Source organism: Castor canadensis, chromosome X (assembly GCF_047511655.1).
Source record: "Castor canadensis chromosome X, mCasCan1.hap1v2, whole genome shotgun sequence".
NCBI classification, from domain to species: Eukaryota; Metazoa; Chordata; class Mammalia; order Rodentia; family Castoridae; genus Castor; species Castor canadensis.
The window spans coordinates 62,868,834-62,940,922 of NC_133405.1; positions in this window are offsets into that span (position 1 = coordinate 62,868,834).

Consider the following 72,089-nt stretch of genomic DNA (forward strand, 5'->3'; position numbering starts at 1 on the left):
ATGCCTGTTTTTATGCCAGTACCATGCTGTTTCTATTGCTATTGCTTTGTAGTATAGTCTGAAGATGGGTATTGTGATACCTCCAGCATTGCATTTTTTGCTGAGCATTACTTTGGCTATTCGCAGTCTCTTGTATTTCCAAATGAACTTTAGAGTAGATTTTTCTATCTCTGTTGTGAAAGTCATTGGGATTTTGATAGGAATTGCATTAAACATGTAGATTGGTTTCCATAGTATAGCCATTTTTACTATGTTGATTCTGCTGATCCATGAGCATGGGAGATCTTCCTATCTTCTGTAGTCTTCCTCAAGCTCTTTCTTCAGGAGTTTGTAATTCTCTTTGTTGAGGTCATTCACATCGTTTGTTAAATTTACTCCTAGGTATTTGATTTTTTTTAAGCTATTGTGAATGGAATTGTTTGTATATATTTCTTCTCAGTTTGTTTGTTGTTGGTGTATAGAAAAGCTAATGATTTTTGTAGGTTGAATTTGTATCCTGCCATCTTACTGTAACTGACTATGGTGTCTAAGAGCTTTTGGGTGCAGTTTTTTGGATCTTTAAAGTATAGGATCATATCATCAGCAAATAAGGATATTTTGACAGTTTCTTTACCTATTTATATTCCTTTTATTTCTTCTTCTTGCCTAATTGCTTTGGCTAGGAGTTCCAGTACTATGTTGAATGGGAGTGGGGATAGTGGACACCCTTGTCTTGTTACTGATTTTAGAGGGAATTGTTTCAGTTTTTCACCCTTTAGTATGATGTTGGCTGTAGGTTTGTGATAAATAGCCTTTACACTGTTGAGGTACATTCCTTCTATTCCTAGTTTTCTTAGAGCTTATATCATGAAGTGGTGTTGAATCTTGTTGAAGGCTTTTTCTGCATCTATTGAAATGATCAAGTGGTTTTTATCTTTGCCTCTATTGATGTGCTGTGTTGCATTTATAGATTTGTGTATGTTGAACCATCCCTGCATCCCTGGGATGACACCAACTTGGTCATGGTGTATGATCTTTCTGATATGTTGTTGGATTCGGTTTGCCATTATTTTATTAAGGATTTTTGCATTGATATTCATTGAGGAAATTGGCCTATAGTTCTCTTTTTTGGAGGGGCCTTTGTCTGTTTTTGGGATGAGAGTAATATTGGCTTCATAAGATGAGTCAAGCAGTGTTCCTTCCCTTTCTATTTCCTGGAACAGTTTAAGTAGAGTTGGTTTTAGTTCTTCTTTAAGAAGAACTAAATTCTTTACTGATAGAATTCAGTAGTGAATCCATTGGATCCTGGACTTTTCCTTTTTTGGGAGGCTCTTGTTTTCTGCTTCAATTTCTTTTTTTGTTATAAATCTATTCAGGTGACTAATATCTTCTTGGTTCAGTTTTGGGTGGTTGTAAGTTTCTAGAAATCTGTCCATTGCTTCAAGATTTTAAAATTTATTAGAGTATAGGTTCTCAAAGTAGTCCCTGATGATTTCCTGGATTTCGTGGTGTTTGTTATTATCTCCCCTTTTGCATTTCTGATTTTACTGATTTGGCTTTTTTCTCACCTCATTTTAGTCAGGTTTGCTAGGGGTCTGTCAATCTTATTTATTTTTTCAAAGAACCACCTTTTTGTTTCATTGATTCTTTGTATGGTTTTTTTGGTTTCTAGTTTATTGATTTCAGCCCTTTTTGTAATTATTTCTTTCCTTCTGCTTGTTTTGGGATTTGCTTGTTCTTGTTTTTCTAAGAGTTTGAGCTGTAGCATTAGGTCAATGATTTGAGATCTTTCTGTACTTTTAATATATGCACTCATGGCTATAAAATTTCCTCTTAGGACTGCCTTTGCTGTATCCCATAGGTTGTGGTAAGTCATGTTTTCATTTTCATGAACTTCCCGGAATCTTTTAATTTCCTCTTTTGTTTCATCAATGACCCATTCATCATTGAGAAATGTGTTGTTTAGCTTCCAATTCTTTATATGTTTTTACTGCTGTTTTTATTGTTGATTTCTAGTTTTAATGTGTTGTGGCAAGATAGATTGCATGGGATTATTTCTATTTTCTTATATTTGCTGAGGCTTGCTTTGTGCCCTAAGATATGATCAATTTTTGAGAAGGTTCCACGGGCTGCTAAGAAGAATGTGTATTGTGCAGAAGTTGGATAAAACATTCTGTAGACATCAGCTAGGTAAATTTGATCTATGGTTTGGTTTAGTTCTAGAATTTCTTTATTGATTTTTTGTTTGGATGACCTATCTATTGGTGATAGGGAGTATTAAGGTCTCCCACTATCACTGTGTTGGAGTTTATACATGTTTTTAGGTTCTTCAGAGTATATTTGATGAAATTGGGTGCATTGATGTTTGGTGCATGTAGGTTGATAATTATTATTTTGTTTTGGTGTATTTCTCCTTTTATTAGTATGGAGTGTCCTTCTTTACCTCTTTTAATCAATGTAAGTTTGAAGTCTACTTTGTCCGAGATAAGTATTGTTACTCCTGCCTGTTTTCAGGAATGGTTGGCTTGGTAAATCTTCTTCTAGCCTTTCACTTTCAGCCAGTGCTTATTGCTGTCTATGAGGTGGGTCTCCTTTAGGCAGCAGATTGTTGGATCTTCCTTTTTAATCCAGTGCCATTTGGTGTCTTTAATGGGTAAATTTAGTCCATTAACATTCAGTGTTATTATTAATAAGTACATGGTGATCCCTGTCATGTAGTTGTCTTTGTCAATTAAGAGTTTGATTATGTGTAGCTGAAACAATGTTACTCTTTACTTTCTTGCTTTTTCTTCTCCTGTGGTTTGGTATTGCCTGCCCTTTCATGATTTTGTTGTGGTTTTCATATTTGTATTCATGCTTAAAATGATAATGATCTATAATTATCTACTGATATTTTTATCTAGTTTCAGAATTATTACAATATTGGCTTCAAAAAAGAGTTGAGAATTGCTCTTTTTTCCCGTATTTGCTTAAAGATATTTTCAAAGACTAAATATTTTAATAAAAGATACCACTTAGTGCAGCTATCAGGAACTGTACTTTTTTAGTTGGAAATGTTTTTAGTTAACATTGGGGTTCATTAATTCACATAACACATTCAATTTGAGAGCATTTGGATAATGTTTTTCTTTCTATTGCTTTCTCATTTCATATAGCTTGTTAAATTTATCTACATAAACATTTTTTTGTAACAGCACATTTTCTTTTTAATGTCAGAAAAGTTTGCAGTATTATTTCCTCTTTCATTTTTATGTTTGTTGCTTAGGCTTGCTGTCTGTTTTTCTTGAAGACACTGGGAAGAGATTTTTTGAGTCATCTTCACTGATTTTTAAAATTCTTTGGATTTTATTAATCTTCTAATTTTGTTTTATTTTTTATTGAATTGATTCATGCATTTCCTTACTTTTGCTTGATTTACATTGAATTTATTCTTTTACCCAGTTTCATAAATGTATTTATGTAATTTGTTTAAAGCTACCTTCATTATTAGCATAATCCTTAAGAACTGTAATATTACCTGGCTGCCCTTGGCTCATGCCTGTAATCCTAGCTACTCAGGAGACAGAGAGAAGGAGGATTATGTTTGAAACCAGCCTGGGCAAATAGTTCATGAGACCCTATCAAAAAAACCCATCACAAAAAGGGCTGCTGGAGTTTGTCAAGGTGTAGGCCCTGAGTTCAAGCTCCAGTAATGCAAAAAAAAAATTTAAGCCGTAAATATTACTCTAAACCCTTTTAGTTAAATCATCAAAATGTGACATATTTTCATTTTCATTCAGTCGATATATTTTCTCATTTTTCTTATGATTGTATAATACAATAAGTATTCAGAAATCAGTTAATTAATTTCAACTTTTAACAATCTTGATTTTCTTATGTTTATTTATCTGTATTTATGCTGTGGTTGAGGAAAAATCTTTTGTTTGGTTTCATGCTTATTAAGTTTGTTGAATCTGCTTTACGATCCAGAATGTGGTATGCCTTGATAATGCACTAGAAATAATGTGTAATATGCCATTGTTGGGCATTGAGACCTACAAATATCAGGTAGATCAGAGGATTTGGTAGTGTTAGTTGCTATGGATCTTTTGAATATTTTTAGAACAAAATATTGAAATTTTGTGAACTTATACATTCATGTCTTGTACTGTGTCCTTTATATTATATTTGCAATAGACAGTGAATCCATGTGTAATAAAACCTCACAGAATAAGGTTTTAAATCTTAGGTTTTAAAAACAGCTATGTGGTTTTACAGAAATTAAGTGGATCATGATAAAAAAACTGTTTTCAGTTTTACTCATATATTTTACTAATTATGATGTGCTTGTTCTTTTTCTAGGCACCTACATTTCAACTTACTAGTCTTTACCTTTGATAGAAAGGACTTTATTTGGAAATTTCTTGTAATAAAAGTTAACTGATGATAAATTTGCTTAGTTTTCATTTATTAACTTTTTGTTAAATCTGTTTTTAAAATATACATAAAAGTGTAATAATTGTATCTATGATTATTTGATAAGGATATATATGACATAAACAGGTTAACCTGTCTATCTTTCACACATTACTTTCTTGTGGCAAAAGCATTCAATCATTTATTTTAAAGGTTACTTTTTAAATGTTTTAAAAAATTGATTCATCATGCATTAATAATATCAGGTCATGAATATAAACAGAAACAAGATAACTGCTAAAACTCCTTTTTGATCTGGGGGAGAGGAGAATGGTGGAGGGGTGAATTAAAGTATGATATATTTGATATATTGTAGGAACCTTTGTAAATGCCACAATATACCCCAACCCAGCATAATAATAAAATAAAAAAATACCACAGTATTTCATTGCAATTATTTAATACATGCATACAGTGTTCCTGAACAAGTTTTCTCCCTAAATTTTACACTTACTCTCCCTCTTTTAAACAGTGTTTAGTGGGTTTCATTATGTTGTTTCCTGCACATTACATTCTGAGTTAATAGTTTTATCTTTCCAGCATTTTAAGTATTTCCTTCAAATCTCTTATTGCCTCCAGAGTTTCTGATGAACAATAAATCATTGGTTATATGATTTTTGCTTCACTGTTTGTACTTTTACCCCTGTGTGCTCTTTTTCTTGTTAATTTCAAGACTTGTTCTTTGTTGAATTTCAGTAATTTGACTACAGTGCTACACATCAACTTCTCCTTCTGATTTGGCTTATAATTCATGGTATCTTACATTTGAATACTTCTGGTTTTAGTCAAAATTGAGAATTGTCAGCCTTTCTTTCAATATTTTTCACCAAATTCTCTCTCTTCTCCTTTTAGAAGTCTCATATTCCAATTTTCCATGTATTTGAGCATTTGATATTGTCTTAACTTTTTCCAAACATTTTATTTGGAAATTACATCATTCTTTGTATTCTTCAATTTAGATAATTTTTGTAGCTGTATCTTTAAACCACTTACTCTTCATCTTTCATTTACATTTTCTTTTTTACACTACCGAGATTTTCCTATATTTTTGAGTTTCAGAATTTTCTTTCAGTTATTTTTGATTGTTTCTATTTGTTGAGAATTTCCTTTTCTTAAACATTCATAAGATTTAAAAGTTTTGAGGATAATTATAAGAATCATTTTTAAATCTTCTTTTTCTTGTGATACTGGAGTTTGAACTCAGGGCCTTGCACTTGCTGGGCAAGTGCTATGCTGCTTGATCCCCTCCACCAGCCCTTAAATATTTTTTTCTAGTGAAGAGATAACTCTCCTTTCATGCCCAGAATCAAGACTGAGGAAAGTAATACAGATTTGGAGTACTCAACACAACAATTTCCCTGTACTCTTGGGGTCAGTAAGGTTCAGTCGAATGCTTATTGAGCTGTTCAACATGGTATCAGGAAGATGTAGTAATGCGATAGGAACATCGATACCTCACTTCTCCCTGTGTTTGCGGTATTAATGGGAGTATGGGTACCTGCTCCATCCTGAAGCAACAAAGCACGGTGAGTTAATCCCATGCTTCCAAATTCCCCTTAGAATAACCTGACCAAGCAAATAACTGATCTTATATTCCACACTGAAGCAATGACATGATGTGAATAATTATTTCACTTTTACTTTGAAGGTGTAAGTAGAAAAAAGGAAAGTATTGAGCTTCCAAAACTTCAATTATTTGCAATAATGTAGTAAGATGCACATCAACTGAGAAGTCAAAAAGGCATTGAAATAATATATAATTATGTATTATATATTATAAAAATATAATATAAATATTAAATTTATAAATATAAATTATATATTCATAATATAATATTTATGTATTATAATATGTATTATAACATATTTAATATTTATTTAAATATTTATTATAATAAATATAAATATATAAATATAAATACATATAAATAAAATAAAATAAAATAATAAATAATAAATAGTTAATAATTAATAAATTTCATGTTTATATATAAATATATAAAAAATATAGGAAAATCTCAATAGTGTAAAAAAGAAAATGTAAATGAAAGATGAAGAGTAAGTGGTTTAAAGATACAGCTACAAAAATTATATAAATTGAAGAATACAAAGAATGATGTAATTGCCAAATAAAATTAAGACAGTATCAAATGCTCAAATATATGGAAAATTGGAATCTGAGACTTCTAAAAGGAGAAGAGAGAGAATGTGGTGAAAAATAAAGAAAGGCTGAAAATTCTCAATATTTAAAATATATATAATTTATTTTATAATTATATTATATTGTAATATATTATAAATGTATATTATAATAAATAAATATTTATTTATTTAAATATATATTATATTATATTTATAATATACAATTATTTATAATTACAAATATTATATTTGAGAATTTAATATTCTCAAATAATATTTAAAATATCAGTGGTGCAAGTGGAAAACATTGGTTACACCAACAACAGGCTACCATATAGAGGGTGTCTTAAATAACAGAAACATATTTCCCCATTGTTCTGGAGTCTAGAAATCCATGCAAGTTGTCAGCAAAGACGGTTTCTTCTGAAGCCACTTTCCTTATCTTGTAGATGGCCACCTTCTCCTTCTGTCTTCACATGGTTTTCTCTTTACATCCACCTAAATCCAAGTTTTCTCTTTTCATAAAGACACCATTCATAGGGCTTGGGACTCTAGTGACTGCCTTGAATTCAATTAACTTTTTCAATAATTTGTATCAAAATACAGCAACATTTTGAAGTACTAGGAGTTAGGTATCCAATTTGGGAGGTACAAAAGTCAGCCCATAACATTGTCCAATACCAAGATGATCATATATTCATATTATAAATTCATATTCATATTCATATTATAAAGAAGCTACCATAAAATGCTAAATAAACAATTATAAATTTTTGGAAACAAAAATGTCAAAATTTCAGCAAAGAAGTAGAACTAATTAAAAATCAAATGGAATTTAGAGAACTGAAAAATTCAATAACAAGTAAATTTTTCAAATGATCTTACGAGTAGAGTGGGGATGATGGAGGACAGAATCAGTGAACTGGATGGCAGATAAATAGGATGCAACCAATGTGAGCAAGAGAAAGAAAACAGACTGACAAAAAAATGAAGAGCATCAGGGACCTGTGGGAAAGCAACAAAAGACCCAGCAACTGCGCAGGTATAATACAAGATTAACAGGATAATAACAGTGGAAATTTTAAAAGAATTAGAAAAAATTTGAAAGAAAAAATAGCTCCTCCCCAAAAATCATAAGTACACCTCTGAAAACAAAAGAGCAAATATTGACAGTGAAGTGCACATTTTACAACTGTAAAAAATATGCTTTAGCAATAAAAATGTCAATAAAGTCATTCCTTTAAAGAATGACTGAAAGAATCCCTCTGTAAAGAAAGGAAGTGAAAACAGAAGACTTGGGAATTAAAAAATTTAATTAAAACATAAAATTTATAAAAATTGACAAAGAAAGCTAAACAAAAAAAGAATGAAAGCTCTTTACTGAAATGGAAAAAAAACTAAACATAAATAAAAATTGTTTCACATATACAAAAAAAAATTGACAGAATATTTTACTCTCATGAATATTTTATTTCTCAGTTAGTCATTCGTATTTGATGGTCAAAATATTTCATGATGGCATGAAAGTCAGTGCTCCATGTACATAGACAAAATTTGTAATATAATTATATTTTAAAATTTAAGATGATAAGTGAAACTTAATAGATGTAAAGTTGTAATTCACTTCAAGTGATCAGATGTCAATGCCAGTAGTCTGACAACTTACATGTGCCTTTTGGAATACCAGAATAGTCTTTAAGCAAATACAAAGTGATATATTAAAAACCATAACTAGAATAGCATGCAATCCTAAAATATATGCAAGTATTCTACAGGAAGCCTACAACACAAAAAAAGCAGAGAAGAAAGAAACATTTTGAACAATAAGAAAAAAAAAGATAAAATTGCAGTCTTAACCTTTAACATATCAATAAATTAATTTAAGTATCAGTGTTCTAAGCATTCTAAGTAAGAAAGAGAATGAGAAGATGGATGAAAAATACAACAAACTTGGATCAACAATGTGCTGTCTTAAAAAACTCATTTGAATAAACTTGATGTAATTTCTATACAGGTATGAATATGGAAAATTAAAATGTTGCAATAACTATAAGAAAGATACTAAGGTAGAAAGGAGAATAATAGAGGGGATTAACCAATTTGGGGTACAATACACTTACGTATTGAAATGTCACAAAAAAATCTCTTGTATAACTATCATAAACTAGCAAAAATCTTTTTATTTTAAAAATGAAAGGCATGAGGTAAAACAATTACTTTCTGGGTGTGGGTACAATTTGGAGGGGAAAGGGCATAAGTAAAGGTAATGGAGGGTGAATATAGTGGAAGTATTTTACATTCAGGTATGAAAATAGAACAATGAAACTTGCTGAAATTTTTCTAAATGGGGTTGGGAGTAAAGGAGAAAGATAAAAGGGTAAATCTAATTAAGGTATATTGCAAGCACATATGTAAATCTCACAATGTACTTGCTGTATAACTATTTTATGCTAACAATAAAAAATAAAAAAAAATTCATTTAGAATACAATGACAGATTGCAAATGAAACGATGGAAAAGCTATACTAGGCAAACATTAACTTTAAAAAGTAAAAGTATGTATCCAATGCACTAGAGTTTAGGACAAAGGCAATTATTAGAGACAAAGTGGAACATTACATAATAAAAATGTATCAAGATACAAAGAAATCTGGAGTTCTTATCTGCTAGTTCAAACAACTGTCTTATCTCAGTATTTGATCCATTTCCTCCTTTCTTCACCATTTGGTTAATATTGCATTGTATCTTGAAAATATCAATGTTAAATTGTGATTTGAGTTTGTTACTTTTCCTCCAATACGTATTCTTTCTTTCTATTTTAATGGTTAACTTTTTTAAGCTGGTCTTTAACAACAAACTGTTTTTGTGCAGTTTTTCCAGTAGTATTCAAATCTTTGACTTTTTTTAGTTGGGTTGTGTATAGAGTCTGTTTCCTTTAAGAGTGGTTGTGACAGGTGTCAGAGATGCGTATGGACACATTAGGAATCTGTTCTCTGGGTCTTACCCATGATTTTAAGTGCTCCCTATTTTCAGGAATATGTTTTTACTAGTCCAGCTAAAAATTCTGCAATATTATCTGTATACTCTTGATCCTTTGCAAAGTACAGTGTCCATAATTCTGGAATAAAGCCACTTGTATAGCTATCCATCTCAGCTTCTTAAAAAGGAATATGAGATCTCTAATAGAGTCTGACTGCTTTTATTTCATCTGTAGTATTGTTATGCCATCACTTCTTAATTTTTATGTTGTGTATAGTAGTTTTCTTTGGGAATTGTGGCAAGGAGTGGATGGCAAGGCTTTGTCTATTAGGGTGGTGGTCATACCTAGAAACAGAATTTCAATCTCTTTGGTGTAATTTTATCTATTGGAACTTGTTACTGTTGGCTTGCTTTATTGAATCAGAGTAATTTATCATTAGTACTCAAAATACTAACATGCTAAACTATTTATGAAAATTTGAAGGTAAATGTTAAACCCAAACAAATATACATTTTCAGATTATATCAATAATCTTATTCAAATCATTTATTTGTGGAATGCATTCTTCTGTTAATTTGTAGCACAAGCATGAAGAATCATGAGTCAGGAAGCAAAAGCAGTGAAAGGTTCTGATCTATAGTAACTTTTGCCTGTAATAAAATAGACTCTGAACTGTCTTAAAAATTTATTGTTTAACAAATTTAAAAAGATGCAGAAAAATGTTCTTAAAGTGTTGAAGATAAAATTTTCCCTAAAGCACACCACATTTTAGTGTACAATGATATCTTACTTCTTCCAGTGATTTTTAAAGGAAATTCTTAGTTAAACAACGGCTCCTTCTTTAAGCACAATACCAATCTGAGTATTAAAAAAATTACTTTTTTAAATTGGTGTGTATCTGAACTGCATCTTATCTGACAGTGGAAGTCAAATTATTGCATTGAATATTATGAAAACAATTGGATCTTTCATGTTGTAGTTCATCACACAGAGTTAGAGTTAATTCTTCAGAGAGTGTACTTCCTCAATTCCACAGATTTAAAATAATTTCAGCTGCTTCTAAAGCCAATTATCTTCTGCACTTGTTTGGATTTTGTAATATATTGAACTGATGTTAAAACGTGCATCTGATCCACATAAAACAACACATTGTTCTTTTTCTCACTGAAATGATTTTCAGGTTAAATTTGGAAACAAATGCTAATTCTCCATGTAATTTCAGTTGATATTTCTACAGACTCATTTTAATTTCGACCAGAAAGATTTTCTGTAATTTTAATTGTTTCCTTTTTGAGTAATTATTTCAATTAAGGGTGGTAAGTTTAGATAAAATTTTATATTTTAAATATGCAGTTGAACCTATTTAAAATATGGTTCTTTTATAATCAATGATAATGCAAATTTTTGGATCAGGGGTTTACATAGCTGTGTGTGAATTTCTTTGTTTGATAGCAACCAGTTAAGATTAATTCTACTAATGTTTATAAAAGTGCTGATTACACTTAGATTCTAAATAATGCATATTTCAATTGTATTGCTCTAAAGTTTGTCATGTTACTAAGTATATCACATTACAAAATTGACAAGGTCCATCAAAATTAGGTAATATATGTGTTAGATTGTTGTAGCAATATTTTATCACTTTAATGTTACAGCAAGATGAGGATGAAGTTCACTTTTCTAAATATAGTCATTTCTTTGTTCATTAGCATTACTGGAATTTCTCTTCAGTATTAGAAAGGTTAGGAATAATTCTATATTTATCTAATACTGAAATTTGTGCCATTTTTGGTGCTGAGATCCTTCGGGGAAAAATGTTGTTAATTTGGTTATTGTCTCTACAGGATCCTTGTTCACAGCACATAAAATAAACTGTCACACTTTTTCTTAGAAACCAATAGAAATTAAAAGCAAGAAGCATAATTTAGATTTAAATTTAATAGATATTTATTTTGGAGGGGAAATTTTTGCAAATTAAATTTCGTATATCTTCCTGGGGTATATATGCTCCTGGTTATTGGTGTGTGCATGTGTGTGTGTCAGTCTGTATGTGTTGGAATAGGCATATCTTTTAATTCATCATTTTGCTAATTTGGGTATAAAATTCCATTTCTATGTTTAGTAACCAGTATCCTGAACAGCTTCTACTCACTCTCTAGGTTAATTTACTTAACATAGCATGAGTTTAGTCATGGAGCAGTGAGAGAAAAGGGCTTTTCAGACAGCTGCCATGGCCACTTTATTGCAGAACACCCATTGGAGGGGAACCACACTACTTTTTAAGTTCCAATATTCCATGAAGAAGTGGAATCAACAATAGGAGTGAGAATAATCAGAGCTATAAAAGAAGGAAGATTTTCATTTTTGAGCAAAGTTCACAGAGAGACAGCCTTCCCTGTCATTAATCAGTCTTGCTACTATACACTGACGGCAGTGTAACTTGGCAAAGAAATAAGGAATAAAGCAGAGAATGCTGAAAAAAAGAGGTAGACATAGAATGGATAATGATATGAAAAGTTCCCTTAAAATTTCAATGATAAGAACAGGTTATAGATACAATGAAAATCATTGTATACATAAACATACACAATTTAAATCTCACACAAACTTTTGAGATAAGTCCTGTTATGATTGTCCATGCTTTATAGGCAAAAAAACTGAAAAAACAAACAAGTTATATGAATTTTCAGGTAAACTGAAAAACAAATTAAAAGCAATAGATTGTATGGCTTTTATGTGATGAATTAAGTGTGCTTACTTACATAGCTATGATTTCAAAACTTTATGCCAAACCAATATCTAATTCTTATATATCAATATTAATGTGAGTTTACTGGCTGTACAAATTGCGGAAACTTTTTTCAGTGTAAATCTCTCATCTATTTATTGATCGATATTGAATGCTTACTACATTCCATGCACTTCTGTAGATACTAAACCTACAGAAGTGAACAAAAGTGACAAAGTCCTTGTCCTTGCAGAATTCACTTTATCATTGGGGAAAGATACACTAAAATAAATATAACATGTATGAGAGCCCCATTAGAAGGTAGGGAGGTGTGTCTGGGCTCTCTGATTTTAAATGTGGAAAGCAGGGAAAGCCTTACTGAAAAGATGACACTCAAGTAAACAATATAAAAAGTGACTTTACTACTGGAATCACACATTTAGTTCAATTTTCCCTGTTTTGGACATGTGGTCAGCACACAAGGCAGAAATGGAACTTTGTGACTGCTGTCCCCAGTCCTTAGAAGATGAGAAGTTTGGATGTAGCCTGAGGTAGCTGTAACAAATCTAAGCCTTCCCTTGACAGTTGTGTACTACAGAACTCAAGACACCATTGATGCTCTTGGCTTTCAGTCTTCATGAGCTCCTGGAACCTACAAGGAAGACATCTTTTTTTGTTCCTTTATTGTAGTACCAGGATTTGAACTCAGGGTCTCAGACCTCCTAAGCTGGCACTGTACCATTTGAGCAACTCCAATAGCCTTTTTCAAGATAAGATGTCATGAAGTATTTGTTGAGGATGGCTTTGAACTGCAATCTCCCTGATCTCTGTCACCCCATTACCTAGGATTACAGGTGCGAAACACCAGCACCCAGCTATTATTTTCCTTGTTGACATATATATTCTCTTAACAAGACTTCTATACATGTCCTTCACACTCTTAACAATTTTCTGACAACTTGTATAATAAAAAAATGTCAACTTTTTCCTTTTCTCAGAAGATAAATGTAAAAATCACAACATAATCCCAGATTAGATCTAATTTCCTTTTGCTGTTCTCATTCCAACATTCACTCTGAACGTGTGCATCCAACTAAAGGTGCTCTATCCTTGTTTAAAATTTACTTTTCATGCTTATATTGTCTAACATTTATTGTGATTGTAAGTTGTGCCTTATTTGTGATGCCAGTTAGACATAATGGGGCCTTATTGCCAGAGATCAAGGCTATATCTTTTGTCAAATACACTGTAAAGAATCATGCTCATCATGAAAGAAGAAATAAACAATTTTAACATCAGATAAATAACTTTACATTGGCAACATGATTTATTCAGAAATGAACATGTCATTTACCCAAAAGAAAAAAATAATGGTGAGAGAAGAAGATATGTACATATTAGAGGAAGTTTTCTGGCAGTGGAAAGCACAAGTGCTAAATCCCTTAAGGAATGTGTCACTTTTTATCTAAGAAACTATAAAGAGGCCTGTAGAGTTGGAAAAAGTGTAAACAAGAAAACCCATAGAACATGCTTAAGGTAGGGAGGTAAGGGGTGTAAAGAACAAACTGTGGAGTGCCTTATCCATTTCAAACACTTTTAATTTTACTGCGAGTGAAGCAGAACACAATTAGGATTTTTGGTGAACCATCTTAAAGATTTTAGAAGGACCTCTCTGAGTGCTACATTGATAATATAGCAAGGATAAGTGTGATATAAATACTTGATCACCAAGCACTCTTCTATGCACAGGAGATCCAACAATTAACAAAAACTTCTAAGTCTTTAAATGGACTTTATGTTCTAATAGGAGAGAATAGCAACAAGCATGGATTATTTTCTAATGGTCTCAGTTATGTTGCAATAAGCTCTGTAAATTGGGCAAGAGATACTGAAGAGACTTTATGGAAAAATATTAAGAGGTCAGTACTTAAAAGTAAATTTCATATATACAAATGGCAAAAGAAAAATTAATATTAAAGCTACTTAATTTGTGAGTTGTTACTAAAACATCATATTATATATATATTTTTAAATGTTATAAGTATAATGCAATATATTGAAAATGAGATATGGAAAAATAATATTTTTAAAACTGAATATAACTTATTCGTAAAATTAATTCTTAATTGACATGTAAACACAGAATGTGTTACTTAATTTAAATCTTTGATAATAAGATGTCTCATCTATTTTGGAAAATGTGAAATGGATAAAAATAAATACAAATGTTTAATTATTTTCAATTGTTACCAAAATCCAGTGAACACCATTTAAAAATATGTTTTAAGTGAATATTAAGAGTTTCGTTCTAATTTTCCACTACATTTACACTGATCTCTTATGTTAAAAACTCTGAGTAAGTTTTAATAATGTTTATGTATTCAAAATTTAATTCTGATTTATGGTACACTGAAACATATTGTATGTTTCCTGAGCAGAATTATCCTGATTGCTCTCAAATATAAAAGGTCTTCATGATGCATTATCATCTCTCTATACAAAAACTATATTAAAATATTTAGAAATATTATACAAACTATGTGAGTTATGGGGAGGATTAGAAAGTTTAGGGGACCATTAAGTTTGATAAATACAATGTTCTCTGTTACCATTGTTAAAAAAAACTATCCAAACTAACTTCAAGATCATTCAAATTTTACCAATTCAAAAGTTATAATCAGTTATTTGAAGAATTGAAGTTTTGAAATTATGGGGATGATGAATTCTTGTTTCCTTAAAAGTTCCTTAAAAATTGCACATTGCATTGTATCAAATAACACTTATGCAAAATCAGAAGTAAATTAAATAATGTAAAAATTGGTCTGGGCCAAGTGCCAGTGCCTCACACCTATAGTCTTAGCTACTTGGAAGGCTGATATAGGGAAGATTGTGCAGATCAAGCTCAGCTTGGGTAAATATTTTGCAAGATCCCATTTCCAAAATAACCAGAGCAAAATGGACTGGACATGTGGCTGGTAGTGCCAAGAGTGGTAGAGCACCAGTTTGCAAGTGTGAAGCCCTGAGTTCAAACCTCAGTCCCACCAGAAAATCCCAAAATTGGTCTGGCAATGTACTTAGACTCATTGAAATATGTAACTATAAAATGTCCTATTCTCAAATTCAATAAGTGTATAGGATAAAGCTAATTTGATACTCTGTATATTGTCATCAGTTCTAACTCAAGAATTTTACTTAATATTTTTCCATGTGGTTAAGCAGTTGTATTGCTTGGGTATAAATGAGTTTAAATGGAAAGATTATGTTCAATTTTAACTTGATTATAAACACAAGTGAAAGTATTCATAAACGTTTAAAAAATGAAGTTATAAAGGTATTGGTTTGCATATATCCATAAAACTAATTCTTAATCAGTTCATATAATTTGAAGGTTAGTGTTCTATCTGCATTCCAATGACATTACTAGATGATATCATATTGATCAAGTAAATCCATATTTAAGTAGGTGGGCCTTCTATTGAGATATGATGACCAAACTCATAGAATGCTATCTAATACTCTGAAGAACAGAAAAATGATACGCTATAGGAAACATTGATTCTTCTCTGAATCTGAATATTAGTGCATTTAATTTGTGCCTGCATGTATTGCATAAAAGTGAAATTAACACTGCTAAATTTTAGTCATTTGATTTTAAAATATACCACCCACACTTCCATGAAAAGAAAAGTCCATTGTCATCAGATATTCTTATTACTATATGTGAATAATGTGAGTGTGTGTATGCAGAAGACATGTGAGAGAGCATTATGTCACTCTGTATTTGGTGTTATTAAAGCTCTATAACTTTAGAATGAGTTTACCTCATAGAAGGATTTCTTCATGTGACATATGCTCAGGCACAGCTTCTTCTAACCATAAAGGACTGGAGGAAAGATGAGTGGCTTTTAAAAAGTCTATACTTTTTAATTTATAGAAGATTGACATTCTATACATAAATAACATATAGCAAAATCTGTAAGAACATTTAAGATCATAAAGAAACATAATCCAAGTTAAAAGGAAAAGAGCATTTTAAGTGGTCTTTCTTCCCTCCAACTTCTAATTTGAGATTTCTTCTCAACACTTTATTAATACACATTGATAATGATTACATAATAACTGATAAAGGTTCCAGCTAATAGAAATATTATTTTATTTCATAAATAAAAGTTTTATTCTCTATTTTGGTCATATTCCTCTTGACCTTCTCAGGATTGTTGTGAAGAATATATAAGTTAAGTAAAGTGAAGCAAATAACACAGTTCTTGGAACACAATAAGCTATTAACAAATGGTAAATGTTACTATAACAATCTTCTTTGGACTGGTGGAGTGGCTAAAGTGGTAGAGCACCTGCCTAACAAGTGTGAGTACCTGTGTTCAAACTTCAGCACCACCAACATTTTTTTTAATTTCCCTCACCTATTTTTTTTTCTTCCTTCTTTTGGATATTTTTTAACTACCTATTCTATGGATGTCATTTCATTAGTCTATGAAGTGTGCAAAAATGAATAAGCCATAGCTTCTAATTTTCATAGTATGCATCCCATTAACTCTCATCAGTTTTAAAAGTGTTTCATTGGAATCTTACAGCAAGCACGTGATCAAGGAGATCCAAATATCATCATAGTAATTTAAAAAGTTGTGTTTTTAATTTCTATTGAAATTCTGGCCATTGGAAGAGTAATGGAAATAGATTGGTAAATGCACATAGTGTTGAAAAGTATGAAATAATTTTACCTTCCAAAACAGATGTTAGACTTTGATTTTTCATCAAGAACTCTTTTTCATGAATCATAGAATGAGCTTGCAGCTGTTCTCAGAGCAAATCATCAAATTGTAGCAATTTTTATGTGAAATTAATGTATTATTATTATCTCAATATTATGATTTTTGTAAAACCTTGTAATAGTCTCTATTTTCTGAATCTTTGAGATGTTGTGGATAAAAACATATAGTTATAAATTACTTTCTGTGAAGATTTTACAGCTATTTGATCATGGAGAATCTTTTCTTAAATTCATTTATCAATAAATCTCAAGGTTCTCTTCAAGAATAAGTATAAGTCTGCATTTTTTCCATAAATTTTTCCATGCAATCCTAAAAGGTAAGTTAACACAAAGGAATATCTACTTAAGGCACATACACATATATAAAATTACAATATGGCTATTTTCATGCATTTTTCCAGGTTATTGTTCCATGTTGTTAATACAATTCACTGTTTGGGAAAGCTATAAAGTGGTCTTTTGAATAGAAAGTCAACATTTAATCTGCAAATGAAATATAAATATTTTAATAATTTAATGTTATTCAAAACCAGATTTTTGGAAAATATTTAATTTAATAATGAATTTCTAGAAGATGTCTTTGAGTATATTTCACCACTTGCTGTCTCTATAGGAGTTCTCAGATATTGTGTATTATGTATGTTTATTAGACATGTGTGCTCTTTTTTTTATTTATTGGTTTATTTTTATTTAGTTGGATATTCATATATTTTAGAAACCATTAATTTCAGCCCTTTAACCATATGAGATTCATGTAAGAGAAAAAGAAAGAAGGCAACACAACATCTGTAAAATGGAGCTTGGGTTTAACTGTACTGTATGCACTTTTACTACAGTGAAAACAAAGGTCAATATGATGTACCTGTACAGTATTAATGACTAATATAAGACATAGAAGATTTTATACAAGCAAATATAATCTCTGTAAAGTTAAATTTTTTTAAAAAATCTTAAAAAACACACATAAGGTAATTACTAGGGACTAGGGTTTCAGGGTAGTGGGACAAGAGAAAGAAAAAGATGGATGGAAAGATCAATATATAATATATACATGAATGGAAATATGATAATGAATCCCCTTAATTTGTATAACTGCTATGAGTTAATAAAGGGAGAGATAAACATTTCACAATGAACATGTATTTTATTTTATAATAAAAGCTGTTGCTTAAAAATTTAGATGGAACAAACAATGCTATAGATATGTAAAACCACATTAAAAGGAATCAAGTACATGATGAATATGGCTGCAGTATTTTCATGGTTAGTATGGGGAACCAAGAAGCTAAGACAGAAAAAATACAAAAACAAAGGTAGGTTATTTGTGGTAGCAAGCTCATACTATCACAATAATAAAAACAATAAACTTTGGAAATGTGTATTTTGGAAATATATTTAAAATTCAAATACTTAGATTTCAAAAATTCTACTTAGAGAACATGTTCAGTTGTTTCTACTTGTGGTTCTTTCCTTTGCCATACACTTTTTCACAAAGAAAATTCACTGAGAGATTGATACCTGTCAGCACAATTCCATAGGCACTGATTTGAGCTCACATAAAAACAATACATGAATGATCTAAGATGGTGGATGGGATAGGGAATCATAATTGCTGAGCTCCGTGATTTCAGAAACCACTTCAAGATATGGGAGCTGGACTTGGGTAATGCTGATTTTATTGAGCCAAAATAATAACCACCAACACATTAGATACACATAAAATTAAATGACTAACCATCAAAACAGCTTTTAATTGCACCTAACATCTGAAAAAATCCCAAAGTGGCACAGCCAATATGGCATATTTGCCCTGGAAAAAGCTCCCTGGCCATTTCTCCCTTTCTTTCTTTCTCTCTCTCTTTCTTTCTTTCTTTCTTTCTATTTTCAAAAAACAGAGGACAGTGCATCAAACAGAACTGAACACTGTGACGTCCTGGACCACTAGCCTGTGAAAAGCCTACCTATGCCCCACTGCACTGAACCCAGTCCCAGTAAGTGTCTGACTTGAGAAAAGCAGCATGCCATTTCTCCCTTCCAGCCTATTTCAAAGCTACCTGAATAAATCTGCAGACCTAACAGGTGAGCAACATGAACCATATGCAATTTCCCCACTTACCTCCCAGGAACATAATCCAGCCCAACCCCTGGGCAGATTGAACCACCCTGAGCAAAACTGAGAAGCATAAACAGTGAATTCTAATCTAGCACCAACAGTGGAGGAAAGTTGGAACACTGAAGCAACCTCAGAGAACGGGAGTTGGGCAAGGAGCCGAACTCTTGGCAAAGGAAAGCAGGGAGAGGAACAAACTCTCAGAGTAGGGTTGAGCAAAAAAACCAACCTCCCAAAATGGGGGCATGTAAGGTTGCTGATCTAGTCCCATGGAACTGATGGCAGTACTCAAAACTAAATTGCCCCACCTTGCTGGGGGGAGAAGATAACCAAAAAGAGTTGCAGAGGCAGGTGAACACAGCTGCTGCCTGGCAAAAACAACAGATAGAACTACTTTGCAAAAACTGGTAGTGAGCCAAGACAGGTCCCAATTGCAACCTGCCTTGTGGACAGAAGGAGCCAAATACTGCTCACAAGCTAGCCATCTGGTGAGACTACTTCAGAGCTCCAACCGGTAATGGACAACCCATAAGACCAAAGAAAGTGGAAAAAAGAATCCTCCAGACATCTCCCCCCAAAGCTGTCCAGAAAAGGGGGCAGCAACCTTCACCACAAAGCCCAGAATACCAAGCACTAATACCAGGATTGGGCATCAAAAGAATAAGACCAGAACATCTGCTGAGCAGAATGAATATTATGTTGTTTTTGTACCTGTTTTTTTGTATTATTAATTTTAACATTACTACTTTCTTATCCATATTCTTATTCCCTTCACTTTCTCTCATTTTCTTGTGCTACAATACATTGTTCTCCCCCCACCAACAGTTCTTTCTGCCCCTTCTCATCCACTCTTTACCTTTGTCTTCACCTTCCTCTCCTCACCTTCCCCAACCTGTCACTACATTAACCCTCTCTCTTACATATTCACCACATGCTGACTAGGCTACTATAACAACTGTACACACACCCCAGACCTCAGCAATCCCTGATAGAAGCATCCTCCAGTACAACAGTACAAATACACCCAAACACACACAAGGACCCCCAAACACACACAAGGACCCCCAAACCCAGCAGTTCCCATGCCTCTTCCCCCACCCACCCCATCCCCCTTTCTAGCACCACCTTTACCAATTACTGAAGTTTCTATCTCTAGCCAAACAACCATTATCCCCCCAAATCCCATTGTTTAAAGATATTATCACTAAAGGGTTTTCTGTGTAATAGGTACACAACTGGTCTGGCATTGAACCTGTGAATTTGCTATTGCTAATTACACCTCAAGGCCAGGGACAGAAATAGCACATCAAGCTAGCTAAACACTAAGCCAGTCACAACAAGCAATGAAATTAAGAAGGAAAAAAAAACAGTTAAAATCTGCAACTAGCCCATCAAGAACATAGTTGAACAGCAGTAATTAGTACAATGGGAGAAGAAGGCAAGGAAATGATATGCCTCAACAAAGTAATTCAACAAAGGATATAATGGGAAATGAAGAAAATGAATATCCAGTCCCTGACCCCAACAATACAATGATAAATATCACTAATGAATTCAATGATGACCACAAAAAATCTCTCAAAGAGGAAATCATGGATGAGATCATGGAGAAATTACACAACATGGTAAACCAGAAAGTACAAGATGCACTTAACAAATATCAAGGCAACACAAATAAAAAACTTGAGAAGATACAGAAACAAATAAATGAACTCAGTGAGGACTTCAACAAACAACAAAGTGAAACAAAAGAGACTATAAAAAAGAGATATTTGAAATACAGAAGTTAACACAAGATATGAAAGAGGAATTGAATAAAGTAATGAAAAACCTTAGGAAAAAAAAGAATAAAACAAAAATCCTGGAAATAAAGAATCCATTTAGTTAAAAAAAAACATACAGTGGAAGGCTACTGCAGCAGACTAGAACAAGTGCAATACAGAATATCAGAGCTCACAGATAAAATAGATATTAAAGAAAAAAACAGAAGAACACTTAAAAACCACAGGAGATGTGAAAGGAATATGCAAGAAATTCAGCAATTCCATCAAAAGATAAAAACTGAGACTCATGGAGATTGAAGAAGAAGAGGTGCATATAAAAGGGATATGTAATATATTCAACAAAATAATAACAGAAAATATCCCAAATTTCAAGAAAGTGTTGCTCGTTCATGAAGATGAAGTCTTCCAGGACACCAAAAAGACGTGACCAAAATAGAGCCTCTTCAAGGCATATTATCATTAAAACAAGTAGCACAGCAAACAGAAAAAGAAAATTGAAGGCTGTAAGAGAGAAAAAAACAAATAACTTTTCAAGGTAAATTCATCAAAATAAAAGCAAATATCTCATCAGAAACCTTAAAAGCAAGAAGGATATAGAGTGAGGTATTTCAAATGCTGAAAGAAAACAATTTCAGCCTAGGATACTCTACCCAGCAAAATTACCACTCAAAGAAGATTCTACAAGGAATTCTACACACAGAAGATGAAAACATGCAAATACATGAGCATAGGGGAAGTATTAAACTACATGAGAAGAAAAGACAAGTAATTAGAGAGTAGCATTGATTCTAGTGCACACACACAAATCCTGAAAAAGCAAAAACAACTAAATAGCAGGAGTCACCACATACCATATCAATATTATCACTGAATGTCAATGAACTCAACTATCCCATCAAAAGACACCATTTGGCAAACTAGATTGAAAAGGAAGATCTGATAATCTGTTATTTATAACAGACTCTCCTTATTGACAGAAATAAACACTGGCTTATGGTGAAAGGCTGGAAGAAGATTTACCAAGTTAATGCCCACCCCCCAAACAGGCAGGAATAGCCATACATATATCAGACAGAGTGGAATTCAAAGTTACATTAGCCAAATGAGACAAACAAGATGAATTTATACTAATAAAAGGAGCAATATATCAAGAAGAAATAACAATTACCAACTTATATGTACCCAATGTCAGTGCACCCAAACTCATCAAACATACACTAAAGGACTTAAAACCATATATAGACACCAACAGAGATAGGGGGAGATTTTAATATCCCTCTATCTCCAATAGATATGTCATCTAGACAAAAAAAAAATCAAAAAGGAAATCCTAGAACTAAATAACAACATAGATCAAAGGATATGACAGATGTCTACAGATTATTCCCTCCTGAAATACCACAACAAGTATTCTTAGCAGAGGCTTCAATTTGAGCCACTTAACAAGCCCTTTTTTTTTTCCTTTTATTATTCATATGTGCATACAAGGATTGGGTCATTTCTCCCCCCTGCCCCCACCCCCACGCTTACCACCCACTCCGCCCCCTTCCTCTCTCCCCCCACCCCCTCAATACCCAGCAGAAACTATTTTGCCCTTATTTCTAATTTTGTTGTAGAGAGAGTATAAGCAATAATAGGAAGGAACAAGGGTTTTTGCTGGTTGAGATAAGGATAGCTATACAGGGCATTGACTCACATTGATTTCCTGTGCGTGGGTGTTACCTTCTAGGTTAATTCTTTTTGATCTAACCTTTTCTCTAGTTTCTGGTCCCCTTTTCCTATTGGCCTCAGTTGCTTTAAGGTATCTGCTTTAGTTTCTCTGCGTTAAGGGCAACAAATGCTAGCTAATTTTTTAGGTGTCTTACCTATCCTCACCCCTCCCTTGTGTGCTCTCGCTTTTATCATGTGCTCAAAGTCCAATCCCATTGTTGTGTTTGCCCTTGATCTAATGTCCACATATGAGGGAGAACATACGATTTTTGGTCTTTTGTGCCAGTAGCCATCACTCAGAATGATGTTCTCCAATTCCATCCATTTACCAGGGAATGATAACATTTTGTTCTTCTTCATGACTGCATAAAATTCCATTGTGTATAGATACCACATTTTCTTAATCCATTCATCAATGGTGGGGCATCTTGGAACAAGCCCTTTTTTGTGATGGGTATTTTGGAGATACGGTCTCATGAACTATTTGCCCTTGCTGGCTTTGAACCATGATCTTCTTGATCTCTGCCTCCATAGTAGCTAGGATTACAGGTGTGAGCAACCAGAACCTGACAAGTTAAAGAAAACAAAAACACAACCTAGTAGAACCTGTGGGACACAGCAAAGGCAGTCTTAAGGAGAAAGGTTAGAGCTATGCATGCATATATTAAAAACACAGACAAATCTCAAATTAATGACCTACTGTTGCACTCAAACTCCTAGAAAACAAGAACAAGCTAAACCCAAAACAAGCAAATGGAGGTAAATAATAAAAATAAGGGATGATATTAATGAAACAGAGACCAAAAAAAAAAAAAAACAAAGAAACAACTAAACGACAACCTGATTCTTTGAAAAAAAAAAAAAACAAAATTGGCAAACCCTTGGAAAATCTGATTAAAATGAGGAGGGAAAAGACCCAAATTAGTAAAATCAGAACTGAGAAAGGGGATGTAACAACAAACACCAAAGAAATCCAAAGAATTATCACAGACAATTTTGGGAACGTATATTCAAATAAATTGGAAAATCTAGAAGAAATTTCTAGGAACTTAGGACCATCCAAAACTGAACCCAGAAGATATTGATAACATAAATGCATCAATAACATGTAAGGAAATTGATGCAACAATAAAAAATTTCCCAAAAAAAAAAAAATCCAGGACCTGATGGATTCTACACTGAATTGTACCAAACCTTTAAAGAAGAACTAATACCAGTACTCCTTAAGCTTTTCCACAAAACAGAAAGAGGAGGAATGCTGCCTAACTCATTTTATGAAGCCAGTATTATACTCATCCCAAAACCTAACAAGGACACATCTAAAACAGAATGGCAAGCCAATCTCCTTGAAGAACATTGATGCAGAAATCCTCCATAAAATAATGGCAAACTTAATCTAACAACATAACAGAAAGATCATTTATCATGACAAGTCTGTTTCATCCCAGGGATGCAGGGATGATTCAACATACACAAATCATTAAATGTAATACAGAACATTAAAAGAAGCAAAGACAAAAACCACTTAATCAACTCAATAGATGCAGAAAATGACTTCAAAAAGAGTCAACACAATTACCTGATAAATGCTCTGAGGAAACTAAGAATAGAAGGAATGTACCTCAACATTCTAAAGGCTATATATGAAAAACCCATAGCCAACATTGTACTTAATGGAGAAAAACTTAAACCATTTCCCCTAAAGTCAGGAGGAAGACAAGAGTACTAACTCCCACACTCCTAGTCAACATAGTCTTGGAATTCCTAGAGAGAGTATACGGAAAGAAGACATAAACGGAATACAAATAGGTAAAGAAGTAGTCAAATTATCCCTATTCACAGATGTCATGATTTATACATTAAATACCCCCAAAAAAATCTACCTCAAAACTACCAGACACCAAAAACAGCCTCAGCAAAATAGTAGGATACAAAATCAACTTACAAAACTCAACAGACATTTGACACACCAACAATAAGAAGATTGAGAAAGAATATAGGAAAACAATGGCATTTACAATGGCCTCAAAAAAATTAAATACCTAGGAATAAACTTATTTAAGGATGTAAATGTCCTCTACAAGGAGAACAACAAACCATTGAAAAAAGAGATCAAAGAAGACTACAGAATGTGGAGAGATCTCCCATGCTCATGGATTGGCAGAATTAACATAGCAAAAGTGGCTATAATACCAAAAGCAATCTATATTTTTCAATGCAATTCTGATCAAAATCCCAAAGACATTCATCACAGAGATTGAAAAATGTACATGAAAGTTCATTTGAAAACACAAAGGACCATGAATACCAAAGGCAATATTGAGCAAACACAGCAATGCTGGAGCTATCACAATACTCAACTTCAAACTATACTACATAGCCATAGCTGTAAAGCAACATGGTACTGATGCAATAACAGACATGAAGACCAACAGAATAGAATAAATGACCCAGATATAAATCCACACAACTACAAACATCTAATGTTTGGCAAGGTGCCAAAAACATATGATGGAGAAAAAAACAGCCTCTTCAACAAATATTACTTGGACAAGTGGTTATCTGCCTACAGCACACTGACACTAGATCCATGTCTGTCACTCTGTACTTATATTAACTCAAAGTTCACTAAGGACAGTGACATCAGACTTCAAACCTTGAATCTAGTACAAGAAAGAGCAGTAGGTGTAGGTAAGGACTTCCTCAGTAGAACTCAAGTGACTCAGGAACTCAGAAAGGATTGAAAAATGGGAGTACATAAAATTAAAAATCTGTGAAAAGAAGACATGCTCTGTAAGTTGAAGAGCCTACCCAGAGAATAGGAGAAAATCTTTGGTAGCTATATATCAGATAAGGGACTGTTAACTAGAATACACAGAGAGCTCAAAACAACTAAACTCAAAAATCAATGTCCAATAAAGACATAGTCAACTGAAATAAATACAACGTTTTCAACCTAAGAACTCCAAATAGCTAAAAAAAAAAAAAACATGAAAAAATGCTCACAATCCCTGGCCATAAAAGAAATAAAAATCAGAACCATATTAACATTCCCCCTCACTCCTGTTAGAACAGCTACCATCAAGAAACTATGTATGCACATGTGAATAAATGAATAATAAAAAAAAATTTTAAAAAATAATTCTCATTTTAAAAAGAAAACCAAAAACACCACCAACAACAAATGTTGGTGAGGATTGGGGAAAACGGATCTTGCATACACTGATGATGAGACTATACACTGGTATAACAGTATGCAAGATCCTCAAAAAACGATAAATAGATCTGCCATATGACTCAGCAATAACCCTCATAGGGATGTACCAGAAATAATATGTCAGGTTACAATAAGGACACCTGCACACACATGATTATTGTAGCACTAGTTATAATAACCAAGATGTGGAAAAAGACAAAATGACCCAGTATCTAAAAATGGATTATGAAAATGTCACATTTATACACAATGGAATTTTATTCCACAACTAAGAATAATGAAATTTTGTCATTTGCAGGTAAATGGATGGAACTAGGGCACTTTGTCTGAAGCAGAGTTAGTGAGGCTCAAGGCCAAAAATTGGATGCTCTCCCTCATATGGGGATTATCGACTTAAAACAAATGCAGTAATATTGTTGGGCATCAGTCACACACTAAGGAGAGAATGTACATGGAAGGGATAGGGCAAGCGATGGAAATCAAAAATTTGAATGTGTTTGATGTGCTTACTGTATAGGAATTAATATAGTAGTCTTAAACTGGCTGAGGTGACTATGGGAAGGGTACTAGGAAGTATTGAAGAGGTTTGGTAGAAATGAAGCAATTTGGTTTGTAATACATATATGTATGGAAACAACACAAGGAATCTCCCTACATAGCTATCCTTATCTCAAGCTAGCAAAACACTGGGTTTTTCATATTATCATTTATGTTTTTTCTTCTACAAAATTGGAGAACAGAAGCTCAGAACAGATTCTACCCCAAGGTAGAGCAGGAGAGGGAGTTGGCATAAATAATGTATATACATGTAAGTTTGTACAAAAACAATAAAAAAAAAATAGGTGAGAGAGGGAAGGAAAACAGAACTTTTTGACCCTTGAATAATTTCTACCTCTCCTTAAATCTACATAAATATTTTATTTTAAAGATTTTTATTAAAGAAGACAAATTTCTATTATCTGTAAGTACCTTGAGTAAGTATATTTGTATTGACATTTTAAATCATTGGCGAACATTCAATTACTATAGTACTATCTGTAAAGGGTTCAGCAGCAAATGGCATTTGGCCTATAATACATATAGATTCTGTTCTTAGAAATAAAATCATTTATTTGTCTGCTAATTTCCCTAATATTGAAAAAATAATAAACAGGGAAATATTGACATTTCTAGTCACAAAGGCAAGCCTGAGATTAGACTTTCACTTAATTTAAAAGCTGATAGATATGTTTCTACCACTTTATAACCATTAGCCCTTTTATGTTTTTGGTTTGTTTTATTTTTATTAACTTTTGCATTCAATACACAAAAGTAATATGCTTAGATATATTTAAACTGTTTAATAGAAATGGAGAATTTTACAATTGGATTTCTTCTTATTTTTATTTTTCATTTAATTTTATTTTTACATGATTTTTAAAGTATCACTATCAATATTATCAACATTTTTATCATTATTGTTGTAATGGAGGTATATTGTGACATTTAAAAAAAATTTACAATACGTCATAATGGAATTTTCCCCTGTATCATTCTTCTTTATCCTCCCTACTCCCAATCCTAAAATAGTTTCAACTGACCTCATTTTTCCATTTTCATACATTAGAACATAATATTTTACCATATTCACCCACCTATTCCCTTTCTACATATCCTGTTCTTTCTCACTGGATCCAACCCAAATACAAAACCAGTTTTAACTTCCTGTTCTCCAATTTAAAAAAAAAATTTGTTTCTTTAAGATAGTTATAAAGGGAGTTATATTGTGATATTTGTAAGTATATGTGTATTATAACCTGAATTGGCTCATCCCCTCTATTTTACACCTCTAAAAAATAATGCCAACACTCCTCAAACTTTTTCATGAAATCAAAAGGGAACATTTCCAGAATCATTTTCTGAATCCATTGTTACACCTTCCCCAATACCAGACAAGGAAATAACAAAAAAAAAAAAATGAGAGAAAGAGAAATGCAGGTCATTCTCTTTAAAGAACTTAAACGCAAAACTTCTAGAAAAATCTGTCCTAAAATATTGTATGGAAACATAAAAGACATTGAATAGCCAAAGCAATTTTGAGTAAAAAGTCCAATGTTGTAGGTGTCACAATTCCCAAATTCAAACTATACTACAGAGCAAAAAGCAGCATGGTATTGGTACAAAAACAGACATGAAGACCAATTGATTAGAGTAAACCCACACAGCTACAGCAACTGATCCTCAACAACTGAGACCAAAACACACAATGAAGGTAAGACACCATGTTCCAAAAATATTTCAGGGAAAACTGGATATCCACATCTGTGGAGGGTCCTCAAAAAGCTAAAGATGGAGCCACTTGCTTGTGATAATTAACAGCAGCCAAGCTGTTGACACAACCCAAATGCTCTATAACTGATGAATGGATCAAGAATATATATATATATATATATACAGACAGACACACACACACACACACACATACACATATATATACATACATATATATATATATATATAATAGAGTTTTATTCATCTATAAGGAAGAATGACACCATGTGATTTGAAGGTAAAAGAATTGGAGGGCATCACATTAAGTGAAGTTGGACAGGTTCAAAAAGACAATGGTCCCATTTTCTTGCATATTTGGAAGATAGATTGAAAAGATAAACATATGCACAAAATCAAACCTGATCATGTACAAAATCATATTTAGAACATGTTTGTTTATAATAGTGGAACTACTCTATGGAGCTTGGGGAAGAGGAGAAAGGAAAAGACGATGATAGGGTGTCAACCATATAGTAAAACATAATATCTCTGAAGGTAGAGAACATAACAACATGTATTGAAAGCAGTTGAAAAATGAAAGTAGGAGAGGAGAGGTAAGGGAGAGTATTGAAAGGGCTTGAACAGGCTAAAATAAAGTAAAATTGTAGTGTAGATACATCGAGAAATCTCTTTGAACAGTGACTTAAAACTTAATAACAAAAAATGGGACTATAAAATTGGTACGATGTGTGGGATAGTACTTGTAGGAAAGGAGAAAATCAGTAAAGGAGACTAAGGTGAGGGAATGTGGTTGATGGACTTTATATACCTATATGAAATAGAATAATGAAAAGTCTTGCAATTGCTTGAGTAAGGCAGGAAGGGTTTGAGATGGAGAGATAGTGGGGCCAACCTACCCAACATACAAAACAAGCTTATTTGGAATTGTCAAAATGAATCCCCCCTGCAAAATGAATATATCCTAATAATTCTAATTCCCAACAAAATATTGGCAAATTGAATTCAACAATATATCAAAAAGATCATACACCATGATCAAGTTCATGTCATTCCAAGGATGCATGTACGATTTACCATAGCCAGATCACTAAATGTAATGCATCATATAACAGAAGTAAACCCAAAAACCACATGATCATCTCAACAGATGCAGAAAAATCTTTTGAGAAAATTCATCATCCTTTCATGATAAAAGCTCTGATGATGCTAGGAAAGAAGGACAGTAATTCAACATAATAAAGGCTATATTTGAGGAACCTATAGCCAACATCATACTAATTAGGGCAAAACTGAAACAATTTCCTCTAAAGTCTGGAAGAAAACAAGGGTGTACACTCTCTCTACTCTTACACAATATAGTGTTGTGTTCCTAGCTAGAGAAATAAAACAGAATGAAAAAATAAAATAGATTCAAATAGGGAAGGAAGAAATCAAAATATTCCTATTTCCAAATGACATCATCTTAGAACTAAAAATCTGATAACTCTATTCACAAATCTCTAGACATTATAAACACTTTAAGCAAATTGGCAAGACACAAAATCAATTTACAAAATTCAGTAGTCTTCCTATGTACCAACATGTACTCTTTTATTAGAGATTTGAGGAAGCTGCAGAGTTAGGGCTATAGAATAAATATTTAATCTATGGTTGTTTTCTCTTGGGAGACAAATGTAACCTTAAATCTTCCTGCTTCATAATTAAGTGAGTTTTAGGTACAGATTATTTGCAGGATATACTTGATCACTGAGGAGGGAAGTGTTCAAAGTGCTTAGTCTCTTCCACTGTAGTAAAATTCTTTTATTTCAACTATAATAATATTTTTCATAATTACAAAAATTATACTATAAAATAATTACACAATGTCTTCCCAGGGAGCAAGGGAGACTTGGCAGTGAGACATACAGTAGGCTAACTGTGAACATCATTACAGATAGTGTGCATACTGGAACAACACATGGTTCTAGCTAAACTTACATTATTTAAAGAGCTAATATATTTATAATGATTATAATTTCAAGGTTACTTTGATGGTAGTGAACTATTTTCCCTCTAATAGACTGATGCGTGTGTCTCAATTACAGATACATAAAAAGAGAAAAACATTGCCTAATGAGACAGCTTATTAAAATATATGAATGTGCTATTGCTACAACCAAATACAAGAGCTTGGATGTAATAATTTGTAAATGAATAAATGATTGCAAACAAACAAACTTTGATTCTGGGTATTGCAACCAAATATTGTGTGAATTGCTTATTTTCTATAGCATAGGATCTTATGACATTATACAGCTAGTTTTTTAGATAACCAAGGTATGTGAAACATGTGGTAGGTAACAGCAAAATAAACAGAAAACACAGAAACATCACTAAGATATATTTTGTACTTAATGGGAGCGTACACTAGTAATGAGAAATTTTTATACAACTAAAACTTTAAGAAAAGGTGAAGACATATATAAAAAGTTCATGAAATACTGGGAATGGAGTATAGTAATTTCAATTATGATAATAAAGAGAAGCTAATCAAAGAAATTATTTTGTAAATTAAACACTTCTAAGTATAGGAAAATAGAAGACAGTATAGATGAGGACAATATTTTGGGGCAAAGTATCTTATTAAGAAAAGGGCAGAGGTATAAAAGTATATTCTTGAGGGCCAGTGTAAGGATTCAAGCTTGTAATTCCAGCTATTAGGGAAGAAGGAAATCAAGTGGATCACAGTTTGAACCAGCTTTGGCAAAAAGTTAGTGAGATGCCCCATGTCAACAAATAAGATGATCATGGGGGCACACACCTGTAATCCCATTGATACCAAGGGCATAGGTATAAAGATTGTGGACAGAGGCTGGCATGGGAAAAAAGTGTGACATGCTCTCTGAAAAAATAACTAAAGCAAAAAGGCCTAGTGGTAGGGAACCTATCTAGCAAGCGTGAGGCTCTAAGTTAAAACCCTAGTACTGCCAAAAAGAAAACTGTGTAATTAAAATATTCTGAGAATAAGAATACTTATACTAGGTCAGAAAAGTACTGAGCACTGAGTGGAGATGGCCAGTTAATATATTTCTAAGAACGTATGGTAAAATTTCCTTTGTGTTCATTGAATAAAAAGGAAATGAATGAGATAAAAGTAAAGACAGATTTTCATGCAGTAAGGATACATTGAAGCCATGTGAAGGACTTGTTGAAGTGTAAGAGACTGGAAAGGACATGAATATAGAAGGATCTAAATAATGAGAAATTTAACCAATTGAGATTTGTAATCCATATTTCTTGTCTCAAATCACATGTTCACTACATTCTCAACATTTCAACTGCAAAGGTTGTTGATTTTCTTTTTTTTTTTCATTTTTCTTTTATTATTCATATGTGCATACAAGGATTGGTTCATTTCTCCCCACTGCCCCCACCCCCTCCCTTACCACCCACTCCACCCCTCCCTCTCCCCCCCCAATACCCAGCAGAAACTATTTTGCCCTTATTTCTAATTTTGTTGTAGAGAGAGTATAAGCAATAATAGGAAGGAACAAGGGTTTTTGCTGGTTGAGATAAGGATAGCTATACAGGGCATTGACTCACATTGATTTCCTGTGCATGGGTGTTACCTTCTAGGTTAATTCTTTTTGATCTAACCTTTTCTCTAGTACCTGTTCCCCTTTTCCTATTGGCCTCAGTTGCTTTAAGGTATCTGCTTTAGATTCTCTGCATTAAGGGCAACAAATGCTAGCTAGTTTTTTAGGTGTCTTACCTATCCTCATCCCTCCCTTGTGTGCTCTCGCTTTTATCATGTGCTCATAGTCCAATCCCCTTGTTGTATTTGCCCTTGATCTAATGTCCACATATGAGGGAGAACATACGATTTTTGGTTTTTTGAGCCAGGCTAACCTCACTCAGAATGATGTTCTCCAATTCCATCCATTTACCAGCGAATGATAACATTTCATTCTTCTTCATGGCTGCATAAAATTCCATTGTGTATAGATACCACATTTTCTTAATCCATTCGTCAGTGGTGGGACATCTTGGCTGTTTCAAACAGATTTTCTATTCATAAATCTTTCAAATCTGAACAAAGACTTTTAATTAGATATTTGCATAGAACTCAAATATAAGTTTATAATAAATAATTATCATTATGCAATTGTATAAATAAACATTTGTATCTGCTATTTAATTCTAGTGTGTCTTCTGGAGCCATTAATCTACAGTTCAAGTTCGAATTTTAATGAGAAATATATATCTAGAAAATGAGTATTATTAAATTGGGACCAGTTTATGTTCTGATGTGTTAAGATTATGCTTTCTTTAGTTTAGCTCCTCAGCATTGGAAGCCTCTGGATATGGTTTCCTTTGGCATCTGCTACAAAATACAGACTAAAAATAGCATATAAGTTACAGTGAAAAACATGATAGAGAATGCTGTGACTAAAGGATCAATTTTAACATTTTCTATGTTAGAACATAAAATTTTATGTCCCTTCTGGTATCATTCACTGAAAATAATACGTACTTTATCTATAAATCCTGTTAAAAATGGATCACACAAATCAAATCATAAACATCAAACAAAATCAAATGCAAGAAAATTGTACAAAATAAGTAGACAAGAAGGGGATCAGGAACCAGGGTAAAGATCAGTTAGAGATCGAATCAACTTGGGTTGTAACACATTTGTACATGAGGCAATGCTAGGAATCTCTCTGTATAGCTGTCCTTATCTCAACTAGCAAAAATGCTATGTCTTTCTTATTATGCTTATGTCTTCTCTTCAATGAAATTAGAGATAAGGGCAGAACAGGTTATGCCTGGAAATGAGGGGGGAGGAGGGATAAGAGGGGGGCAGGGGCAGGAGGGAGAAAGGACCTAAACAATGTATGCACATGTGAATGAATTAATTAAAAAAAAGATAATAAAAACACCTCACTCCAGACAGATTAAAGGATATAAAATGATGTGACTAAATGCAGTAAATCTGATACTGGATGAGAATTTATTTGTTTTCCTTTTTCATAAATTGTATGATTGAGAAAATTGATAATATTTGAAAAAACTCAGAAAAATCATTCTAATGTAAGAAAATCCCTTGTTCATAGACAGTAATCATTCACATATTTAGTGCTAAAAGGCATCATGTCTGCAACTTCTTTTCTAATGTGTCTGAAAATAATGTGTGTGTTATTGGTGGAGTGTGAGTATGTGTGTGAGTCTGTGAATAAAGGGAAAGAAAAAAATAAAGAAAATATAAGATAAATGTTTAGAAATGGGCTCAAAGTAATGGGTAACTCAGAATTCTTTTATCAAAGTTTGAAATTATTTAAAAATAAGAATTTCTAAAAGGGAAAAAAATAATGAAGTGATGCAGAAAACCCATTTTGCAATAGAAATGTCATCCAAAGGATACTGTGCTTATAAACTGCAAAAATGTTTCAGAGTAGAATTCCCTAATGACTGAAGACTATTTCTCCTTCTAGCTTAGCTAAATTTCAGTAAGCTTCCAAGCAAAACAGAAACAGATTTTCCCTATGCAGTTAAACTTCTTAGAATCACACAATCTTTTCCTGGAAACATAGAAGATAATTAAAGACTGTTTATGAGAAGAAAAACTTAAAGTGAAATTATTAAAGCAATTCCTCAACATCTTTATATAAACTAGAGCATTACAATGGAAAAGGGAAAAGTGCAGCAAGCTTCTAGCATGCCTAATGGTCTAAAGAATTCTTAGGATTGAGAAAAATGAAAAGCAGATAGAATAAACCCAACTCTATTATTCTGAGTAAGCATATCTCAGATAATTTTCCAAACTTTACTCTGGGAGATTACATTGGTGACTTTAAAGAAGGTAGGACTGTCTCAGAGAAGGAAATTTACATATTTTCTTAAGAAATTTTACAACTGGCCATATTCAAACCCTTAAGGAGTGCCACTCACTGCTCAATCACATACTTCCAATGGCACAATCAAGAGATTTATATAAAAGATGAAGAACTACTTTATAAACAAGTTTCAGTTCCTGTAGTTCTTCCTGGTTAACTATGTCTATGTACTTTTACAGCAATAATAGTGAGACAAGGATTTCTAGCAAATTAAATATCCCTCACAGAATGCATAAAACACAAAAAGTAGAATGGAGATCTCTTGTATGGCCAATGTCTATTTCACCTCACCCATCCACTTTAATATAAAGTAAAACAAGCCATGCTTCCTTACAAATGTGGTGGGCATATTGCACCCTCCCCCCTGGACAAAACTGGATCCCAAGTAAACAGAAGGGATGTGGTGGAACTCTGAGCTGATCCTGCCTGGTGGGGGCAGGGCCACAGTTGCATGGAAACAACACTTCCCACCACCTTAGAAAAACTAGTCATGAGCTGAAACTAACAGACTTCCAAAAGAAAAGAAGTCAACACAAAAGCTCCATTCTAGCTCCCAGGCTTTCCGTGTGGGCAGTAGGGGCTGGCAACTTCTCACATACCAGCTCTATGTGGGACAACTTCTGAGAACCCACCTACACCAGATGACCTATCTCACCAAGAAAAGTCTGGGCTTAAATGCCTTGAGCTGAACTCCCCCAAATCTGTCCAGTAGGGACGGGCAACATTCACTGCCACACAACCAAGCATATCAACCTTAATAAGCAGTAGAGACATAGAGAAAGCCCCTGTCAAAACTGTTAGCACATGGATCAGAAATCAGAAGAAAGAGCCCAGAACACTCATTGAACTGAGAGGGATTCTATTCCTTTCCATAACAAGGAAGAAATTTGGACTGTGTGTGTGTTTGTGTGTGTGTGTGTAAATACATATTTTATATACACATTTTTTTTAGTATTTTCATTTATTTTTACTTATTTTTAGTTTTTATTTTACTTATTTTTTTAAATTTGTTGTTACCTATCTCCCTGTTCCATTCTGTCCAAATATCAATTTGCTTAGCCCTCCCTTGTTCCATTTTCCTTTTTCTCCCTCATTGTTTTCTTCTCTATTCTTTTCTCTCATTCTTTCTTTTCCTAATCTTCTCCCTTCCCTTTCCCGACACTGTCCTTACCTCTGCCACACTCACTACTTACTGAATATCCTAATATACAAACTTTACATGTTAACCCATCTTTGTTATCCCTCTGCAATCCCAGATGATAGCAACCTACCCCATGAAGTAATACACCTTTACACTTATTAGGGCCTTATTACCCTTTAGCTCCCATACCTCATACATCATTTCCCCTCACCTGATACCTTCTCCATGCCCCCTTGTCTTTTCAATTACCTAAGTATCTATCTCTATGAAAACAACTGTTATCTTTCCAATATCTGCTGTTCATAGATGATATCACCAAGGGTTTTCTAACATATTATGCAAATAACTGTTTTGGCATTGAATCTGTGAATTTGTTATTGCTGAGTTATACCTCCAGCTCAGGGACCAAAAATATTACAACAATCTAGCTTACAATTAAGGTAGTCAGAGGAGAGAAATTAAGTCAAGGGAAAGATAACGTGATTAACACCATCAACTAAGTAATCAACAACACACAAGCAAAGCACAATATAGAAACATGGCGAGAAAAAGAAGGCAAAGGAATACAACTCCTCACAAAACTAACAATAACGTAATAGAGGATTTGATTGAGAGTGAAGGGAGATAAGTAACCAATTGACATCAGAAAAATGATGACAAAAAGGGTCATTGAGCTTACAGAAGACATACTAAAACAGCTCAATGAATCCCAAGAGAACACAGATAAATACAAAAAGACACAGAAGGGAGATCCAAGATGGTGGATAGGAAACAAAATCAGAATTACTGAGCACTGTGATTTCAGAAACCACTTGAAGACATGGTAGCTACATTTTGACAATTCTGATTCTTTCTAGCCAACTAAATAACCACCAAACTACAGGGTGCACATGAAATTCAAGAATGACCTTTAAAACAGTTTTTAATTGAATCTTACAGCCAGGGAAATCCTGGCAAGGCACAGTCACTAGGGATGTCTGCTCTGGAAAAGGCTGCCCTGAAAAAAGCCCCTGGCTATTTCTCCATTTTTTTTTTTTTTGCAAAAAGCAGAAGATAGAGGATCAAACAGATCTAAACTCTGTGATGTACTGAACTGTGTGGAACACCTGCCAGACTGAACCCAATTGCAGTGATCATCTACCTTGAGAAAAGCCTCCCATCATTTCTCCCCATGGCCCCAATCCCAAAGCTGTCTGCATAAATTTTCAAACCCAACAGGTGAGCACTGGGCTCCACATCTCCCCCTCCTTCAGGAACAAAATCCAGCACAGTTCATGGGCAGATTGCACCTTCTCCTGAACAAAACTGAAAAATATAGACAGATAATCATAACCTACAATTGAAAGCAGTGGTGAAGTGGAATGCTGAACCAACCTCAGAGTACAGGAGTGAGGAAAGAACTGAAATCTGTGAGTGGGTGAGGGATAAGGAGCAAACACTGAGACCTGAGGTTGGGTGAGAAGCCAACCTCCTAGAAGAGCCAAATGCTGTGAGTGGGGGCAAATGAGGCACAAACATTGAGAACAAAGGTGGAGGTGACAAGCTACCCTCTCAGAGAAGGGGCATGGCAGGTCACTGAGCAAATCTTATGGTACCATGGGAGTTCACAAAACTGAATTGCACCACCTTGTTGGCAGAGGATCTAACAAGCCAAAGTTGCAACTGTGGAAAGACTCAGGTGGTACCTGGAGAAAACAGCAGCATATCTGACCACCTTGCAGAAACTGGTAGTGAGCTACCATAGGTCCCAATTGCAACCTGTCCTGTGGTTAAAAGGAACCAACTACTTCTCACAATCAAGTCATATGATGAGACCACTTCAGACCTCTTACTTGTAACAGATGGCTCCTCAGACCAATCAAAACTGGACTAAAAAAGTCCCAGACAACTCAACCCCAAGCTGTCTGACAAGAGGTAAGTGCTCTTTCCCACACAGCCCAAGTTACCAACCTTGAGAAAAGACAGGGACACTGAGAAACCCCCAGTCATAAGTGCTAATACCTGGATTGGACACCAAAGGAATAAGTAGAGAACATTTGTAGAACTGACTATTTTGATTGTTGTTGTTATTGTAGTTGGTTGATTTTTCTTAGTTTTTCCCTTTTTAAAATGTGTACTTCTAAATTTATTACCACTATTTTCTTATCTTTATTTTTACTCCCTTCATCTTCTCTACTCTTCTTGTGCTACAATCCATTGTTTTCCTCTCCAACTATTCTTTCTGCCCCTTTTCATCCATTCTCTCCCTCTGTCTTTCCCTCACCCACACCATTTTCCCTTTCCTGTCACCACATTACCCCTCCCTCCTACATATTTACCACCTGCTTACTAGCCTACTCTACCAACCACATCCACCTCATCCCTCTGCAAACCTGATATAAACAGGAGTCTCTACTACAACACTGAACTGCACCCTAAAAAACACAAGGGCTCTAAAACCTTATAGCCCCCATATGCCTTCCTCCTCACTCCCTATCTGCTCTTTCTGCCTTTTAGCTACACCTTTTCAAATTACACAAGTATGCTTTTCTATCCAAACAACCACTACTTTCCCAATTTCCACTGTTTATAGATATTTACACCAAGAGGTTTTCTATACAACATGTAAACAACTGGTCTGGGAATAAACTCATGAATTTGTTATTGCTAATTTACAATTTCAGGCCAGGGACAGAAATAGCACTTCAACCTAGCTAATGACTATGCTAGTCACAGCACAGCAATTGAATCAAGGGAAATAAAACAGGTGATTAAACTACCAACTAGACATTAAATAACATAGGAGTACAGCATAAAATAGAAGCATGGGGAGATGAAGGCAAGGAAATTTCACCCCATGAAAAACCAAAAATTTAATAGAGGATTTAGTGGGAAATGAAGAAAATGAATACAGTTCCTGATCCCAACACAGTGATGATAAACATGACAAATGAACTCAATGACACCCACAACAAATCTCTCAAAGAGGAAATTGTGGATGAGCTCATTGAGATATTCATGCAGAAGCTATAAGAGACAGTTAAACAGAATGCACAGGATGAACTCCAAAGTGAAACAAAGGAGATTAAAAAAAAGATGAATTAAAGAAGACAGCACAAGATATGAAAGAGGGGTTGAACAAAGATATGGAAAACTTCAGAAAAGAGAGTCAAAGAGAAATCCTGGTAATAAAATATCTTTTAAATAAAATAAATAACACAGTAGAAATCCCCTATAGCACATGAGAACAAGAGGAAGACAGAATTTTAGGACTCAAAGATAAAATAGATATTAAAGAAAAAAAGAATTCTTAGACAAAATTTCAATAGCTATGAAAGGAATATGCAAGAACTCAGTGACTCTATCAAATACCAAAGCTGTGAATCATGGACATTGAAGAAGGAGAAGAGGTACAAGCCAAAAGGATACATAATATATCTAACAAAATAATAACAGAAAATTTCCCAAATCTTGAGAAAAATTTGCACATTCAGGTACAGGAGGGCTCCAAGACACCAAACAGACTTCACAGAACCTCTTTGCAGCATATTATCATTAAAACAAGTAGCACAGAAAACAAGAAAGAATATTGAAGGCTCTAAGAGAGAAAGAAAATAAGATATAAACGTAAACCCATCAAAATTATAGACATTTCTTCACAGAAACTTAAAAGCAAGGAGGGCATGGAGTGAGGCATTTTGAGCACTGGAAGAAAAAAATTCAGCCCTAGAATACTGTACCCAGTAAAACCATCATTCAAAATTGATGGAGGAACAACAGTCTTCTACATAAAACAGAAACTCAAACAACCCATGACCACCAAACCACCACTACAGAATATTCTACAAAGAATTCTATACACAGAAGATGAAAACAAAGGAAACCATGAAAGGAAGGGAAATTTTATACCTCAGGAAAAGAACAGACAAGTACTCATAGAGCAGCATTGAATCAGCTGCACACACTCAAATCCTTAAACAACAAAAAAATCTAAATTGCAAGAATGACCACATAAATCTCAATATTAACACTGAATGTTAATGAACTCAACTTCCCCATCAAAAGACACTCTTTGCTGAACTGGATTAAGAAAGGATGACCCAAGAATCTATTGTTTATAAGAGACTCACCTTAATGACAGAAATAAATACTACCTTAGGGTGAAAGTCTGGAAGAAGATTTACCAAGCTAACATCCCTGGAAACAGGCAGGAATAGCCATATTTATATTACACAAAGAGACTTCAAACTTACATTAGTCAAAAGATTCAAAGAAGGTCTCTTCATATTAATAAGAGGAATTATCAATTTTTATGCACCCAATGTTAATACACCAAACTTTATCAAACATACACTAAAGGACTTAAAGCCACCTATAGACCCCAACACAGTGATACCAGGAGACTTTAATACCCCTCTCTCACTTATAGATATGTCATTCAGACTAAAACATCAACAAAGAAATCTTGAAACTAAATGACACCATAAATCAAAGAACACAACAGATGCCTACAGAATATTCCCCCTGCAATAGCACAATACTCACTCTTCTCAGCAGCCCATGGAACTTTTTCCAAAGTACACCATATCTTAGGGCACAAAGCAAGTCTTACCAAATATAAAAAAATTGAAATAACACCCTGCATACGATCTGAGCACAATGCATTGAAACTAGAACTCAACAACATAAGCAGCAGCAGAAAATGCACAAACTATTGGAGGCTGAAGAACACATTATTCCATGATCAGTGGGTCATAGATGAAATAGGGGAGGAAATAAAAGGTTTCCTGGAATTTAAGGAAAATGAAACCACAATTTATCAGAACCTATAGGACACTGCAACGGCAATCCTAAGAGCCATGAATGTGTATATTAAAAATACAAAAAGATCTCAAATAAAAGACCTAATTCTACATCTCAAACTCCTAGAAAAATGAGAAAAAGGAAAACCTAAAATAAGCAGAAGAGAATTAACAAAAATAAGAGCCCAAATCAAATGAAAAGCTTGTTCTTTGAAAAAATAAGCAACATTGAAAAACCCCTGGCAAATCTGACTAAAATGAAGAAGGAAAAGACCCAAAATAGTAAAAATCTGAACCAGAAAAGGGGAGTAACAGCAAACACCAAGGAAATCTAGGGAATCATCAGAGACTACTTTGAGAATCTACATACAAGTAAATCAGAAAATCCAGAAGAAATGGACATATTTTAGATACATATGACCATCCAAAACTGAACCAAAAGGATGTAAGTCACTTAAATAGGTCTATAACACATGATGAAATTGAAGCAGAAATGAAGAGTCTTCCAAAGAAAAAATGTCCAGGAACTGAGGAAATCTCCACTGAATTCTACCAGACCTATAAAGAACTAACACCAACACTCCTTAAACTTTTCCACAAAATAGAAAGGGAGGGAACACTGCCTAACTCATTTTATTAAGCCAGTATTACATTAACCCCCAAACTGGACAAGGACCCATTAAGAAAATAACCTACAGGCCAATCTTCTTAGTGAACATTGTGGCAAAAATCCTTAATAAAAGAATGGCAAGCTGAATTCAACAACATATCAGTAAGATCATTGACCATGATCAAGTCAGATTCATCATTGAGATGCAGGGGTGGTTCAACACACACAAATCATTAATGTAATACATACCATTAACAGAAGCAAATGCAAAACCTCTTGATCATCTCAACAGATGTAGAAAAAGTCTTTGATAAAATTAAAAAACATTTCATGATAAAATCTCTGATGAAACTAGGAAGAGAAGTAATGTACCTCAATATTATAAAGGATATCAAAGACAAACCTATAGCCAACATCATATTGAATGGTGAACAATTGACATCATTTCCCCTAAAGGCAGGAATGAGATGAGGTTGTCCACTCTTTTCATTGCCTATTCAACATAATTTTGGAATTCCTAGCCAAAGCAATAAGGCAGGAAGAAGAAATAAAAAGAATACAAATAGGTAAAGAAATAGTCAAATTAAGGTGGGGGGGAGAGGGAGGAGGCGGAGTGGGTCATAAGTGAGGGGGTAGGGGCAGGGGGAAAAATGACCCAAGCCTTGTATGCACATATGAATAATAAAGGAAAAAAAAGTTTATCCAAAGAACAAAGGAAACCTAAAAAAAAAAAATTATCCCTATTCACAGATGTCATTGTCTTTTACCTAAAAGACCCAAAACACTTCAACAAAAAACTCCTAGATATTGTAAACAGCTTCAGAAATGTAGTAGGATACAAAATCAACTTATAAAATCAGTAGCCTTTCTATACAACAACAATAAACAGATTGAGAAAGAATATACAATACAATAGCCTCAAAATAATGAAATACCTAGGAATAAACTTGAAAAAGGATGTAAATTACGTCTACAAAATAGAACTACAAAACAGTCTAAGTAGAGTACAGAAGGTGGAAAATTATCTCATGCTGATGGTTGGCAGAATCAATATTGCACAAATGGCTTTATTACCAAAAGCAATCTACATGTTCAGTGCAACTCCCATCAAAATCCCAATGTCATTCATCACAGAGATGGAAAAATCAATCGTAAAGTTATTCGGAAGCACAAAAGATGGCAAATAGCCAAGTCAATACTGAGCAAAAAGAGAAATGTTGGAGGTATCATAATACCTGACTTCAAAGTGTACTACAGAGCCATAGCAATAAAACAGCATGGCACTGGCACAGAAACATATCCATTGGAACAGAATAAAGTACCTGGATATGAATGCACACAGCTATAGCCACCTAATTTTTGAAAAAGATACCAAAAAATAAACAATGGAGAAAAGACAGCCTCTTCAACAAATGTTGCTAGGAAAAGTGGATATCTGCATGCAGTACACTAAAACTACATCCATGTACATGTATAAACTCAAAGTGGATGAGGACCTTAATATAACACCTGAAACTTTGAAGCTAGTGCAGGGAAGAGTGTGGAATACATTGAAATTAATAAGCATAGGTAATGACTTCCTAAATAGAACTCAAATGTCTCAGTAATTTAGAAGCAATTGACAAATGGTGTTAGATGAAATTAAAAAGCAAGAAAGGAATCGGTACTTAATTGAAAAGATTGCCCAAAGAATAGTAAAAAATCTTTGTCAGCTATACAAGTTACAAGGGATTAATAACCAGAATATACAAAAAGCTCAAAAACTAAACTCCCAGAAAAATCAATGACCCAATTTAGAAATGGACAAATGAACTGAACAGTTTTATCAAGGGAACATGAACAAATGGCTAAAAAGTGCAGGAAGAAATGCTCAACCACTCTGGTCATAATGAAAAGGCAAATCAAAACCAAATTAAAATTCTACCTTGTTCTTGTTAGAATGGCTATCATCAACAACACAAACAATATCAAATATTGGTGAAGATGTGACAAATAAGGAAAACTTGCACGATTCCGGTGGGAATGTGAATTAGTACAACCACTATGGAAAACAGTATTGAGGCACCTCAAAAACTAAAAACAGAACTGCCACATGATCCAGCAATTCCACACCTGGGGATAAACCAGAAGCAATTTAATTGAGGTTATAATAAAGGCAGCATTAGACCTATTTTATTGGTACATTATTCACTATCGATAAACTATGGAAACAGCAAGGATGCCCCAGTACTGATGAATGCATCAAGAAAATGTGGTACTTATATACAATTGAATTTTATTCATCCACAAAGTTGAATTTAATTTTTTTGTTTTCAGATTAATGGATGAAGCTTGGAACATCATCGTAAGTGAGGTTAGCCAGGTTCAGAGAGCCAAAAGCCACATGTTTTCTCTCATTTGTGGACTGTAAACCTAATACAAATACAGCATTATTATGAAACGCAGATCATGCTAAGGGGAGGCCACATGCAAGAGGGGGAGGGTAAAAAGAAGGAAGTTAATAGGTCAATCTGGTTGGTATACTCTCTATATGCAAATGAATACAAAATTTTAAATGTGTTGAAACCATAAGAAGGGGACTAAAGTAGGAAGAAGAAAAATAGAAGATGTGAACCAAATGTATCTTCAACCAGCACGGCAATAATAAATAAATTAAAAAATACATGCAGCAAAAAATTATTTATTCATTAATTATTGAATTTATTTATTTAATATTTTCAAATTGTTTTTATTTTACTAGAAATGTTTATGAAAACACTTAAGAAATTATAAATGTTTTGAAATATACAGATTTATAAACTAAATTGTTATTTTGATAAAAGCATAAAAATGTAATTACAGCAGTAATTTTATTGTATAGGTACTGACTTAATAGTTGCTGCAGTAGTACTAGTTGTGGTAGTAGTAGTAATATAATTTCATGACATCAGTAGTAAAAACAACCCTAAATGTTTTTCATAGTAATAAATTATAACACATGATTTACTTGTCACTGTGGATTATGGTATATTTTTAATAACTTTACATTTTTATATAATGCTAAACTGAATTTTACAAATAGAAATTTGCAGAACTAAAATATCATGTAGTGTTTTAGTTATGTAACATTGAATTATGATTTATAGATTTAATGAGAACAAATTTTCTGGGTATATATTCTGTAAATGTATATTTGCATGCCAGAAATCATCCTTACACACCATCATATACTAAATAATAAGACCCATGTGAAGATCCAGAAAATATAATTTTGTATAGAATCATTGTGATGTCCTTGGAATTTAAAAAATGTGTGCAAGGTTAAAAGAAGGAAGTTAAGAAGGTGAATATGATTGATGTACTCTCTATACATATGTGAATAGAATTTTTAAGCTGGTTGAAGCCATTATAAGAAAGGGGCTGAGTTAGAAAGAAGAAAAACAGAGGAGATGAACCAAATTGGTCTATAATTACATGTATACATGGAAATACCACAAGAACCTCCCTGTGTGGCTCTTAAACAAGCAAAAATGTCATTTTTTCTTACAGAAAATTGGAGAACAGGATGGTGGAACAGATCTTGCCTGGGGAAGTTGGTAACAGTAGGAAGAGGAGGAGATGGGGAAAGGGAATGGGAGGTCGAATATATTGCAAATATTGTGTACATATGCATGTTACTGGAAAAGTGGTATCTGTTAAAACTATTCCAGAAATAGGGAAAATGGAGGATAAAGGACAATGATGGATGGGGTGAATTTAAGTATGATATATTTGATACATCACAAGAACCTTTGGAGTGCCATAATGTACTCCCATTCAGCACAACAATAAAAAACCTGTACATTATCATAATATTTATAATAATTATCAGTGGGCATAGACAATGACAACTGATGTACTGTTCTATACTCGAAATGCTACAAGGTTATTATCATTGCAATTCATAATAACAGCCAATGATAGAAATAATTTAACAGACTAAATAATGTTTATTATTCAATATTTCATAATAGTCAACCTAATCAACCTAATTTTCAAAAGTTTATTCAAGTTGGAATCTGAAATACTAGATTTAGTTTTTATTTGAGGGACTTTGAAATATCAGACACAATTTCTATATCAAGTGTTGATATGGTTCGTATAGTAAACTTAAGTGGACGTATGCATGGAGAACCTCTAACTAAAGTAGTATATAGCTTCTCCAAGATGAATCACATATGTGGATAGATTTATATAAAATGTATACAACAGAATGACCCATTCACTGTTTGTTTACATTCAGTATGTAGTAGAAATTTGCCTATTTCTAGGAGAATCAGAATTCTTTGAGAAGTGTCTTCCATTGAATTCTTATTTGATCTTAGACTTCTGATTGAGGATGCCTGTGATGAATGTATAGATCAAGATGAAACAAATTTTGAGGTTATTTATTCAAATCTTGTTCAGCTTTGCATTTTTCATATTTAAAAAAGGAAATATGTGTAAAGTGAATGTATGGATAGGCAACAGTTCTAAAGAGAAAATGAAAAATGTATTCTTAGGATTTCCTCCAGACAGAAATATTGCAAAAATTTTAGGTTTAAGCTTGGATTTTATGTACATGCTCCTAGAGACTCAAATATCACACTGATGAGCACATATGACAACATAATATTGAGAAATATACAGAGAAGTTAATTGGGAAAATAAACACCAGGTAACACTTTTTAAGAATAGCTCTCCTATATCCTTTTCTACTGAACCATTAATATTGATTCTTAACAATGGTATATTATAGTGGCATATCTCAAAATGTTATAATTTTAGAAATAAAAAACTTAGACTATCCCAGAAAATATAGGACATATGATCCCACTATATATTATGCTCCATCTTTATACTTATCACTGGTGATAGCTTCATGACATACATCATGTATTTGAAATCTCATGGCATGTATAAAGATGGTTCTGACTGATATTTTGACAAATTAAAAAAACTTGACTTTCAGGAGTTTTCTACAAGCTACTTATGGTCTCAATGACAGCATGTGTTAGACCTGAGGGGTTTTTTTTTATACTATTTACTATTACTACACTGGTCTGGTTCTAACATTTTTGTACATTCTCAAACTCCAGAGATATGAGTTTACTGTCTCTGCTCCAATGTGTAATTAACATGCCAACAATGATACTATTTATATTATGTTGAAGAAAAGGAAACTAGAATATTTGTTTTGCTCCAAAATAAAAAAAGAACTCTTTCACTCATGTGGTACATTGGAAAATCTAATTTTCAGAAAATTCTACAAAAATCATGAGCTTTTTCATTCATCTTTTAGTCAGTTATTAATGTCCTTGAAATAGGACATTTTAATTCATATTTTCAACATATATTGCAGCTTTTGATGAGAGGAAAAATTCCTAGCTAAACATGTGGTTAGGACACCTCTAAAAATTTCTCCTCTTCATTAGTTTATTGGGAAATTATAGTATATTTAGTGTATTAATGTTGATTAGGTATGTAAATTGTATTCTTTTTTAGAATAGAATAAGGCAATCAAATAATTGGATTAGCTAGGATTATGCTTACTCAGAAAAGTCTACTTTTAACACTGCTGGTTAAGAAAGAAAGTTCAATATGAATGATTGCAAAATTTCTATGCTATTAAAGTAGATCACTTAAAGAAATAAATTCAATTTCTTATTAAGTAATATTAATGTCGCAACTGTTCTGGTACTAACATGTTTTGGAATCATTCCAAAATTAAAATTAATATTCTTCCTGGAATTTAAAAATGTACAAATAACAATATATTCTATTTAATATATAACATATAAACCATGTTTATAAGGTATGGTATACAATGGCAAATTCTTTATATGCTTCAGAAGACAATTTATTAAACCAAAATTGAGATCATCTCTATAGTAAAATCAATACCATTTCAATATGTATTAAATTCCCTAATAATATTTGAAAGCTGTTGGCATTTAATTTGCTTGGACATGAAACTTTTCAATAAGGTTAGCTATAATATAATCCTCTTAACATGGAAGAAAATAGTTTGGCTATTATATGTAATTTGAAGTTACATGTTAATAGTTGCTGATTCAAAACAGAGAAAAGCATAGAAAAAAATCAAACTTTCCAGTGGAATTCAAGTGCTTACTTCAGAATGAGTAATACTAAGATGTCAGTTTTTAGCACTTGATAATGGATCTTGATTTGTGCTTTGAAGATTAAGACATCTGAGAAACAGACCTCTCTGCAGTAATTGGTGCTTTTAGGACCAGGTCAGAATTAGAGTTATATCATGTACTTCAGAAATTTTATATATTATATAATTAATTGAGAAAAAATTTAAGATATATAATCAATTATACAAAAAGACAACCCTGAAATATAGATATTTTAATTTAATGGTTTATTTTTGTTTTTTTTCTTATACTTTGCTTTCTTAATTATAAATTTCCTTCTTCTCATACTTAAAAAGAAAAAATAACTTACTATGTTGATGCATTCCATTCTGACAATCATTTTATTTCTGATAAGGACCATAAAGACTGCTATTTTTATTTTCTTATTTATTATTGTTATATTGGTGGTACATTGTGACATTTACCAAAGTTCATGCAATATATTATAGTTGAATTCACTCCCTCCATCATTTACCTTCATCCCCTTTCCTCCTATCCCTGGAACAGTTTCAAGAGTTTTCATTTTTTCCATTTTCAAACATGAGTACATAATGTATCCATCCTATTCACCCTCCTACACCATTTCCATATATTCTCTCTTAAGGCAATACTGAGCAAACAGAGCAATGCTAGAGGCAACACAATACCAATTTCAAACTATACAACAGACCCAAAGCAATAAAAATAGCAAGATACTGGCACAGAAACAGATTTGAAGACCAGTGGAACAGAATAGGAGAACCGAATATCAATCTATTTAGCTATACTCACCTAACTTTTGACAAAGGTGCCAAAAACGTATGATGGAGAAAAGACAGCCTCTTCAACAAATCATGTTCGGAAAACTGGATGTCTGCATGCAGAAAATTGAAACTAGATCCATGTATTTTTCATCTTGGACAAGTATCCACTCAAAATGGATTGAGAACCTTAGCATAAGACCTGAAACTTTGAAGCTAGTGCAGGAAAGAGCAGGGAATACATTGGAGTTAATAATAAGCATTAATAAACATAGGCAATGACTTCCTCAATAAAACTCAAATGGGTTAGTAACTAAGAGAAAGGATTGACAAATGGGACAATATGAAATTAAAAAGCTTCTCTACAACAAAAGAAATGTTTTCTACATTGAAGAGGCTTCCCACAGAATGGGAGAAAAATCCTTCCCAGGTATACATCAGACAAGGGACTGATAACCAGAATATACAGCGAGCTCAAAAAACTAAACTCCCAAAAAATCAATGACCAAATTTTGAAATGGGCAAATGAAGTAAACAGAGCCTTTCAAAGGAAAAAGCCCAAATGGCTAAAAACACATGAAAAATGTTCATCATCCTTGGCCCATAAAGAAACATGATTCCATCTCACTCCTGTTAGAATGGCTACTATCAAGAACACAAACAACAACAAATGTTCGTGAGGACACAGAGTAGGAATGTAAACTAGTACAACCACTTTGCATAACAGTATAGAGTCTCCCTAAAAATTAAAAATAGATTTGCCATATGATCCAGCAACAACACTCCTAGGGATATACCCTCAAAAATGTGAGTCAGCTTACAACAAAGGCACCTGCACACCCATGGTTATTGCAGCACTATTCACAGTAGCTAATCTATGGAAACAACCAAGATGCCCTACTACTGATGAATAGATTCAGGAAAAATGATATTTATATACAATGGAATTTTACACAGCCAAAAAGAAAAATGAAATTTAGTCATTCACAGGTAAATGGATTGAACTGGAGAACATCATCTTAAGTGAAGTTAGCCATACTTAGAAGGTCAAAAGTCACATATTCTCCCTCATATGTATAATAAAGAACTAATACAAATGCAGCAATTTGTTGATACACTGGTCTCACTAAGTTGGGGTCATGCACATGATGTGTAGGTTAAAAGAAGAAAACTAAGAATTTGAATGTGGTTGATAAACTCTCTATATAAAAATGAATGAGAATTCTTAAAATCCTGAAACCACCATAAGAAAGGGACTAAGCAGAATGAAAAAATTTGATGAAATAAACCATTTGGAGTTATGATACATACATATATGTAAAACAAACTCCCTGTGTAGCCACCTTTATTTCAAACAAGCAAAAACGATATGTTATTCTCTTTATCTTTCCTCTTTTTTCTTCTATAAAATAGAAAAACAGAAGGGTGGAACAAGTTCTGCACAAGGGAAAGGGGGAGGTGTAGGGAAAGGGGGTAAGAGGGTGAATACAATGCAATAGTTGTGTACACACGTATGTAATTACAAAAATGACACCTGCTGAAATATTCAATGAATCAGGAGTGGGCAATCAAGTAGAGTAGTGGAGGGGTGAATTCAATTATGATATATTTGATATATTGTAAGAACCTTTGTAAATGCCACAATGTACCCCCACCCAGCACAAAAATAAAGAAAATAAAATTTACTAATCAATAAAAGTTAGATATTAAAAAATGAATATAGTATTTTTAAATGTGTTGAAACCACCATATGACCAGGACTAAGGTAGAAAGAAGAAAGCTAGAGGAGATTAATTAAATTGACTTATAGTACATATAAACATAGAAGTACCATAAGGAAACTCCCAGTGTATCTATCTTAAGAAACCAAAAAAATCATTTTGTTCTTCTTCATTTTCTTATACAGAATCAGAGAAAATAAAGGCAAATCAGGTCGTGCCTGAGGAGGTTGATACCAGCATGAAGCGGGAAGAAGGTAGGGAAAGGGTATAGCAAGGTGACTATAGTGCAAATACTGTGTACAAATAGATATAAATGGAAAAATGACATCTGTTGTAACTTGTCCAGGAATGGGAGGAGAGAAGTAAAGAGGAGAATGTTGGAGAGGGTGAATTCAAGTATGAAATATGAACTTTTGTAAATGCCACAATGTACCCCCACCCAGCACAACAATAAAATTAGAAGTAAAAGAAAAAGTTAGATGTGATAGGTTTGGTTTCAAACATCTGTAATCTAAGCACTTGTGATGCTGAGGGAAGAGGATTGTGAGTTCGTGGCCAACCTAGGCTACATAGACAGACCCTAAACAAATAAATGATTAAATAAGTAAGCAGCAAAACAAAATACAAAGGATAGAAAGCTGTAATTATCAGTACCAGGTAAAAAAGAAGATACATCATTAGTGATTAAGTATTATGAGAGATTATTATAATTTTATAACACATTAAAATTAGTTTCATTAAATACATTTGTATTCAAAAACAACTTCCTCAAAATGACCTAGAGTACAGAAAAGCCTAACATATTTTCTAATGTTAAATAAATTTAATCTATAAATAAAAATCATTTTCACATAGAAATCTTAGATCAGATCATGACCAGATAACTGATCATAACATATGTGGAGGTGAAAACATGAATCTTTTAAAATCTTTCACTGAATACTAAAAGAGGGAATGAAATCTCTCATTTCTTTTATGAAGATGACATAACATTTTTAAAATAGATAAAACAATGTCTATAATGTTATACATAAATTTTGTAGAAAATATATGACTTTACATTTGGTTTTATTTCAGGCTTAGTTTAGCATCTCAACATCAATTAGGATAATTAATCAAATTAACAGAGTGAATGAAGAAAGCATAAGATCTCAATAAATTCTGGAAGAAATATTTAATAACATACAATGAGTATTTTGAAAGCTTTTAGTCAATCAAAACTACCAACACACTATCTATAGAAAATATGATGCTTGGTGATAAAATAGTGAAAGCTTTCCGGTTGGAATGAAGAATTACACAAAAATATTTTCTATCATAATATTTATTTGATGTTTTGCTCTATTTTCTAAGCACAGGAGAAAGCAATAAGTTGAATGAAATTTATAACAGTTGGGAAGAAAAGAACTTGTCATTACTCACAGAAAAATCTATGTGCCCATTAAAGGTCCAAAAAATCTTTACATGAATTAATAGAAATAGTGAATTTATTAAGTTCACAAGGTACAAAACTAATTTGTAAAATCAACTGATTTACTGCATGCTATCAATAATAATTAGAATATTAAATTATTAAAAAAACTGTCATTTAAATTAGTATAAAAAAACACCCAGTCATCTGGGAGATATTTTACCCAAAAATGGACAACATCGCTACACTCAAAACCAAAAACAAGCCTTGATATATACAAATCAAAGTACAAACTAAATGGATTCAAGGCACAGAAGATTGAAAATTAAAATGACGTCAATTCTTCCTTAAGATATAAAACCAATAATCAATGAAATCTCAAAAAAACTAGTAATTTTTTTCTTTTGAAAAAATTGTTATTTTGATTCTTTTTTTTTACTTCATTTATTCACATGTGTGTACATTGTTTGGATAATTTTCCCTCCCCCAACATCTCCCCCCTCCCCCCTTGCATCCAGGCAGAACCTGTTCTGTGCTTAGCTCTAATTTTGTTGAAAAGAAGACATAAGCATAACAAGGAAGACAAAGCCTTTGTACTAGTTAAGGATAGCTATACAGAGAGATTCCTAGCATTGCTTTCATTTACAAATGTGTTATAATCCAAGGTTATTCATCTCTAACTGATCTTTACACTGGTTCCTGATGCACTTATCATGTTGACCTCTCTCACTTTAAGGTTTCTGTATTAGTTCCTCTGGAGTGGGGACATCAAATGCTTTCATATTTTGGATTTTCTACCTGTCCCATACCTCCCGTATGTGTTCTCCTCTTGTCATGTGACCCAAGTCCAACAACACTGCTGTATTTGCCCTAGAACTAAAGACCACATATAAGGGAGAATATATGATTTTTGGTCTTCTGAGCCTGGCAAACCTCGATCAGAATGATGTTCTCCAGTTCCATCCATTTACTTGCAAATGATAAGATTTCATTCTTCTTCATGGCTGAGTAAAATTACATTGTGTATAAATACTACATTTTCTTGATCCATTCCTCAGTAGTGGGGCATCTTGGTTGTTTCCATAACTTGGCTCTTGTGAATAGTGCTGCAGTAAACATGGGTGTGTAGGTGCCTCTGGAGTAACCTGTGTTGCATTCCTTTGGGCATATCCCCAAGAGTGGGATTGCTGGATTATATGACAGATCTATGTTTAGATTTTTAAAAAACTCCCAAATTTTTTTCCAAAGTGGTTGCACCAGCTTGCATTCCAACCAGCATGGTATGAGGGTTTCTTTTTCCCCACATTGTTGCCAACACATGTTGTTGGTGGTATTTTTGATGATGGCTATTCTAACAGGGATGAGGTGGAATCTTAATATGATTTTGATTTGCATTTCTTTCATGGCTAGAGATGTTGAGCATTTTCTCATTTGTTTTTTGGCAATTTCAATTTCTTCTTTTGAGAAAGTTCTATTTAGTTCAGTTGCCCATTTCTTAATTGGTTCATTGATTTGGGGAGAGTTTAGTTTCTTATGTTCCCTGTATATTCTGATTTTCAGTCTTTGTCTGATGTATAGCTAGCAAATATTTTCTCCCACTCTGTGGGTGGTCTCTTCAGTTTAGAGACCATTTCTTTTGTTGTGCAGAAGCTTTTCAATTTTATGAAGTCCCATTTGTCCATTCTTTCTCTCAGTTGCTGGGCTGCTGGGATTCTATTGAGGATGTCCTTTCTATACCTATTAGTTCCAGAATTTTTCAGCTCCTACCTATACTAACTTCAGACTTTTGGGTCTAATATTAAGGTCCTTGATCCATTTTGAGTTGATACTAGTACAGGGTGATAGTGAAGGACTGAAGGACAGACTGCGGGAGGTCCCAAAAGGCGATAAGTGGTCAAGGAGACACTTCTCCTCCCTAGGAAATGCCTGTTTGCATTTGAAAGGCATCTCCTGCGATCAGGCAATGCAAATAGGCTATAAAACCCCACTCCCCACCCTGGCCCATGGGATCACCGGTTTCCGGGTCCCCCTGCATTCTCCAATATGCAGTCTTTCTCTTCTCTTTTCTCCAACTAAATTCTTTGCAAATAAAATCTTTCCGACCTCTGCTGTTGGAGTCTGCCTGTGCTTTCATTCTCAGAGCAGGCTCAAGAATCCTGAGCATCTGAAATTCTTGCACGTGTCATCTGTGCATCAATAGACTTGGATCTAGTTTCAGTTTCTTGCAGACAGATAACCACTTTTCCCAGCAACATTTGTTGAAGAGGCTGTCTTTTCTCCATCATATATTTTTGGCCCCTTTGTCAAAAATGAGTTGGGTATAGTTGTGTGGAGTCATATCCGGGTCCTCTATTCTGTTCCACTGATCTTCATGTCTGTTTTTGTGCCAGTACCATACTATTTTTATTGCTATTGCTTTGTAATATTGTCTGAAGTTGGATATTGTGATACCACCAGCATTGCTGTTTTTTGCTGAGTATTGCCTTAGCCAATTTCCTTAATGAATATTAATGCAAAATTCCTCAATAAAATAATGTTAAACAAAATCCAACAGTACATCAAAAAGATCATACACCATGACCATGTCGGCTTCATCCCAGGGATGCAGGTGTGGTTCAACATAGGCAAATCTATAAATGTAATACAGCACATTAATAGAAGCAAAGACAGAAATCACTTGATCATCTCAATAGATGCAGAAAAAGCCTTCAACAAGATCCAACACTACTTCATGATAAAAGCTCTAAGAATAGAATAGAAAGGAATAGAAGGAATGCACCTCAACATTGTAAAGGCTATATATGACAAACCTACAGCCAACATCATACTTAATGGTGAAAAACTGAAACCATTTCCCCTAAAAACAAGAATGAGACAAGGGTGCCCACTATTCCTACTCCTATTCAACATAGTACTGGAATTTCTAGCCAGAGCAATTAGGCAAGAAGAAAAAAAAAGGAATACATATAGGTAAAGAAACTGTCAAAATATCCCTATTTGCAGATGATATGATCCTATGCCTTAAAGAGCCAAAAAACTCTACCCCAAACCTCTTAGACACCATAAACAGGTATAACAAGGTGGCAGGATATAAAATCAACTTGCAAATATCATTAGATTTTCTTTACACCAACCAAAAAAAAAAAAACTGAGAAGGAATATACGTAAAAAATTCCATTTACAATAGCCTCAAAAAAAATCAAACACCTTGGAGTAAACTTAATAAAAGATGTGAATGATCTCTATAAGGAGAATTACCAACCGCTAAAGAAAGAGATAGAAGAAGACTACAGGAGATGGAAAGATCTCCCATACTCAGGGATTGGTAGAATCAACATAGTAAATATGACTATACTACCAAAAGCAATCTACATGTTTAATGCAATTCCTATCAAAATCCCAATGATTTTCATCACAGAAATTGAAATATCTACCCTAAAGTTCATTTGGAAACACAAGAGACTCACTTCCTTTTAATGTTGCAACTCATTATAATTTTTTTCCTTCTTAGAGTTAAAATTTGATAGGTATTTTCTGTTGTTTGAGAATCATTCATTCCAATTGCTTTCAGAAATTTTAATTATATAGTAGCATTGCCTAACATCTGCTTTATCCTATGGAGGATGACTATCAGTGATCATATTTGCATGATTCGAGTACTCTCTTCTTTAGTGCTTCTATTTCATTGGTAGTCATAGCATACCTCTAATATCACTTAAGGAGCATAATTATATTGTGGGATTTCCAGACTTACACGGTATGTCCATTCTAGTAGGACCACCTCTTTGAGCCATTTGATTCTTTCTTCCACATTTCAATTAAAGGCCTGCTATTTCAAATTTACATACTGTGTGTATTTGCTCTTACCAAGCTTATAAAACCCATTTAAGCAATGTGTTTAAAACTGCCTTCTGGGGTCTTTACAAAGGTGTTGAATCTTCTATCTAAATAGACATATGTTGTATTCAGTAACTTTCCCCTTTTCAACCTCATACTACACCAATCTTGATCCAGCAACGTAACAAGACACAGCATAGGTCCTATTGAGATTAATGTGCTGTCTCATAAGGCAGAGTAATCATCATCATGTTAAGGCAAGAATATATATTAGCTTTTGCAGGGAAGAGACAGCAAATTCAACTGTCTTATATGATTCACAGAAGTCTGTGGTTTCAACATTTTCTAGCTCATCAGTCTTGATACCCTCATCCAATATCTCAGGATCCCAATCTTCCTGATTAAGCCTCTGATAGGACAAAGAGGACATTTGATGATTGCTAGGAATGCAACTTTCTCTAGAATTCTGTGATTATAATTCTTGTAAGTGACCCCTTGTCATGATTCTGCTGTTTTCTTTCCTATGGCTACTGGAGATAAGAGGTTCATTATATGTAACAAAGGAGTTCATTTGGCTTTCACAATCAGCCACAAACACAAACAGCCATTCATTATTTTTCTCTAATGCATCAATTTCCTGAATAACAGTTATCTAATGCTGTCAGCATAATTTCAAGTCTCTGTGTACTGATCAAATCACAAGTGCATTCTAGTTTGTCCTCTACCTCTTAAAACCACTCCAGGTATCAACTCTCATAGGTTAGGTTCCCCATAAAAGACACTATCACAAAATATTTGCATCCAGGAATTTTATTGGGATGTGATCCTCATAATAAACAACTGTAGAGAAGGAAAAAATGCTGGATTGAGTAATGAGAGTAGTTGGATAGTAAGAAAATGACTTCAGTTAATTTTATAAGGAACCATGATGTTTGCATGGCCCATAGACTTTTATTACATTGTGGCAAAGAGATTCTGACCTATGTATCCTCCTCATGTTAAAGTCATTAAATGTAGGCTGCCCCAGGAAAGGGAGTATGACATTGGTGTAGTAGCACCTGTCAGCTTAGAACAATTACTACAACTATCAACAACCAACAGCCTCATCATCTGTAGAAATTAGTGTTTTGATCCTGAAGAAATGGGGTCTGGCATGTGCATTACATATTTTTCTACTAATCCTTTTAGTGTTTACCCTAGAAATTAAAATGTGTCTTGAGCTATTTAATGTCTAAATTAGTATCTTTACTACTTCTCAGAAAATGCAGACTTTAAAATGCTTTTAGAGAATTTAATTCTTCCTACAATTTGGTATTTTTCCCACTAATTAGAATTTTAACTATATTTTAAAATCTACTAAGAATTTGTATTATATATTTTAAATAGCAAATATTATTTTGTATCTATAATAATATTACCTTCCATTGGTGCATTTAATTCTTGATTGCATCAAGAGAATCTAGAATTTCTTTAGTCCAATAGAGAATATGATTGCTATAGTTTGAATCCAGAATGTCACGCAATGTTCCATGTGTGGTAAAGTTCTAGGCTTCAATTTATCACTACTGGGAGGACATAGAGCATTTAAAGGATAGAAGCAAGTGAGAGATCTTCAGGTACATGTCTTCAGGTGCATGTCTTCAAAGAAGAATGTGAGACATCAGCCCATTTTTCATACTGTAACTTCTCAGTCATGAAGTCAGTGGGTTTTTATTTTCATGCTTCCACTATAATGTGCTGTCTTGCTTCAGAACTCATAGCAAAGGGTCAATTGATTATAGACAAAAACCACCAAAACTGTGAGACAAAATTAATCTTTTCTATTTACAAATTGACTGTCTCAGATATTTTATATAATGACATAAATTTGACTAACACAGAAGTGGGGCAGTTTTTGCCATTACTATGCACATGACATATTACTTTCTGGTTTTAGCTCAATTATAGTGAGAATTCAGATCAAATGGACTAGGGAAGATTTTTTAAAAACTGCAGTTTGATCACAAAAGAAGGTAAAGTTCTGTTCAAAGAGGGTATTTTTGTAGTTGCTAGTGTCATGAAAAGAAGCCAAATACTTTGTCTCTAGAATATGTCAGAGATAAGCACGGCCTTGCTCACCCTTGCAATCCTAGGAGGCAGAGATCTGGAGGATCATGTTTTAAAGCAAGCTTAGGCAAAAAATTAGTGAGGCCCCTCCCCAACCCAACAAAAACCTGCACGGCAGAACATGCTTGTTACTTGGGAGCCATAGGTAAGAAGAATGTGGTCCAAGATCAGGATGTACAAAAAGTGAAAGTCCCGTTCTGAAAAATAGCAAAAGCAAGAAGTGTTAGTGGCATGGCTTAAGTGGTAGAGTACTTATGTAGGAAACATAAGACCCTGAGTTCAAACCCAGTACTTAAAAAAAAAATAAGGTAGGCATGGCCACCAAAGCCCTTATAGACACAGAGATGTAGAAAATCAAATTACTTCATGCACACTTTCTATGGCAGAGTCTTTTGAGAAGAGAACATGAAGTATCATAAAAGTACACAAAGTACCACTTTTGCATCTTTACAGCAAGCAAGGCACTAAAAGGCCACCACTGCAGCCATGTTTCAAGCTGGCTTGGGTAAAACTCCCACTGGCAGAACACTTTGGCATTGTCCCAATGATGCTGGTTTTGCAGACAGCTAGAATGCAAAAGTTGTAGAGTCATGAAGTATTTCACCAACATTTCAAACGGTAGCCTGTGAAAGGCAAGAAATGTGGTATAGAGTCAAGGTCCATGCATGCAGACTATGAAAGGACTCCGTGTGGAGCTATGGAAGTGAAGCCAAAGCTGCAATAGAGACCCCAGAAAGCTAGACATGTCAGAAACATGGAACACTTGCTAAGGAAATGTGTAATTCACAAGAAAAATCTACCTGAGAGACTGATGATGCTGATATAACCAGCAAGGCGATAGAGGCAAAGATGACCAAGCTCTTGGGAGCCAACATTTTGCAACAGTTTACCATAGCAGCTCAACACAGAGCATTAAGTTTTAATGTCTGTAGTGCAGAATTTGGGACTTGCTTTGTTTGTTATTTTCTTGTTCCTTCCTTTTGGAGGTGGAATATTTACCCTCTGCCTGTTCCACCACTGTATCTTGAAAAACTGTAATTTTTTTTTGTAGGGACTCAGAGCTGAATCTCAAAGGAGATGTTGCACTTGTACTTTTGAGCCATCTTAAAACAATACGACTTTAGGAACTCTTGTAGATGGAGTGAAAGCATTTTTTACTGTGATATGGATATTAACATTTGGGGACCATAATCAGAATGTTTTAATATGAACCTACAATAGGACCTCCAAAGGTCCATGGTTTAAAAGCTTAGTTCCAAACTTGGTAATATTTGGAGTAGGGGCTCTAGTGGGAGGCCACTCCAGGTGACTGGAGTACTTTTTTGTGGCTCAGGGGTTTGAGCTCAAGGCCTTATTCTTGCTAGGCAGGCATTCTAGACCTGAGCCACTCTCCCACCCTTTTGTATGTTGAGTATTTTTGAGATAAGGTCTCACATTTTTCCCATGTTGGCTTCAAACCACGGTCCTCCTGATCTCTGCTTCCCAAATGTGAGCATCTAGAGCCTGGCTACAGCATATCCTTAAAGGGGATCATGGAACTCAGCCCCTCCATCATCCTCTTTTCTGCTTCTCAGACATAGTTTGGCACCTTTTTTCTGCCAGTAGCTTCTACTTTGATGTGCTGCCTTGTGAAAGGCCTAAAAAGAATAGGGCCAAGTGACCTGGGACGAAAACACTCAAAATTATGAGCCAAAATAGAACATTTTTAAAATAAGTTAATTATCTTAGATATTAGTAACAGTGGTAGAAACATTACTATCATTGTGGTAATTTTTGTTTTAACAGGCAACTAACATTGTAGGTTCAGGACCAAAGTTCTAATTGGTCATTTGTTAGTTGTGTTTTCCATGAAAGTTCAATGGCATTTGGTTTTGTTTTCAAACCACTTTCTGGAGGTATAATTAAGATAATAACACTATATGTATTTAGCATATGTGATTAAATAGATGCACATATGAATACAAAACTACAATCAATGCCATAGACCTGTCCATCATGCTGAACATGGTGGTGAATTTCATAATTCTAACTATTCTGGAGGCAGAAGCAGGAAGATGGTGAGTTCAAGAATAGTTGGCATTAGACAAATCCTTCAACTGTGAACACTATAAAAGTTGGGCACACTTTAAAGGTTTATTGAAATATAATTCATCCATTTGAAGTACATAAGTCAGTAATTTTTAGTATATACTCAGATATTTGCAACCATTACCACAGTCAATTTATAATACTTTCATCACCTCACAAAAATGTCTGTACTTTAATGTACTGCCTCCTTAAAACCCATTTTCCAATTCTAGGAAAGCACTTATCTAATTTCTTGCACTATTGACTTTTTTATCCTTGAAATTTCATATAAATAGAATCATGTAATATGTGCTCTTTATGGTTGATTTCCTTCACCTAAAATAATGTTTTCAAGATTAATCTGTTATATCATGTACCATTGTTTCAATCATTTTTATATCTGAATAATACATATTCTGCATTTTGTTGATCCATTCATTAGTTTATGAAAATTTGTGTTATTTCATGTTTTCTCAATTATAAATAATGTTGCTATTAACATTCTTATACAAGTTTATATCTGGACATTCCTCTTGAGTTGACACGTAGGAGTGGAATAATTTATTGACAATATAGTAATCATTCAAAGAACTGCCAAATTGTTTTACAAAGTGGGTACATTATTTTTTCTTCCCATATGCTTATTTAACCTTTTATATTTTCTTGGAGAACCGATATCTTCTTGTCTATTCACATCTCTTGCCCATTTTTAATTGTTACTGGCATTTTAGTTATAATGTAGGAAGAGTTCTTTCTTTTATTTTCCATAGAAATATGGAAAGGATACTGAGGTGTGAAGAGGAATGAACTATGCTACAAATGTAAACATGAAAACATCATAAACCATCTAATCACTGTTTGAAACACAGGAAGATGGAGATGGGCATAGGCAACATAATGAAGGGGTGAACTTGTTCAAGGTACACTGCATGCGTGTATAGAATTATCACAATGAAATCTGGTCATATTATTAATGTATAAGTCAAGAAATTTTAAAAACTTAATAAAAATGTGCCTTAACATATGTATGGTTTGTAAATATGTTCTCCCATAATATGAATTCTCATTTCACATTATGACAGGGTCATTAGAAGCATAAAGTTTTTAGTTTTGGTATGATAATATCTAACTTATCTAATTTTGCTCTTTTTATGGTTTTGATATCATATCTAAGAATTCATTTCGACACTGAAGACCTGAAAGATGTGATTAATTGAGTGATCTTGGAACTCTTGTCAAAGTGGGCACACTTTCAAAAGTTGCCTGAAGATACCAGAAAACAATGAAGACATGCAAATGTTAAAGATCTAGAAATTGCAGAAACATCTGGAAATATGTGGAAGCATTATCTACATTGGTTTTTATCCATGGTGCATCTTTAATTCTCCATTCAGTAAACAAGATGCAGCAATTTATACCTTACAGTAGCCTCATCATCCTGGAGAGACGAAAATCACAAATCAAAGCTACCAATTAGTGTGGAGATGTAGGCCAAAATTCCATCTAAAAGGAGATTTCAGAGCACAGACCCTAATTTTGTGCATAGAATTTCCTCTTCACTTGGTCTTATACCCATGACCTGAGTTACAAACAGATAAATTATTGAAAAATTCACTCTTTAGAGGTAAAGTCCATAGAAAATAATTCAGTAAACTTGTAATCCTGGTTACATGAACAGAAATTGGAATTTAGGCATTATTTTCACTTGAGGTATAGAAAGGGGTTCATCCTAGGTTTAATGCTAAATTCTACACAGAACAAGCCTTTATAAATTAAAGTTATGTATGCCCCACTACTGATGAATGGATTTTGAAAATTCAGCACTTAAATACAATGGAATTCTATGCAGCCACAAAGAAGAATGAAATTTTGTCATTTGCAGTTAAATGGATAAAACTGGAGAACATCATCTTAAGTGAAGTTCATTAAGCTCAGAAAGCCAAAAACTGTATGTTCTCTCTAATATGTGAATACAAAACTAATAGAAATAAAATAAAAGTTTAAAAAGTTGTATATATTTACTTTCTCAGTGAATCATGACAAGTAGAAATCTTTTGAGAAAAATGTCATCTAAAACCTTTAATATTTTCAAACAGCATGCCCAGCATTAAAAACAAGTGTAGAGTTTCCTTAAAAAGCTAAGAAAAAAAGACCATATGATTCTGCTATATCACTCCTGCTCATATATCTGAAGGAATGTAAATCAACATAGTGTTCAAATACCTGTGCACTCCTGTTTGTATGAGCACTTCACAAGAGCCAAAATACATAATCTGTCTAAATGCCCATCACTTGATGAATAAATGAAGAGAATGTGGAATGTGGTATATATTCACAGTGGTGTATTACTCACCCATAAAAATGAAATTATATTGGTCATAGAAAGATGAATGAACTAGAGAATATAATTTTAAGTATAATAAGCCACATTGAGAAAGACAAATACTACATGTTCTCTCTTATATTCTTAATTTAGTCCTTAAAGTGAATGACAGGAATGTAAGGCCGTTTCTATTGTGGGGAGTTAGTGGGTGGGGAAGGAATGAAGGAAGTAGTGAATATGGTTGAAGTACTTTAGACATATATATGCATATAAAACAATTAAACCTGTTCAAATTGTTTGAAGAGGCAGGGAAAGAAAGAATGAGTTCAATTGAAGTACATTATATACATTTATGGAAATATCACAATGAAAAACTTTGTAAAACTAATACATGCTAATAATAACACAAACAACAGATAAAAAAGCCATACATAGAAAGACAAAGTAGGTTGCCAGGAAACAGGGACATTAATTGGAAACCAAAAAAAAATTAGGAAAAGACAACAAAATATTGATGTTACTAAAATTAAAATTATCATTAGTGTTTTCAAGGTAATAGATTAAAGATAGAGAATATATTAGAGTTATAGAATTTATAGTAAACAAACTCACTGAAAATTCAAGAACTAAAAAATACAATACTTGATATTAAAAAGTAAGGACTAAGATATAAACTGGAGAAGATATATATATATATGAAACTTTCCTTTATATTATTTCACATCCATAAATTTATTTTACAGATATATTCAGGACTTCTGATTAATAATATTGTATTTGTTGTAGTGTATGTGTGTATTTAGATATAACTTTTATTATCTATCTATCATCTATCTATATACCTGTATCTCTTTCTCTTTCTGTCTTCTCCATCTATTATATCTGTGCATAGATTTGTAAATTTATTAGATATTTCTTGAATGATATGCACACAAATCTACTAATAGTATTTTCATTCTGTGGAATTATAACTATAAGGGGATATGAGAAAATACAAAGTTTTGTCAAATTTCCATACTTTTGAATATTTTTGTTTTAGTAGTTATGTCTTTAATTAAAAACACCCAGGGTATGCAAATATCAATATCTACATGCAACTAAACAATAACAATTGACATGATTTATTTATAATGTATTAATTATTTATTAATTAGTTACAATAAGCAAGATCATTAATTTGTACAAAAGCTAAATACAAGAGAAAAAATGAATTTCAGCATATTTTATTGAGTGCATATGTCAAAAATTATGTGCATATTGAAAAACTTTCTTAAGCATACCATTCTTACAAAGTAAATCTTATTCAGGAAAATATGTTATTGTGGGCACATATAAATTAAATTTGTGTTATTGCTTCACATCTTGAATATTCAGTATAAACAGGCCATGACTATGGAGAAATGAAAATATATGTACATATAGTTATATTTGCATATAGGCAAATACTTGTACATATTTGTTATGTAAATGTACATATCCAACATAGTTCCTTTAATTTTATTTTCTGTCAAAGCCTAAAAATAAATCTGGATTAGCTTTGGAAATTATTAGTCATTTATTCAATATGATCTTCATTATCAATTTAGAAAATCTATACAGCATTGAACTAAAAAATTTATACTCAAAGCGTATACAATGACACATTATTTGTTTTGTGAATTGATTCTTTCTTTATGAAGGTGAATACAGCTCTTAAGTGTTTACCAAAGTTTTGCAATTTGAAAAAAATACCCCCATTCAAATACTTGTACAGGGAATGGTTAGGAGTGTTGAGTGCCTCATTAGTTTATAGTTTTTGAGGGAAAACACAGCATATAAAATGAAAATATGATGATATAATTCTTGAACTTTATTTGCTTAATGGTTTTGGAATGATTTACTCTGTCTTTAAACAGAAAGGGCAAATATGCTTTCAGGGAAGAGTCATCTTCATTTATATGAATTGAAACATTTATTTTATGAATCTTCCCATCAAGAAAGACCACAAGTCTTCAATGATTTTTAGTCTACCCCACTGCATACTGCTTATGATGCAGCAGAAGGGCTCTAGGTAGACCAAATTGTTGTATTTTTATTTGTTTAATCTTGCAAACCTGCAAATGAAAGGAATCACTGTTCCTTTATTTTCCTTTATATTATTATTAAAATAATTACAAATTATTTTAAGAAATTTAAGAAATTATTACAAATTTCTTAAATTTGTAGTTTAATTCCAATATATATTGTCATTTTTTCCCAAATATGCACCATTTGAATTCCCACCATCAAAAATTAATTGTTTCTCCTACTATATTCAACAGTGGATATTATGAAACTTTAAAAAAATTATAGCATTGATACACAAAATATGATATCTTATTGGTAGTCTTTAATCAATTCCATATTTTCATACCTACACAGCTCTTTCAGTAGTCAAATAAATTGCATCAAAAAAGATTTAAACATGGAATGATTATTTTTTATGATCTTGGATCTTTCTAATGATAACTTATATCCTAGAAATCTTAAGGAGAAAGTTTATTCAATTTGAACTCATTTGTATTTTGATATTAATTTAGAGGACAGTGATATATTTTAATATTGGAACATTTGCAATTTCCTCAAATATTTGTGTATTAATTAAGCTCTTAAGTCTTTCAGGAGCATTTTAAAGGTCATATACCTAAATTATTAAATTCATTCCTTAGTATTTCACATCTGTTCCTAACATAGATGTTAATTTTTCTCTGGTATTATTAAATAATACTTTCTCTATATTGAGGTTCTACTTAGTATTGCATATAATTTTATAGTCAGCTATCCGACTAAATTACACTATTGTTTTTCAATATTGTGCAAAAATTGTTTTCTAGAATAAAATCACGTGATCTAAAAATACTATTCACATTTTATAAGTGCTTGTTCCTCATTTCTTATATTTCTCAAATTATGTTATCTAAGGATTACTGGGAAGCATTCACCTTCCAGTTTCCCTGAGGTAGAAAAGGTCTTCCACATTATGCAATAATAAAATAAGCATCTGGTCTTTGAAAAAAAAAATTTCATTTCTGACAACATGGATGAACCCAGGGGTCATTTTTTAAGTGATATAAGTCAGATGCTGAAAGACAAATACTATGTGATCAAATTTATATGTGGAATTTAAAAATATCAAGTGCTTAGAAACATATAATTGTATTTAGCAGGATTGGTTAGAGAGATGAGATATTGGTTAAATTGTAAAAACTTTCAGTTATGAACTGAAAAAGTCCTGGGACTTGGATGTACAGAGTGGGTGGTAAACAATGTGTTGATTAATTTGATTGTGATAATCATCACAAAATTTATACATATGTCAAAGGATCACCTTGTATACTTTAAATATATATAGTCTCTTTTTAAATTAAAATAAACCCACCATAAAAAATTTCTGAAGAGACTTCAGTGTGATAGAGCATGCCTATAATCCCAGAACATGGTGAGCTAAGGCAGGAGGGCCTTAAATTTGAAGCCAGCCTTAGCTACACCACAATTTCCAGGTGAGTCTGGGCTGCATAGCAAAACCCTGTCTCAAAACAAATTAAATAAACAAATACTTGAAGATATTTGACTAAATTTAAAATCACCATGTACATTCTGAAATAAATCTTAGGGAAATAGTCATAGTTTTGTATTTCTTTAAAAGTTCTGACTATGATAACTATGTGTGTACATATCTCTACATGTGTGCATATATCTAAACAAAACCCAGGATCACTCTAAATGGTAAATCTCTAAGTAAGAATTATTTAAGAATACACTTCAAAATCACCACCAGTATGCTCTTCTGCAAACTTAGATAAAATAATTGGACAAACATAAGAAATAAGGAACAAGTCCTTATAAAATATGAGTAATATTTTTAGATTAAATGATTTTATTCTGGAAAACAAACTTTGTACAATATTAAAAACCAATAGTGTAATTTAGTACAATAACTGAATAAAATTATATGCAATGTTAAATAGAACCTAAATATAGAGAAAATATTATTTAACAAGAAAATACACTGGAGAAAATTTAATATTTACATTAAGAACAGATATGAAATTCTAAGGTATGAACCTGAGTGGAGGGTGATTTGATTTAAACTACTCGGCTTGTACTTAATTAGATACAGGTTTTCTCCCATACGGAAGAAGTTCAGTCGGTGTTTGTGGTAGACATTTCTTGAACATCAACTCTGTGTATGTCACTATATTCAGTTGGTGAGCCTTCCTATGAGGAAGGGTGCTTGTATGAAACTCATGTACACAATAAACCCTAGGAATGACTCACTCATCAAAGAGGCAGAGATGAGGCCTTCCCCCAAGGCTCTCATCTGAGAGGATTCCTCAAGACTCAACCCCACTGTCCCCTGCTGTAGCAAACAAGCTAAAAAAGCAGCATTCAGGGATTTGGAGGACAGAGAAGGAAAAAAACATCATCTCAATTGTAGTACAAAGTTGGTGTGTGGTTCTTACACAAACCAGAGACTAAAGTACTTGTGGTCAGGTCAGCAACTTTCTTTGGATGGACTCCCAAAAGCTCACTGACTAGGTAAATGCTTTCAAGGTTTGAAAGAGTGCAGTGTAGGGCTTGTAGCAAACAAGCCAGTCTAAGTCAGTCTGTTCCCCCAGGAGAACAATATTTAGCATCTAAACATTAAGAATGATTCCATTCTCAGAACTTCCTCTCTGCCTCCAGGAGGTAGGTAAGATTATTTATCCCTATTTGGCAGCTGGGGAGGAAATGAAAGAGTGAGAGTTCAAAAGAGGTGCAGAAAGTCTTTTGACTGAGCAGACCTTAAATCTCAGAAGAGTGGGACTACTGATGACAGGCCAGGCCTTGGCCACTTCAAGTATATCAATAAAGGAAATATGAGGATTGTATCCTGTGAGAAGCTTAATCAGAGAGCTGTGTGGACAATACCCTAAGTTACCTTCAAGAATCTAAAGGACCTCTCTCCCCAGAAAAGACCAATCACCCACCTTAAAGCTGGTAGCAGAGCCTAAATCACAATACCCATTAGAAACCCATGGTCCAGGTTGACACTAACAGTTGTGAGAAGAAAAGAAATGTAGGCTGAATACATAGGGAAGCAAATGCAACTAAGATTGAAAGTACTAACCACCACAAAATGAAACATACTTCAGGAACTAAAATGTCAAAAGAGCTGCCTGGAAGTGGGAGGAAACACCATGGAGAGGCAGTGGAATAAAGATGGGAGGGGCATCATGTAAAAATACCAAAATGGGAATTGTCCTGCTAAGAACATTTGCCCTGACCTACAGCATGGTTCCTTTTGTTTCTCCACCAAGCTGTCTGGAAGTGAAAGAAGCAACATGATTTTGTGTTTTTAAGAACAAAGATTATAGTTGAGGAAGAAACCAGAGACCCTTACACACCAAAACTAGGTGTCTCGGTCAGAGTGGACAAAGCCAATTTTACAGAAGAGGAAAGGAAGGGCAACTACACGAGGCCCAGATAAAGACACCATGCAGAGGTCAGGGCAACAGAAGGGTGGGGGCAGTGCAGGCACATAGGCAAACATAGACAGACAATGGAGATGTGTAAGTGCCTGAGGAAGAGTCCATTGGTTCTTTCCAAAGTCACCATTACCAACTAGAGACTCAATGAAATATCAAAGCAGGCCTGGAATGTTTGGTAAGAGCTTTGTTAGGTCAGTCACCTTTCTAAAAACCTTGCCTAGAACCCTATGCTGATCTTTCCCCTATAGTCCACAGACTGTGTTGCAGGCAAGGAGATCCTTCACTCTGAACCCTGGAGGCGCTTCTCTATCTCCTGGCCCCTAGGATGCTTGAAACCTTGTTGGAGGAATGGTGAGGAGAGATGTGAAGGGGCTGAAGTGTAGGATCAAGCAGAGTCCTATAGATGATAATGTTCCTCCCCTACAAACTCAGCTATAGACATCTGCAACAAAATCACCCTTTAAAGTGCATATCTCTCACAAACAAGTTCTGGGTGGGAACCCTCTGTTTTCCAAGCATGAGGCTTCCTGCTGGAATTTTGTGTTTAAGATTGAATAGTATACACATACACAATGTGTATTCTTTATCTGTTCATTCACTGATGGACACCAAGTTTGATTCTATAATTTGGCTACTGTCAATGAAACTCAGTCATTATAGAAGTTCAAGTATAACTTTGACATAATAATTCCATTTATTTTAGACATATACCAAGAAGTGATGTTGTTGGATCATAAGGTAGTTTGATTTTTAAATTTTTAGGGAAATTCCATACTGTTATCTACATTGGCTGTATCAATTTTCATTCTCACAAACAATACTGAGGAGTTTACTTTTTCCACACCTTCTCTAACACTTGGCATCTCATGTGTTTTTAATGACAACCATCCTAGCAGGTGTGAGGTTATATCTCATTGTAGTAGCACTATTTTCTGTTTCTTTAATGATTAGGTATGTGGGACACATTTTAAATATACATACCAGTCATTAATATGTACTCTTTAGAAAAAAATGTGTATTCAGATATTCCACTCATTTTTAATCAAGCTGTTTTATACTATTGAGTTGTTTGAGTTACTTATATATTTTGGATAGTAAATTATCAGTTGGTTTGCCAATACAATTTTCCATTCTGTGGGTGTTTTTTTTTTCATTTTGTGTGTAGTTTCATTTGCTGTAAAAAGTCTTTTTCTTAAATGTTTACTTTGGTTGCCTGTGCTTCAAAGGAGTTATTACCCTACGCTTTCTTCTAACAAGGCTATAGTTTGAATGTGCTTCCCCAAAGTTCATGTGTTGGTAATTTAATTTCCAAACATATTTTCATACTATTTTGAGTCAGAGTTTTGGGGGGGTAATTGTGGCTGGTTGATGTCATAAAAGTATGTAGATTTAAAAGAAGAGAAGAGAAACCTGCACTTTCATGCTCAAGTTTTCTCAACATGTAACACAGAATGAACAAAAAATGTTTTGCATTTATCTTTGACTTTCTCTACTCCAGGACAGTAGAAAATGTTCAGTTTCTTTGTAAATTACTCAGTCTTTTGAAGTCTGTTGTAGCATCAAAAAATGGACTAAGAAAATCGATGTGTCAGAAATGGGATGCTGCTATAATACTAGAAAATGTGGCAGCAGATTTTGAGCTGGGTAATGGGTAGAGACCGAAAGAGTTTGGAGGAACAGGTTAGAAAAAAGTTGCATTGCTTTGATCAGAGCATTAGAGGTAATTTTGATGAAGGTTCAGAAGAAAATAGTAAGGAAAGTTTGGAACTTCTTAGAGATTAATTATGTGATTTTAATAAGAATGCTGGTAGAAATATTAATAATAAAGGTCATTCTAATGAAGACTCACATAGAAATGGGGAACAAGGTTTTGGAATCTAGAAGAAAGGAAATCCTTGCTATATGATAGCAAAAACATTGGCTTCACTTTGTTCATGCTCTAGTGGTCTATGGGTGGTATAACTTAAAAGCGATGAACTAGCATATATGAGAGAAGGAATATCTAAACAGTAAAGCATTTAGAATGTTGTGTTCCCACTCTTAACCCCATATTGTAAGCTATGAGAACAAAGAGAAAACCAAATGCCAGAATACAGTCAGAAGTCTAGAAAAGAGGAACGATTTGGAAAATCTCTCATTCTGTCCATGTAAAGAGTGAAAAAGCATGTTTAAAAGAGATACTAAGGGTATAACCAACTGAACGGTTGCTGAAAGATTTATATGGACAGAAAAGAGCTAGGTTCTCTTAATATAAACAATGCAAAAATACTCTAAATGCATTTCAGAAAACTTTCAGGATGACTCTTTAATCAAAGAACCTGAGCTCGAAGAGGGCTAAGTGGTTTGGAGGAAGAGCCCATGGCACCCTCCACAGATTCACTGCCCATTTCCACCTTCGAGCTCTCGTCCCCACATTCTAGCACAGAGTAGTTGCCCTGTCCTTGTTCATGGCACAGATGCTGTGCAACTTCTCGTTCTGGTAGATATAAATGGTAAGCCTTAGTGACATTCATTTGGTGCCAATACTGTAGATGTGCAGAATGCAAAAACTATGTAGGCAGGCTTCCTTCACCCAGACTGCAAAAAGATATTGTGAACTACTTGACACATCCTTTAGTGCTATCACTGAAAATGTGGGATTGGATACAGAGAAGCTACACAAATTTCCTGATAGGAGAATGCCTTGTGTAGCTATGGAACTGGGGTCACACCCAACACCAGAGAATTTTAAAACAAACCAGGTCCAAAGTTAATGCCAAATTACTTATGGGATAAGCCCAGGGAAGCCATGGGAGCAGGTTTGCTTGAGACTTTGGGGACCAAACCACAAGTATGCCTAGGTTGCATAACATGGATCAAACATCAATACTCTCCAGGTGTAAGACATAATGTTGCTTGCCCTGACAAACTTTAGCTTTACTTGAAAGCAGTTATCCATTTCTTGTCTACTAATCCATCTTAGAATCAGAATATCTGTACTTTATCTGTCTACCATAGTATTTTTCTGTATTGGTATGTCATAGTATTTTAGCAACAAATAGCATAAATTTCACAGGCTTACATTTGTGGAGAAATTTGTCTCAGAATGAATTGCATCTTGAATTTCATTCATGTCTCATTGAGATGAGAATCTGGATTGTGTACTTTTCAGTTTGTCCTGGAATGGGTTTAGACTTTTGTGCCATTGGGATGAAATGAATGTATTTGAATGTGAGAAGGACATGAATTTTGAGGACAAGTGGTAGAATTCTAACATTTGAATGTGTGCCCAAAAGTTTATGTTATAAAATCAATCTTCAAATTAGTGTATTAATGGTATTTGGAGGTATAGCTTTTGATGGGCAATTATGGTTGGTTGAGGTCATGGTGAAAAGGCTCTGATGATGGAATTACTGGCTCTATTAGACAATAAAGAGAGAGCCAAATATGTACGCTGATACTTTCCCACCATGTCAGGCCTTTTGCCATGTTATAATGTAGCAAGAAGGCTCCAACAGATACCACTGCTTAATCTAGATGTCTTGACCACCAGAACAGGGAGAAATAAATTACTGTTCTTTATAAATTACCCACTGTCAGATATTTTGTTGTAGCTAATAAAATGGACCAAGACAAGGAATCTACAGGTTGCTTCAGGTCTTTATTACATTTTGATTATTTGTCACATATGCAGTAGAGCAAGGGTCTGCTTTTATTCTATTGCAAGTGGATATGTCACTTTATTTTATATCAATTTATTGAATAAACTAATTCATTCTCCATTGTGTATTCTTGGCCTTTGGTTAGAGGTTACTATGCCTGGGTTTATTTCTAGCCTCTCTATTCTATTTCATTTGCCTATGTGTCTGTATTTATGCCAGTGCCATGCTTTGATTTGAGAATAATAGCCATTCTAATGAGGGTGAATATTATGGCACTGTGGTTTGTGTGTGCTATTTCTATACTGATTAGTGTTTCTGAACATCTTTTCATGTGCTTATTGTTCATTTGTATATCTTATTTGGAGTTATTCTTATTTAAATCTTTTGCCCATTTTTAAATTGAGTTGTTTCTTTTTATATTGTTAAATTGTAGGAGTTCTTTACATATTATGGTTATAAGTTTTATCAGGTATATGATTTATAGATATTTCTACAATTTCATTTTTGACTTTTCATTCAGTTGACAGTATCCTTTAATCAATTTTTTAAAAATTAATAAAGTCTGATATTGCTGGTTTTCTTTGGTTTATGATGCTTTGGTGTTAATAAAAGAAAATAAATTCTTAGTCATGTATCTTAAATCTTGTTTCTATGTTAACTATTAAATAGGTAGTGATACTTGTTTTAAAACATAGGGTTTTGATCCTTTTTGTTTCTTGTATAAGTTAAGAGTCACAGTACAATGTTTTGTATGCGAATATACAACTCTTTTAAGATGACATGTGGGAAAGCCTGTCCATTCCTCCATTGAATGGACTTGGTATCCTTGTCAAAAATAAATTGACAAAATGTTATAATCTTTATCTTCTGAGCTATGTATTGAAATCCATTTATCTATATGTCAGTCTTTATGCCAGTAGTACAATGTTTTGTTTACTTTCTTTTTACAGTTTTGTAGTAAGCTTGATATCAGGAAATGTAAAGTCACCACTTTTGTTTTTCCTTTTAGAATTTTATTGCATGTTTAGTGTCCTTTGAAATTGCATATTAGTACTAAGATGATTTTTCTATTTTGTCCAAAAATTTCATTGGAATTTTAATTGAAAGTACATTGCCTCTATAAATTGTTTTAGGAAGTATTAGGACATCTTAATAATATCTAGTTTTCCAATCCATGTACAGAAGATGTTTTTACATTTATTGGTGTCTTCTTTGATTTCCTTCCAATATTGCTTTTGTAATGTATTTTCAAGTATTTTCCCTACTTTTCAAAGTTTGCTTCTAGGTATGTTATTCTTTATGATGCTTTTGTAAATGGAAATGTTATCCTGATATCTCTTCAGATTTTTCATTAGTACACTATAGAATAGAATCTGACTTTTGAAGATTGATTCGTGGCTAGCATCTTTGCTGAACATTATTTGTTCTAAAAGATTTTTTTCTTTTGTGGTAAGATGCGTGCAGGTCATGCCTGTAATCATCATTATGTGGGAGGCTGATCAGTAATGTCATGGTTTGAGGCCAGCCATAACATCATCAGAATCCATCTCAATGAATCTCCAGGCACAGTGATGGTATTCCTTTTATCCCAAGCTATCCAGGAAGCTGAGATGGAGAGGATTATGATTATTGGCCAACCCAAAATGTTTGATAAAACTCAGCTTAATGGAAAAAATATGTATGTTGGACATGATGGCACATGCCTTTCATTCTGGGGATGGTAGTAAGTACAAAATATGAGGCTCCTGGTCGTAAGTACAAAATATGAGGCTCCTGGTCCAGAATGGTGTAGGCAAAATGTGAGATCCTATCTCCAGAATAACCAGAAAAAAGAAAGGTTGGAGTTGTAACTCCAGTGGTAGAACACTTGCCTAGCAAGCTTAAAGCTCTGAATTCAAACCCCAGTACTTCAAAGAAAGTTTCGTTTATGGAGTATTTATGGTTGTCTACACATAAGTTCATGTCATCTTCAATCAGGAATAATGTTACTTTTTCCTTTATGATTTGGATTCTTTTATAAATT